Consider the following 72,089-nt stretch of genomic DNA (forward strand, 5'->3'; position numbering starts at 1 on the left):
TTTTCAGATATAAACAAATTATTTTTAGCATGCAATCTCCTTTTCAGTTTTGATAGTTTAACAAGCATCAGGAGAGCCAATCTTCTTTTTTCGATTTTTTTTTTCATTTTCATTCTTCTTTAATTTCTGTATGACTTCAGTTTTTTTTGTTCATTTTAATTCTTTTTTTACTTGCTCCTTTTTCTGCAGTTTGTGCCATGGCACTCAAGGGCCGGATTCAACGGCACAACTGGTGACTGCGTGCCCTTTGAGGAATCTGAGGGCCGCAGATTTCTGCAGTTTGTTCATTCAGGCACATCAAGATCGCTGGCTAACAAGTTTACAATACTGCTAGGGGCATCATCCACCCAAAAGCAATCCTGGGACTCATTTCTCACCCGACCTGGGCAACTTCATGCGCTACGGTGTAACAGACACGACTACAAAAGAGAACTTGAAAGACTCAAAATTTGAAACACATAAGCTCCAAGTTTCCTTCACCAGTACGACCGACAGTCCAGCGCCCTCCGTGCGGGCCGAAGCCGGCGCGCGACGGCTCTCGGTCGATGCCGGCAGCGGAAGCCCACCCCCCGACTCCGCGGAGCTGTCCTCGGGCTAGCTATCTATCCTCGCCGTCCTGCCCCTCCGCGGGTGGGGCCGGCGTGTCCTCCGGCCGCCCCTCCGTTGCATCCAGGTCAATCTCGTAGGTGATACACTTGCCCTTGTTATTGCCGAAGTAGAAGATCAGGGACAGGCCGTCCACACTAGCTGGAGCCTGACAAAGGAGCTCGACGCGCCCCGGGCCATCGCCCTCCAAGGAATCCAGATCGACTGTCAGAATCTTGCCCACCGGCTCCGAGATGGCTTTGAGAATGTCCTCGCGCTTGCCCCCACTCGGGAGCCCGTAGATGAGCATCCACACCCGGGCAAGGGGGGGCACCGTGTCCGGCTCAGCATCAGCCTTCTGGATCGAGATCATGAACTTGTTGATGGGGCACTTGACGTGGTTGTGGGTGCAGACATTGAGCATCTCAGCGGAAGGGAAGGGTACCGAGAAGACCATCGGCGCTGTCTCAGTGACTTCCCAAGAGAAGGCGCTGTCTCTATAATCGCCAATGTACGCCGACAGCTCCGCCCGTATGATCTCAGCGGTAACCACAACCGACGGCGGCGGCTGCTGATCCGGGACGAGGGTGATCGTCGCCAGGTGCGGCCGGACGGGCTCGCCCCCTAGGGTCGCGTCCACGTAGTAGAAGCCACCCCCCCTTGTACCCCGTACCCCAGGGCATCGGGAGGGCGCCAAGCACTCCGAATAGAAGTGATCGGCACACCCACAGTTAATGCACATCGTCTCTAGCCGGGGGAATCATCGAGGCCTCCTGCTCTGGCTCCTCGACAGTCGACCTCCCCGATCTGTCCACGATGGCAGGACCTTCGAGCCCACCCGAGCGCTTCTTCTTCCGCTTCGTCAACGGCCCAACCGGACTTGGAGCCTCCCCCGAGGTGCTAAGAGCAACTCCAATGGGGCGAACCAAACCGACGGCGATTTCGTTCGCTTTTTGTCCGTTTGGGTCGGCCGCCCGCCCGGCGTCCGCCTTGTTTTAGATATGGGTCGGCAGGACGCCCAACGCGCCGATCCATATGTGCCGGTGTGGCTGCCACACCCCTATTTTTTTGCATGATTGCGTAGTTCAAAATAAAAATCGTTTTGGACCGAATAAAATAGCATAGTTTATTACAAGCCAAATGAAAATAAAAATGTCTCACATAGCTCTCACATAGTTTTGCAAACCAAATAAAAGAAGATACATCTGTTGGTTGCCAACATGAGCCCACATATGCTCAACAGATCATTTTGCAGTTGCACGTGAGTTTCCCAATCACGCATGTCTTCATGAAATTGGGTGAACTGTTCAAATGTTGCCGCTACTCGATGCTCAGGCACAACATTCTCACCTTGAAACTGAAACCCTTGATCATACAGACGTTCCGGGCGCTCGTCTTCTACGATCATATTATACATGATCACACAAGCAGTCATCATCTCCCACAGTTTCTGCGTGCTCCAGGTATTAGCAGGATATCGAACGATGCCCCATCGAGATTGCAAAACACCAAAGGCACGCTCGACATCCTTCCTAGCACTCTCTTGCTCTTGGGCAAATCTTTTCCTCTTCTCTCCCACAGGGTTGGGTATTGTCTTGATAATAGTGGTCCACTGAGGATAGATACCGTCACCCAGATAGTATCCTTTGTCGTAGGTGTGGCCGTTGACAGTAAAGCTCACCGGTGGGTTGTTGCCTTCGGCAAGCCTAGCAAGCACCGGCAAGCGCTGAAGCACGTTGATATCATTGTGTGATCCGGCCATGCCAAAGAAAGAGTGCCAGATCCAGAGATCTTGAGATGCCACGGCCTCAAGTATGACAGTGCAAGCCCTGACATGGCCCTTATACTGCCCTTGTCAAGAAGAAGGGCAGTTCTTCCACTCCCAATGCATGCAGTCTATACTACCAAGCATCCCTGGGAAGCCCCTGCTGGCATTCATCGCCAACAAACAGGCTATATCTTCAGCAGTCGGCTCTCTCAAGTACTCAGGGCCAAACACAGCAATAACAGCCTTGCAGAACTTATACAGAGACTCTAGGCAAGTAGACTCGCTCATACGGACGTACTCGTCAATGAGATCACCGGGCACTCCGTATGCCAGCATTCGGATGGCGGCAGTGCATTTCTGATAAGAGGAAAAACCAATCTTGCCAACGGCATCCTCTTTGCACTCGAAATAGTCATCATAGCCGACCACCCCCTCTCTAATACGGTTGAAGACATGCCTACTCATACGGAAACGGCGGCGGAATTTCTGATGTTTGAACAACGGGTTTGTTGTATCAAAGTAGTCCTTCCAAAGAAGGAAATGCCCGCTCTCTCGGTTGCGATTCAACGCCGGAAGGTGGCCCGGAATGGAGCCACGGAACAATGGCCGCTGGCTGTTGAGGTGGTGATGGACCAACACGGCAGCCAATATCTCCTCCTCGTCATCGGAGGACGAATCGTCGGAGTCGCAAAGGAAATTGTGAAAAAAGAACTCGTCGGCGGAGTCCATTTTGTACCTTGGCAAACTGTCGAACAGCTTGCGGGCGTCGGCGAAGGAGACGGCCGGCGAAGGGAGTCGCGATGCACACGGACCAGCTGCTGTCCTGCCGACGAGCGTGCCGGCTTCCGACGAGCGTGCCGGTGAGGATCTGGCCGGGTGGCTTCTTGGTCGGGGGCGGCTGTGTGGTGAGGCGGGGGCGCGGGGGGGGGGGGGGGGGGTGGGTGGGTGGGAAGCAGTCGGCTCCCGGCGGCAAGACGGCGGTGGCGGGCAACGTGGGCGACGTGGGAGTGGGCGGCATAGCTGGGCCGATGTGGAGGCCCCGGCAGCTGGCAGAGTCGCCGGCAAAAATGGGCGGCGGCGTCGGGGACGGTGTCGGAGTAATTGGCCACGGGTAGCCAAACCGACTACCCCTGGCTCTTCAGGAAAATTATCAGGCCTTTGGGCCTTTAAGCGCTCCAAGCATTTAGGCCGCCTTCCCTAGTGGGCTACCTCTAAAGCCGACTCCCGGAAGGCGACCCAGCCTCGAGTAACCTCTCCCCAGGACGACTACGGGGTGGCCGACTCCAAGAAGCCGGCCAAGAGGGACGCCGGCTCCTAGTAGCCGGCCGAGACCACAACCACCAAAGCTGTTCCCACATAACGGCGACACGACGGGGTGTGGCCACAGTGCGGCCCCACTATCCCCGAAGCCCGAGGCGGGCATGGCTACAGGAGGCCGTACGGGACGACCGTCTCCCGTGCGGCTCGGCACTGTAGCCATGCTAGCCTCGACGTCATCCACGACCCACTCCTGTACGGCCCAAGGACTGCGGGCCCCTTCAGCCAGAGAGAGGCGTGAAGGCGGCCCGACCTTTCCCAGTCGGCCAAGAGCATAGCCGGCCTCCAGAAGCCGGCTACTCCCTTCCTTGAAGCAGGAGCCCCATTAAGGAGACAAGACGAGGTAAGGCTACAGTGATAGCCCCCGAGGCGGCCCACTGTAGCCATGCTTACCTTGACGAAGCCCTCGTCATCACAGGCAAGGCTACAGTAAGCGGCCGCCGACAAGACCCTAGGCGGTGGGGCCGGCCTGTCGACCAAGTAGCCGACAGCCGGCGGGACCCACCAGCCGGCGGGGCCCAGCAGCCGGCGGAGAAGCCGGCGAGCGTAGACACTGACGGCTGGGACCAGTTCCCAGTCGGATTACCATTGTACCCCCGGAGGGTAGGCCTATATAAACCCCCCGGAACACCCATGCAAAGGGTTCGCACCCAAGCATAGTTGGCCTCTGAGCATAGAGCTGCCTTCTAGCGGCCCGAGCCGAGCCGGCTTCGTCCAGAAGCGCGGCGCAGCCGTTGCCAGCATGCTGGGCGCGGATCGCCCCGTCTACGCCACCCCGCTCGAGAATCTGCGAGGCGCTCAGGCGGCTGCAGAGGAGCTCAATGGGCTGGGAGCCGATGAGCTCCCCTACATGACAAGACGAATCCAGCGGCTGATCGACGCGGCTGCAGAACGGCACGAAGCCGGCGCCCGTGCTGATAGCCATCCCCCGCGCCGGGAGCACGCCGCGACGTCCCGCTCGCCGACTGCGAGCAGCGCGCGCCAGAAGAAAGACAAGGAGCCGGCTGCCAGCCGCAGCCGGACTCGCATTACCATCGAGCGCGACGCGGATGGCCGCCCTCGAGCTGTAGAGCACCAGGGAAACCCGCCTCCTCCCCCGCCTCGAAGAGAAAGACGCCTCACTCCGCCGCCTGTCATACATCCGACTCTTGGCGACCGACTCGGCCGCCGAGAAGGAGTCGGCGAGAACGACGCCCGCCACAGGATCGACCGCCTTGCTCGATCCTTGGCGTTAGAAGAAGAAGACGATGTCGGCCCGCCATGCTTTGGCCCCCGCATCCGCGACGAGCCCTTCCCCAAAGGGTTCTCGCTTCCCAGAGACACGCCCAAGTACAACGGCTCAGTGAAGCCGGAAGATTGGCTCATCGACTACTCCACGGCCGTTAGCATCGCCAACGGCAATCGGCGCGTCGCCGTGAAGTACGTCCCCCTGATGCTGCAAGGCACGGCGCGTACATGGCTCAACAGCCTCAAGCCCTACAGCATCAACAGTTGGCTGGACTTCACCGAAGTTTTCGTCCGCAACTTCACTAGCACCTACAAGCGGCCTCCCAAGCCTCGCCAGCTCTCCCTCTGCGTCCAGGGGCCCAACGAGTCGACCCGCGACTACCTCACGCGATGGGCCGAGCTCCGCAACTCCTGCGAGGGAGTGCATGAGGTCCAGGCCATCAAGTACTTCACTGCCGGGTGCCGAGAGGGCACCCTCCTCAAGCACCGACTCCTCTGCGACGAGCCGGCTACCCTCGACGAGCTACTAGTCATCGCTGACAAGTACGCCACTGCCGACTCCTCAATGAAGACCGAGCTCCGAGAGGACGCCTCGGGGAAAGTAGTTGCTCCGGCTCCCAAGACGCCGGCTGGCGACCCTAATCGGCGCCCCTACCCGAACGACCACAAGCGCAAGGGCCCCATGCTGACTTCCTCCAGTCGGCAGGTGGCCACAATTGAAGACGAGCAGCCCGAAGAGCGGCCCGCTCCCAAGAAGAAGGGTGGCCGGCCACCCTGGCAACCGTCTTTCTCCTACGAACAAGCACTCGATGCTCCCTGCAAGTTCCACAACGGCGCGAAGCCGTCTAACCACACAACCCGGAAATGCCACTGGCTCACCCGCATCACCAAGGGCGAAGGGATGGTGCCGCCTCCGCCTCCCAGCCCGCCGCCTCCAGCTCCCCAGCAGTCGGCGGCTCGGCCGGCGGTCGGCGCCATCCAAGACGAATTCCCCGAAGAGCACGCCGCCTACGTCGTCTTCACAAGTCAAGCCAACTACAAGCGCAGCCGACGCCGACAGCACCAAGAAGTGAATGCAGTCGCCTCTAGCACCGCCGAGTTCATGCACTGGTCGAAAAAGCCAATCAGCTGGAGCCAGGCCGACCACCCAGAGGTGATGCCTTCGCCTGGCTCCTATGCGATGGTCTTGGACGTCACCCTCGCGACGGAGAGGCGAGCTGCCAGATTTTCCCGCGTCCTGATAGACGGCGGAAGCAGTATCAACATACTGTACCGCGATACCATGGACAAGCTGAACATCAAAGCGAAGCAGCTCATGCCGAGCCGCACCGTCTTCCATGGTATCATACCCGGCCTATCTTGCTCTCCAATCGGCAAGATCAAAATGGATGTTCTCTTCGGAGACAAAGATCATTTTCGCCGGGAAGCAATATGGTTCGAGGTGGTGGATTTGGAGAGCCCCTATCATGCACTACTTGGCCGACCTGCTTTGGCCAAGTTCATGGCTGTGCCCCACTACGCCTACCTGAAGATGAAGATGCCGAGCTCGAAGGGGATCATTGTTGGGGAACGTAGCAGAAATTCAAAATTTTCTACGCATCACCAAGATCAATCTATGGAGTAATCTAGCAACGAGGGAAGGGGAGTGCATCTACATACCCTTGTAGATCGCGATGCGGAAGCGTTGCAAGAACGCGGATGAGGGAGTCGTACTCGTAGCGATTCAGATCGCGGTTGATTCCGATCTAAGCACCGAAGAACGGTGCCTCCGCGTTCAACACACGTGCAGCCCGGTGACGTCTCCCACGCCTTGATCCAGCAAGGAGAGAGGGAGAGGTTGGGGAAGACTCCATCCAGCAGCATCACGACGGCGTGGTGGTGATGGAGGAGCGTGGCAATCCCGCAGGGCTTCGCCAAGCACCGCGGGAGAGGAGGAGGAGGGAGAGGGGTAGGGCTGCGCCGAAAGAGAGACGTTCTCATGTCTTGGGCAGCCCCAAACCTCAACTATATATATAGGGGAGGGGAGGGCTGCGCCCCCATCTAGGGTTTCCCCCCCAAGGGGTGCGGCCAGCCCTAGATGGGGCTTGGGGGCGGCCAAAGGGGGAGGAGTGCCTCCCAAGTCAAGTGGAGGCCCTCCCCCTTAGGGTTTCCCCTCTCCCATGCGCATGGGCCTTGGGGGGGCTGGTGCCCCTGGCCCATTAAGGCTAGGGCGCCCCTTACAGCCCATGCTGCTGTATTGGACGTGGTGGAACATTTCCCGGACCTCCGGACCCCTCCGGAATCCTCCGGAACCTTCTGGAAGCTTCCCGGTACAATACCGAAAAACCCGAACTTTTTCCGGAACCCGAACAACAACTTTCCATATATAAATCTTTACCTCCGGACCATTCCGGAACTCCTCGTGACGTCCGGGATCTCATCCGGGACTCCGAACAACATTCGGTAACCACGTACATACTTTCCCTATAACCCTAGCGTCACCGAACCTTAAGTGTGTAGACCCTACGGGTTCGGGAGCCATGCAGACATGACCGAGACGTTCTCCGGTCAATAACCAACAGCGGGATCTGGATACCCATGTTGGCTCCCACATGTTCCACGATGATCTCATCGGATGAACCACTATGTCGGGGATTCAATCAATCCCGTATTCAATTCCCTTTGTCTATCGGTATGTTACTTGCCCGAGATTCGATCGTCGGTATCCCGATACCTTGTTCAATCTCGTTACCGGCAAGTCTCTTTACTCGTTCCGTAACTCACATCATCCCGTGATCAACTCCTTGGTCACATTGTGCACATTATGATGATGTCCTACCGAGTGGGCCCAGAGATACCTCTCCGTTTACACGGAGTGACAAATCCCAGTCTCGATTCGTGCCAACCCAACAGACACTTTCGGAGATACCTGTAGTGCACCTTTATAGCCACCCAATTACGTTGTGATGTTTGGTACACCCAAAGCATTCCTACGGTATCCGGGAGTTGCACAATCTCATGGTCTAAGGAAATAATACTTGACATTAGAAAAGCTCTGAGCAAACGAACTACACGATCTTGTGCTAGGCTTAGGATTGGGTCTTGTCCATCACATCATTCTCCTAATGATGTGATCCCGTTATCAACGACATCCAATGTCCATGGTCAGGAAACCGTAACCATCTATTGATCAACGAGCTAGTCAAATAGAGGCCTACTAGGGACATGGTGTTGTCTATGTATCCACACATGTATCTGAGTTTCCTATCAATACAATTCTAGCATGGATAATAAACGATTATCATGAACAAGGAAATATAATAATAACCTATTTATTATTGCCTCTAGGGCATATTTCCAACAATCATCACGGTAGCCGGCGACTACAAGAAGTCCATCGAGTGTGCCATGGCCAGCAGCCGGCTGGCCGAGTCCCTCGTGGTGGCAGAAGAGAAGAAGATGTTGGAACGAGTTGTGGCCATGGCCGGCAAGCAGCCGACCTTGTCGCCCAACCCCAAGGATTGTGATGCGCAGGGCTCCTTCCAGCCTGCCAAAGAGACGAAGAAGATACCTCTAGACCCGGAGCATCCGGAGAGGTTCGCCGTGATTGGGGCGAACTTGGACAGTAAATAGGAAGGCGAGCTCGTCGACTTCCTCCGTGAGAATCAAGACATCTTTGCATGGTCCCCAAAGGACATGCCGGGTGTCCCGAAGGATTTCGCCGAGCACAAACTACATGTCCGAGCTGATGCGAAGCCGGTCAAGCAACCCCTCCGCCTACTATCAGAAGAGAAGCGAAGAATTGTGGGAGAAGAGATAGCCCGGCTCCTTGCCGCCGGCTTTATCATGGAAGTGTTCTTTCCAGAATGGCTTGCCAACCCAGTTCTGGTTCTAAAGAAGAATAACAAGTGGCGTATGTGTATAGACTACACGAGTTTGAACAAGGCCTGCCCAAAAGATCCGTTTGCTTTGCCACGGATTGACCAAGTGATAGACTCCACAGCCGGATGCGAGCTGTTAAGTTTTTTGGATGCATACTCAGGGTATCATCAGATCAAGTTGGACCCGGCTGACCGCCTGAAGACTGCCTTCATCACACCCTTTGGAGCTTTCTGCTACCTGACAATGACATTCGGCTTGAGAAATGCCGGTGCCACTTTTCAGCGTTGCATGCAGAAATGTCTCTTGAAACAACTCGGCAGAAATGCCCACGTCTACGTAGACGACATTGTGGTGAAGACAGAGAAGCGTGGTACCTTGCTGGAAGACCTGAAAGAAACATTTGCCAACTTGCGCCGATTCCAGATCAAGCTCAACCCCGAGAAGTGCGTGTTCGGGGTGCCAGCCGGCCAGCTGCTAGGCTTCCTAGTTTCCGAACGCGGCATTGAGTGCAACCCTGTCAAGATCAAGGCCATCGAGAGGATGGAGATTCCCACCAAGCTGCGAGATGTGCAGAAGTTCACTGGCTGCTTAGCCTCCCTGAACCGTTTTATCAGCCGACTAGGAGAGAAGGCTCTCCCTCTGTACCGACTCATGAAGAAGTCCACTCACTTTGAGTGGAATGATCAAGCCGACCAAGCCTTCCATGAGTTGAAGAAAATGTTGACCACTCCGCCTGTCCTGGCCGCGCCGACTGAGAAGGAGCCCATGCTCCTCTACATCGCCGCGACAAGCCGAGTCGTCAGCACTGTTGTTGTGGCCCAGCGCCCGGAGGAAGGCCGAGCCCAGCTAGTCCAGAGGCCGGTCTACTATCTCAGCGAAGTACTGTCCAGCTCAAAGCAAAACTACCCACACTACCAGAAGATGTGCTATGGGGTGTACTTCGCTGCCAAGAAATTGAAGCCCTACTTCCAAGAGCACCCCATCACGGTTGTGTGCACTGCCCCGCTCGCCGAGATCATAGGCAGCCGGGATGCATCCGGCCGGGTGGCCAAATGGGCCATTGCCTTGGCGCCCTACACAATTTTCTATCAGCCCCGCACCGCCATCAAGTCGCAAGCATTGGCCAACTTCCTCGTCGACTGGGCCGAGACCCAATATTTACCGCCGGCTCCCGACTCTACCCATTGGCGGATGCACTTTGACGGGTCCAAGATGCGCACCGGCTTGGGAGCCGGCATCGTCCTCACCTCTCCCAAAGGCGACAAGCTCAAGTACACGCTGCAGATCCACTTCGCCGCCTCCAACAACGTGGCCGAGTACGAGGCGCTCGTACATGGGCTCCGGCTAGCCAAAGAACTCGGCATACGCCGGATCCTGTGCTATGGCGACTCAGACTTGGTGGTCCAGCAATCATCTGGCGACTGGGACGCCAAGGACGCGAACATGGCGAGCTACCGTTTCCTCATCCAGCAGATGAGCGGATAGTTTGAAGGGTGCGAGTTCCTTCCCGTGCCAAGGGCCGACAACGACCAAGCAGATGCCCTAGCACGAATCGGCTCCACCCGACAAGCCATACCGACTGGCGTCTCCCTCCAGCGCCTCCTCAAGCCGTCCATCAAGCCGTCTCCAGAGTCGGATTCCATCTTCGTGCCGCCTACGCCAGAAACAGCCGGATCCAACTGGAGCAATCCCGCAGGCGGCACGGGGACTTCGACGACTGGCCCGGGGACTGCCGTAGTCGCACCCGGCCCGAAGACTTCAGAACCCGGCTCGGGGACTGCAGCAGTCGGCTCGGGGACTGCAGCAGTCGGCCCGGGGACTGCAACGACACAAGAAGCGGTGGCCGACTCCAATTCAACACCCAACCCACCCACCCGAGTCATGGTGGCCACATTAACAGAAGAAGAAGTCACAACTCCCTCATGGGTCCAGCCCATCCTCAAGTTCCTAGTCAGCAGAGAGCTGCCGGCTGATGAGATCTCAGCAAGACTAGTGCAACGACGAGCCGCAGCATATACAATAATCAACAGAGAGCTTGTGAAGCGCAGCGTCACTGGAGTCTTCCAGCGTTGTGTCGAGCCAGAAAAAGGAGTGGCAATCCTCAAAGACATCCACCAAGGCGAATGCGGCCATCACGCCGCCTCAAGATCCCTCGTGGCCAAGGCTTTCCGCCATGGTTTCTTCTTGCCGACTGCCTTGGAGGATGCTAAAGAAATAGTCAAGAGCTGCAGAGGATGTCAAGTTTTCAGTTCCAAACAACACCTGCCGGCTTCTGCCCTCAAGACCATTCCCCTCACCTGGCCTTTTGCCGTCTGGGGACTGGACATGGTGGGCCCTTTCAAGACAGCCCGCGGCGGCCTGACACATCTACTCGTTGCTGTGGACAAGTTCACAAAGTGGATCGGAGCCAAGCCGATTAAGAAGCTGAACGGGCCGACTGCCGTGACATTCATCACCGACATCACTACTCGGTACGGCGTGCCGCACAGCATCATCACCGACAACGGCACGAACTTCGCCAAAGGAGCACTGGCACGTTTCTGCGCGACGCAGGGCATCCGACTGGACTTAGCGTCCGTTGCCCACCCGCAGTCGAACGGCCAGGTCAAGCGAGCAAATGGACTCATCCTCTCCGGCATCAAACCCCGACTGGTTGTACCACTGGAGCGATCGGCCGGCTGGTGGCTCGAAGAGCTGCCGGCTGTCCTCTGGAGTCTGCGCACTACACCCAACAAGTCAACCGGCTTCACTCCATTCTTCCTCGTGTACGGTGCCGAGGCCGTCATCCCAACAGACATCGAGTTCGACTCGCCTCGGATCACCATGTACACAGAGGAGGAAGCCAAAGAAGCAAGAGAAGACGACGTGGACCTACTGGAAGAAGGCCGGCTGCTAGCCCTCAGCCGGTCCGCCATCTACCAGCAAGGGCTGCGCCGCTACTATAACCGCAAGGTCAAGCCAAGATCCTTCCAAGAGGGCGACCTTGTGCTCCGGCTGATCCAGCGAACAGCCGGCCAGCACAAGCTCTCGGCCCCTTGGGAAGGCCCCTTCGTCGTCAGCAAGGCACTCGGCAACGACTCCTACTACTTGATCGACGCGCAAAAACCAAGAGCACGTAAGAGAGACGACTCCGGCAAGGAGTCGGAGCGACCATGGAACGCAAACCTCCTAAGACGATTTTACAGCTGAAAAGCAGCACTCCCTGGCTACAGATTGCAGAGCAATTGTTTGACTGGGGAGGCGGCAACCAAGGGAGGGCGGCAAAGGAAAAAGCACAAGGACAAAAAGCAAAAAGTACAAGGAAAGGCCAATTGCATAACTTATATACATAAAAGCCGCCAACAGGCCGGCAACAGACTTAAGTTTGAATACACCAGGTGGGTGGAATTGTGCAGACTTAACCAAACATTGTTCAAAAGTAACAAGACAGGAAAACAAAAGAAAGAAGACTAGGGCGCGACATGAAGGCCGAGCTGGTCGGTGAAGGCGACCTCGCCGGCTGAAGGAGTGGCCGCCTAGCTGGTCCCGGCTTGACCACCTCCTGCGGCGGGAGATGCACTCGCGCGCGACGTAGTACTGGAGGCGCGGTCAGGCTGAGACTGGCCGGCTTCTCCACCAGCCGGCTCGGCGTCTTCACCCTCCTCCTCCTCCTCTTCGCCCTCGTCGCTGGAGTCGATCTCCTCCGCCGAGTCCTCGCCATACGCCGGGTCCAGCCCGAACCAATCTTCCGGCTGGGCGACTCCATTGTCGTCCACCTCGGGGGCGAAGACGTTGGTGTCGGTGTAGTCGGCGATCGCTGAAGCCCGCCGAATGATGGCCGGCCGCGCCGGCTTCAGCTCCGTGTCGGCTTGCTGCCGCCAGGTAGCCAGCTGGTCCAGGTTCAGGCCGGGATACCAGGCCTTGACGAACTCCAGCGCCCGCCTGGCACCGGAGCGAGCCGCTGACGCCTTCCAAGCCTCGAAGCGGCCGACTGCCACCTCCAGCCAGTCGGCGGTCCGACTGGGGGTGCGAGGGACCACTTGGCCGGGCCAGAGGGCGGCCAAGACCTGCGACCCGGCACGCTGAAGCCAGCGGAGTAGCCTGTGAGCCGGCTGGATGCGAGCCTGGATCGCCAGGAGCTGTTCCTCCAGCGAGCGGCCGACGGTTGGCGAGATCTCGAAGCCGGCTTGCCTCTTCGCCTGGCGACGGGCCTTGATGGCCTGGTTGGCGGCAGTTGAATAGCCAGGGAAGTACTCTGCGCGAAGAAGAAAGGAAGAGAAGAACACCAAAATCAGAAAAACAAGCCAAAGTGGTAGATGGCAAGAAAGGACGAAGGGGTAGACGACTTACCGTCAACCAGATCCTCGATCTGGCCATAGCCGGAGATCAGAGTCTGCCTGGCCTCTGCCCAGCCGGCCGCCTCCGTCTCGAACTCGGCCTGGAGGGTGGCTTCGCGATCCTGCGCAGCCTTCAGCGCCGCCTTGTGGCCTTCCTCCTGGTTGGCCAGCTTCTTGACCAGGCGGTCGCGCTCCTGCACCAAGGCGGCGAGCTCGGCATCCTTGGCACGAAGAGCAGTCTGGGACTCCCCCAGCTGTGCCCTCAGACCGGCGTTGGCCGCTGCAGGAACGGAAGAAGAAGAAGAACAATAAGAAATCGTCAAGGAAGATCCGAGCCGACTGCTCAGCAGTCGGCCCGAATCTCGGGGACTACACCCAGTGGGTGCGCTGACGCGCCCCCACATGAGATAAAGATCAAGTCACATACCTCGGCTCTCGGTAAGGTCGGCGGTCTTCTGAGTCAGCTCCCGAGCCTGGGAGTTAAAGGCGGCCGCTCGAAGGTTGTGGTAGTCCTGCAAGATGGACAGAAGACCGAAGTGAGAACAAAAACAGCAAAGGCAAATTCTCCAAGAAGTTCCAAGCCGCCTGCTCAGCAGCCGACTCGGAACTCGGGGACTACATCCAGTGGGTGCGCTGACGCGCCCCCATGGAAGAAATTAAGATCAAGAAGAGAAATCAAGTTCAAGAAGAAACAAGACAAGAATACTAACCCGGATGGCTGCCCGCGTTGCGAGGAATTCATCGGTGAACTGCCTCAGCGCCGCGGCTTGGCTTGGGAGCCGGGTCCGGACGTCTTGTGCAGCCACGTTCACTACGGCTGTCCCTCCGCCTGGCGTCCACCCCGAGGTAGCGCTGGCCGCCTCCGCGTCTTGGGCCAACGAGCTGGAGCCCACGGCCGACTGTGGCTCCGACGCAGCCTTCTGCAGCTCCGACGCGGCCTTCCCCGCACGCCGGCTTGGCGGAGCCCGGACCGCCACCTCAGCCCCCGCGGCCGGCTCGCCCTCCGCCGACTGTGCAGGTGGCGAATCAGGCCGTCCGCCTTGGGCCGCCCCAGTTGGCCGGGTCGGCTCCGGCCCCTTCTCCAAAATGACGACGTCGTCGCCGCTTCCTCCCAGCCCCGGCTGGGAGCCGCTGGCTCCCCCTGGCGAGGGCTCCACGCCCCCAGGCGCCATGGCGCGCAGGGGGGTGACCATCAAAGCCTCCCCTGCCGCCGCCGCGGCCTCAGCCTCTGCCTGGGCCTTGGCTGCGGCCTCGGCGAGTGCCTTCGCCGCCTTTTCCTCCCGAGCCGCCTGGGCGGCGGCTGCCTTCCGTGCCTCTGCCTCCCGCGCCTCCTGCTCCTCCCGCACCTCCCGCGCGTTCCTTTCCGTCGCCTTCTGGAGGGCGGCGCAGGGATCTACGTGGCGGGTGGTGCTCCCAGAGCCCCCTGGCGACTCGACGACGGAGCCGGCAGCCGCTCGCTCAAGTGACAACGGAGCTCTGATCGTCGAAGAAAAGGACGAGAGTTCAAGAACCACCAAAGAAAGAAAAGAAAGAAAGAGAGTACACAGAGAAAGATAGCTTACGCCGACACGGTCTGCGGCTGCTTCACCACTTTGCGGAAGCGAGCCGCCTTCGCGGCCGCCTCTTCCCGCCTGGTGGCTGTCGCCCCGTCCCTGGGCTTCTTCATTCGGCTGCCGAACAAGCCTTGGCCGGCGCGACGCTTCTGGCCTCCACCCCGAGCAGGCTGCGCGCCGGAGGAGCCCGCGCCGCGTCCAGATGCCGGCTGGCGGCGCGGGACGGCTTCGGCTTCATCCTCGTCCGACCAGTCGTCGAAGGTAGCAGTGAACCCGGAGCCGCCTGCTTCGCCGCCGGCTTGGCCACCGGCCGGCTCGATGGCGTCGTCCATATGGACCGCCCCCAGGTCGGGGTCCTCCAGGTCGTGTTCGGTCCGGTCGGGGACGAAGCGACGCTCCACGTCCGACCCGCCGACCGGCCGAAGCAGAGGGCCCTGTCAAAGAACAAGCCGACTAAGTTAGAGTCGGCCCAGAGGAACTCGGCAACAAGGCTGAGAGAGAGAGAGAGAGAGAGAAAAGGAGAGAAGGGGAGCGTACCGTAGGCGGAGGATTGGCACGGCTATATGGCTCCTTGCCGAATTGCCACTCTTCAGAGAGTTGGCAGTTGGCGAGGTAGTTCACCATGTAGGCGACCTCGTGCCGCGGCATCTCCTTGGTGCACATTCGGCTCGGATCGAGCTGGCCGCTCATCTGACAGATCAGATGAGGCCGGCTCTGGAGCGGAAGAACCCGGCGCGTGACGAACGCGGCCAGGAGGTCGGGCCCCGTCAGGCCCTCCGACTGGACCATCACCCGCAGTCGGGCGATGGCGGCGTTTCCTACCTGCGACAGCGTCACAGCCCGGAAGGACCACTGGGGCAGCCTGCCCGCCAGTGGACCAGCTACGTAAGCCGGCAGGTTGATGTAGTCGCCCCGCGGAGCGATGTTCCGCACGTAGAAGTACGACTTCTGCCACTTCTTCACCGATTGGATTAGTGTGATGACGGGGAAGGGGTTGTCGGCGCCCGATCTCCGCGACGCGATGAAGGCGCCAGTATGAGCCGGCACGCCCTTGCTGCGCGTGCCCAGCTTCGACTGGAAAAGCTCCCCCCAGAGCTCAAGGGTGAGGAGGACGCCGAGATAGCCCTCGCACAGGGTGACGAAGGCAGACAGCAGCACCACCACGTTGGGGGTGAGATGGTGCGGTTGGAGCTGATAGAATTCGAGCCAGGAGCGGAAGAAGGCGCTCACTGGCAGGCCGAAGCCGCGCAAGAAGTGCGAGCGAAAGACCACCCGCTCGCCCTCCCGCGGCCTCGGCGAGATTTCCTTCGCCGGCGCAAGGCGGACCTCTACTTTGTCCGCGCCGGGCAGCCGCCGCGTGTCGCGGAGGAAGTCGACGTGGTCGTCATGGACGATGGAGCCGTCCCAATCCCCGCCAAGCTGCTCTACGTGGGGAGGCATGGCGAGAGCTAGCACGGCGGCGGAGGAGCATGCGGTGGAAGGGCGCGGCGGCGAGGCGCTGTCGCGAGAACGAGCGAGGGAAGAAGATGGTGGAAGCAGGAGGAGCGTGCGAGGGCCTGCCGCCTTCCACCTCCCCCTACTTATAGCCTCACGAGGCCGAAGAGGCCGGACGTGGGGGGGGGGGGAGGGGAGACGTGGGATTAACTGCGCCCACTCCCCCCACGTCTCGCGATTATAACGCATAAATGCGAGCCGAAACTGCCGCACGGAACGTGCGGGCGGTTTCGGGATACAAAGGATCCGCGCCTGGGCCGGGGCGCGGACGTGGCGGGCCCCCGCCCTGCGGCGACGTCCCGTCACGCGCGTGGGCTGGCAGGCTTTACGGCCACGTGGTTCGCAACGGCCCGTGGCCGGCCCGCCGCCCGGTGCACGCGCCTGCGGGTTCTTGCCTTCCGACTCCAGAAGATTTCGACTCGGGCGGCGCACCTGACCAAGGCCGGCTCCCAGCTGCCGGCTTGTCAAGATAGGAAGCTGATCGAGCTTCTCAACCCCTGCTCCACCTCGAAGCCCAACCAGGTTCGGGGACTACTGTCGGAGTAATTGGCCACGGGTAGCCAAACCGACTACCCCTGGCTCTTCAGGAAAATTATCAGGCCTTTGAGCCTTTAAGCGCTCCAAGCATTTGGGCCGCCTTCCCTAGCGGGCTACCTCTAAAGCCGACTCCCGGAAGGCGACCCAGCCTCGAGTAACCTCTCCCCAGGACGACTACGGGGTGGCCGACTCCAAGAAGCCGGCCAAGAGGGACGCCGGCTCCTAGTAGCCGGCCGAGACCACAACCACCAAAGTTGTTCCCACATAACGGCGACACGACGGGGTGTGGCCACAATGCGGCCCCACTACCCCCGAAGCCCGAGGCGGGCATGGCTACAGGAGGCCGTACGGGACGACCGTCTCCCGTGCGGCTCGGCACTATAGCCATGCTAGCCTCGACGTCATCCACGACCCACTCCTGTACGGCCCAAGGACTGCGGGCCCCTTCAGCCAGAGAGAGGCGTGAAGGCGGCCCGGCCTTTCCCAGTCGGCCAAGAGCATAGCCGGCCTCCAGAAGCCGGCTACTCCCTTCCTTGAAGCAGGAGCCCCATTAAGGAGACAAGACGAGGTAAGGCTATAGTGATAGCCCCCGAGGCGGCCCACTGTAGCCATGCTTACCTTGACGAAGCCCTCGTCATCACAGGCAAGGCTACAGTAAGCGGCCGCCGACAAGACCCTAGGCGGTGGGGCCGGCCTGTCGACCAAGTAGCCGGCAGCCGGCGGGGCCCAGCAGCCGGCGGAGAAGCCGGCGAGCGTAGACACTGACGGCTGGGACCAGTTCCCAGTCGGATTATCATTGTACCCCCGGAGGGTAGGCCTATATAAACCCCCCGGAACACCCATGCAAAGGGTTCGCACCCAAGCATAGTTGGCCTCTGAGCATAGAGCTGCCTTCTAAGCATAGCACACACACCATAGATAGAGAGAAGCAAGAGCTAGCCTTGTTCTTCTTCTCCCTTGATCTCAACAGCTCTAGGAGCGATTGCAGCTACCCTTTTATCGATCTAGTGATCATGCGGAGACCCCGCAGAGCAGGACTAGGGGTGTTATCTCCTCGGAGAGCCCCGAATCTGGGTAAGATTCGCCGGCGTGCATGTTTTCGCCTCATCCCGTTTTCGGGCACCGGCGACGTTTTATTGGCTCCCACAATGATAAGCCATCCCTTGGCATATGTCGCACCAACCACCCAACAGACGGAGGAGGAGGGCGAGGGTTGCTGTTGGATGGGGTAGGACGATGTGACACAGACCAGCGGGCCCGGGAAGGAGAGGGCGAGCGCGCGCGCGTCCGTCGCGTGTCCGCGCCGACGCAAACCCGGCTCAAAAATGGGCCGGGAATGGGTCGCCCGCGGACGAAAAGCGGACGCGCGTCCGTTTGGGTCAGCGCGTTGAGCCGATTTTTCTGTCCGCGCCGACCCAAACGGACAACGACGGACGAAATGGGTCGCCCATTGGAGTTGCTCTCTAAGGGTGTACCGCGGCGACCGGATGAGGACCTAAGCCAATCGCACGAGTCCGCACGGTCCGGCTCCACAGACCCATACCAAGCACGGGCGTCCGAACTTGCGGATCTCCGGGCGCCTTAGCGCGAGCTCTGACCCACCTCTAGACCAGGCCGTCTAGGGGCAGAGTATGCAGGCCGGTGCTGCAGCTCGGAGCGGAGTTCATCTTCGCGTCGCTGGTCGTCTTCACGTAGCCGCCCAGCCTCCTCCCGGCGTCGCGCCCCCTGGGAGCCAGGCAGAGGGAGCCACGCGTCGCGGCGGCCGTCATGGGTGCCCTCACGAGCAGGGGCTGACCGGTAGGGAGCGGCTGCCGAAGCCTTGCGGGGAGCGGCCCAGTCATCCCGGTCAGCGAGCCGGCGGTCGTCGGCCCCCCGTTGGGCGCCGTCCCCAGCCGGCATGGGAGGGTCGCGCGGCGGGCGAGAGGACTCAGGTCGCTCCAACGGCGGGCGGGGCCCCTCATCCCCAGGCAAGCGGGAAGCCATCAACAAGGCCGCGTAGGAGCGCGCGGGGGCGGGGGTGAGCGGCGGCGCGCCAGAGTCTAGGGGCGGTGGGAGGGGATTGAGGGTTTGGGGGGGGGGGGGGGGGGGGGGGGATACGGGTGACAGTGGCGGCGCGCGAGGGAAGATGTGTTGGGCGTTCGATCCAAACCTAGCGACGTTGGTGCGAGGTGATCTAGATGATTAAATTAAGAAACTTTGGGGTGAGTAATATTGTTGTGGAAACTTACAAGACAGATGGCAGAATAGAGCTAGATGCATTAGGGAAAAACTAAAGGAGTGGAATTTAAATTATCTGTGGTTCTATAAAAACAGGGGGCAGCTTTAGTTGAGAAGATAGATAACATAGATAAGGACAGCGAGATTAATGATTTAAGTAGAGAGAACTACTTATTAAGAAAAGACTTAGAGGAACAAAGGAAGATTCTTTTTAGAGAAGAAGAGATTATGTGGCTGCAGAGATCTAAAGAGAAAAAGCTGTTGGAAGGGGATGCACTCCCTCATTACTTCATTGCTAGGGCTAGTGGTAGGAAGAGAAAAAATAGGATAACTTCCTTTAATTTTATAGATAATGTTGTGCAAGGGGATAAAGACTTGTTAGACTATGCCACATCCTTTTATAAACTTATTTGGCCCTGTTACTAATAATTTAATGTTACTGTCGATTTGGAGTTTCCTTTTGTTTTAGATGATATTGATAGAAGTTTATTAGATAGGGAATTTACTTTAGAAGAGATTTAAAAAGTAGTTTTTCAGGTAAAGCATAATAAGGCGCCTGTGCCTGATGTTGTCGCGGCTGAGTTTTATCAACATTTTTGGGAAGTAACTGCTGTTGATTTACTTAAATTTTTTAATGATTTTTATCATGGTAAACTAGATTTAGTTAGATTTAACTATGGGGTGCTCACTCTGCTTCCCAAATATGTGGGGGCCGAAACACTACAATAGTATAGACCTATATGCCTATCTAATGTGATTTTTAAATTTACTAAGGTAATTAATAATAGGGCAAGTATAGTAGCTGACAAAATTATAACTCCTGTGCAAACAACATTTATTAAAGGTAGATATATATTAGATGGATTGGTGGTGTTACACGAACTCATGCATGAAGTACATGAGAAAAAGATGGATGTTTCTTAAAGTATATTTAGAGAAAGCGTACGATAAGATTAACTGGACATTTTAGATTTGTTAAGGGAAAAGAAGGATTTCATGATAAGTATATTAATTGGGTGATGCAAACAGTTACCTCAGGTAAAGTAGTAGTGATGGTCAATGACCGAATTGGTTCTCTTTTCCTACTAAAAAGGGTTTAAGACAAGGTGACCCCTTGTCACCAATTTTATTTAACATTGCTGTAGATATGCTTAAAGTGTTACTAGATAAAGCTCCGAAAAGTGGTTTAATTACTGGTTTAACTCCTGATTTAGTTGATGGTGGCATTTGCATGTTACAATATGCAGATGGCACCAGTTTTTTGTTTCAAGATGATCTAGAGGGGGCTAAGAACAATAAGTTTATTTTGTCTCTTTGAGCAGATTTCCGGGTTAAAGGTAAATTTTCATAAAAGTGAAGTAATGTGTTTTGGTAGTGCTAGAGATAAACAGAATGAGTATACTACTATTTTTACTTGTCGATAGGATATCTTTTCTTTAAGTATTTAGGTATTCCTGTTAATTGTGTAAGATTATGCAATAGTGATCGGGATCCTACTGTATAGAAAGTTGAGAAGAAAGTAGGTCCTTGGAAAAGTAAATTAAATTCATATGGAGGCGGGTTAATTTTACTTAGGTCTTGTTTGACCAATATTCCTTTTTTAATGATGTCTATGTTCGAATTACCTAAAGGACCAAAGAACAGTATGGATATATATAGGAAAATATTTTTCCAGCAAGAAGATGAAGATACTAAGAAAGTTCATTTAGTTAATTGGGAGACTGTTTGCTTACCTAAAGATATGGAAGGCCTGGGTGTAGTAGATTTTACTATTATGAATATTTGTTTATTCTGTAAGTGGCTTGGAAATTAGAGAATGAAAAAGGAGTCTGGCAAGATTTGCTTAGGAAGAAGTATATAGGTAACTACTCTGTCCATGTGTAAAGCTAGACCTGGACAATCACACTTCTGGCAAGGTTTGATGAAAGTGAAGCCTATTTTCTTTAAGTATTGTAGAAAAGTTGTGGATTGTGGGCAACGGTAGGAGAACCGGGTTTTGGGAAGATCTTTGGTTAGGAGATAATCCTTTGTGCATTAAATTCCCTAGATTGCATTTGCTTACTTTCAGTGGTAATTTCTCAGTACCAAAAGTTATCAAGAGTGAGTTTGCTACTGTTAGATTAAGGAATTTGTGTGTGTGTGTGTGGGGTGGGGGGGGGGGGGCACCTGATATGTGGAACCAACTGAGACAGATGTGTGATGGTATTACTTTGTCAGATAAAGAAGATGTATGTTACTGGCTGTTAACCAAAAATGGTAAATTTAGTGTTAGATCCCTTTATGTTAGTTTCAAATATAGTCACGAGAAGTATGGGGGGTTAAAGTGCCCTTGAAGGTTAAAGTTCTCATGTGGTTGGTCCTAAGGAAAAGTATTCCAATTAGAGATGTTCTGACTAAATGAAACTGGGAAGGTAGTGAAAGTAAATGTAGTTTTCATGATTATGCCGAAAGTATACGACATCTTTTCTTTGACTGTGCGATTGCTAAATATGTGTGGGGAGTAGTTTGTGTGGCTATAGGTTTGACTGAATTCCCCAAACTGTAGATCAATTTAGTGCTTGGATTGGTAAGTTTTAAAGGTAAAGTAAAATAGAGGTTAGCTTTGGGTGTGACAGCTGTGTTCTGGACACTCTGGAAAACTAGGACACTGCTACTTTTGATCACATATGCACTAGTGATCCTACTATGGTGGTGTATAAGTTGTCTCATTGGATTACATTATGGTTTGGTTTACAGATAAAGGAAAAGAATTGGAGGTACAGAGATCAAGATGGCCGCAAACTCACTCTTGATAACTTTTATGGTTTGCTATTATGGCCATGCTGCTCATTAAGATGGTTTGCTATCATAGATGGGTTGCTTATTTATCAGTCTTGTTTCAGTGTTTCTTTATTATTATTGTTTGTTTCCTCTTCATTCCTTCAGTTTTATGTTCCTTTATTTAGTAATTTTTCTTGCATCATTTTTCAGTATTTTAGTCAATAATTATTTAGTTCATCTCAATAGCCCCTTATAATTCTCTATTTAAATAATTATTTCAGTCTTTCCTGTTAGATTCATTCATGCCTTCACTTGATTTGGCTGATCAGTGTGTTTGGTATTTCAAATAGTTCTGTATTTTCATTTCTTTAGTGTTCACTTTGTCTTTTTTTAGTATGCAGTTTATTATTTTTTAAGTCTTCATTTGTTTATAGTCATCAGTGTCCCAAAGGATCAGTACCTTTGGTATTTCATTTGGTCCTTTTTAGTTTTTTGATAATTTGTTAGTTATTTTGTCATTCTCTGTCCTTGTCCATCAGTTTAAAGTTAAGTCGTTAAGAATAAAATTAAGCTATCCATCAGTTTAGCTATAAGAGTAAGTTTTTCTCTGCCATATGTGCAATCTCTTTTTAAGTCTATCAGTTTTCAGAGTTTAAGAAGCATCAGCAGAGCAAATCTTTCTTTTTCGAAAAATATTTTTATTTTCATTTCTTCTTCAGTTTCTGTATGACTTCAGTTTTCTTTTCTTTTTCAGATATAAACTTATTATTTTTAGCATGCAATCTCTTTTTAAGTCTACCAGTTTTGAGAGTTTAACAAGCATGAGGAGAGCCAATCTTCTTTTTTCGATTCTTTTTTCATTTTCTTTCTTCTTTAATTTCTGTATGACTTCAGTTTTTTTGGGTTCATTTTAATTCTTTTTACTTGCTCCTTTTTCTGCAGTTTGTGCTATGGCACTCAAGGTCCGAATTCAACGGCGCAACTGGTGACTGCCCTTTGAGGAATGTGGGGGCCGCAGATTTCTGCAGTTTGTTCATTCAGGCACATCAAGATCGCTGGCTAACAAGTTTACAATACTGCCAGGGCATCATCCACCCAAAAGCAATCCTGGGACTCATTTCTCACCCCGACCTGGGCAAGTTCATGTGCTACGGTGTAACAGACACGACTACTAAAAGAGAACTTGAAAGACTCAAAATTTGAAACACATAAACTCCAAGCTTCCTTCACCAGTACGCCGATCGTTGCCATATCAAACCCCTTGCTGTTCAGCGAATTCACAAAATTGGGAGCATCAGACTCTCGAAAATAATTCGGTTTGCGCCAAGTCTGATAGCCCCATCAATAGCAGCAAGGCACACCACTGCTTCAGAATGAAGTAAATCTCTCAGGTGCACAGATGTTCCTGCGCCAGCAGCAGCAAAATCATCTCTGAGGACTAGAAACTGGCTCCCCTGTGTTGGCTTTCTTCCTGACATCCCACCACTCCCACACAAGACAAGAGCCCTCAGCTGGGAGGCACTATCAGCTTTCCACAATTCACCAAGCATCTCATGGGCAGACTTGTGCTTAACCAAGATTTCCCTAAGACCACCCAACGCCAGCCTGCTCCGACATTCTTTTACCTTCTTACATTTGAGGAAAATGTGGCCGCCGTCTTCATTCAACCGATGACACACCGGGCAGGCCGTGTCTAGTTCCACCCCCAACCTCTGAATCTTCATCCTGTTTGCCAAACTTTCGTGAGCAAGGAGGCGCCCCACAAACATTTTGTACTTATTGGGACCCCACAACTTCCAAATTTGCTTCCACTTGAAATTTTCAGTGCTGCTCCCTTTTATTTCTGCGGAGGTAGCCGTTGATCCTATATACAGGATAAAAGTTACTTCCCAGTCTTGATCTCTTGAATATTTTGCTTGTGTTTTGTTAGAGAAGTGTGAATATCTTGAATGGGGGCAAAATTGGATTTCCTGGACAAAACGATGGAACTAATGTAAATTTCAGAGTAGATGTTGGAATCAGTAGATGAGGACAGACTTGTTTCACATGGTGTTGTTTGGTTTAGGCCAGGGTTTCTGCTCTTATTTGGACAAGCACATGCAGAAGCAAGTGTCATTTTGTAATGGAAGTAACTTGTCTTCTTTGAATACCAGTGTATGCGAGTGGGTGCTAAATGGATTTGAAATGTGACTATTGTTCTTGACATACATGCCACTTTCGTCTCCATTGGGGACTGATGGATTCTATTCTCTTCCTCATCAACTTGGGTGAAGCTTTTTTTTTAGGGTCACGCCCGGCCTCTGCATTAGAGTGATGCATGCGGCCATACCATTCTTCCTCATCAACTTGGGTGAAGCTGACTATACCATTCTTGAAAAAGGAAGCTGCGGCATTCTTTGTGGACTTAACTCTTAAGAGATTCTGGTAAATCTGTAGATGAATTATGGTACTAGGTTCTAGTTTGGAGTATTACCTTTTGTCAGCTTAAAGTGACCTTACTACTTCATGGCCATCAAACTAACTTTTAATCTCAAGAATCAGTGCGCTGACTGAAGTACACGGGCTTCTTGCAACCTGTCCAGATGGACAAAATGAGACGCTACTAAAAGCGCAGCGATAACAAACTTGTCCCGAGCATTCAGAGAGGGAGTGATGATCTACATCTACATGATGGCCCTGGAAGATCAAATACAGTAGGCTACCAAGGATTGGGAACATGGTATGATTCGTTTTGATGCTTTATTGTTAAGTGAACTATCTTAGTTTTAGTACTGGAATAGAACTGTCTAATACTCTAATTGTGTCATTTGGGTGTGCTGGAATAGGCCCATTTCTTGGCGATTCAATCTATCTTGAGAAAAAAAAAAGGTAGCAACAGTTTCCACATCGTAGTCCCAAAGTCTCTCAAGTCCATCTTCTACCCGCGAAGAAAATCGTCACACTCACCGGCCGAGTAACCGTCATCAGGACTGAGCAGTTGCAAAGACCGAAACTTAAGCAATAACACATGCCGACTACATGAACCACAGTAGGAACTTGTTGCAAGGGGCGGGACAAAACGCACACTTAACCAATGTCAGGCAGGGCCTGTGAACAAGCTGATGAAAATCTGCCGCGGAACCACCAACAGCAAGGAAGAAGAATCCAACACTATGCTCAATTCCTTTAAAAAAAAACTATGCTTGATTAGAAAGAAACTTATCTGGCCCTAGCTATAAATGGGTGTGGAAAGCCCCCATCCCGCTGAAAATCAAAATTTTCTTGTGGCAGCTTTTTCAGAATGTTATGCTTACAAGAGATAATCTGCGCATTAGGAAGTGGCCTGGGAACCCTACATGCTCTTTTTGTACAAGTGTGGAAACAGCGAACCACTTGTTCTTTACTTGCCCGCTTGCCCGCACGGTTTGGGGCGTGATGGGGATGACAGTTGGATCCTCTTGCTGTCCTCGATCGCTTTGGCAAAGTTGGGCTTGGCTATATAAGTTCTTTCCAGGAGGAAAGCAGTTCTATATGATGATTATTGCTGCCATATGTTGGGGGATTTGGAACCTCCGCAATAAAGTTACTTTTGATAAACATGTTGATCGCACTCCGCTGGAGGCTGTTTTCACTGCATGTTCGTTTATGTTATATTGGGTAGGTTTGCTTAAAGGAGAAGACAAGGTGAAGCTCCAGGCTTATTGGCTCACGCGGCTGCTACCCTGGCAGACAGATCCTTCCCTCGTGGCAGACTCCTCTTAGGAGACAATGACGGGATCCAGATCGGCTAGCTGGGTGCATTACTGATGTCTTTTGGTCCTGTTTCCCACTGGGGTTTGATGCCCGCTGGACTTGTTCATCTTGGTAGCATTTTGCTTCGGCGTCTTTATCAGTAGTTTCATCATTGAACTCTCTTAGTTGGGCAGTGGCTTGTAAATGTCATCAGGTTTTCGCCCCATGGCGGATGGTCCGCTTTAGGATCATCGGGCGGTGGGTTTCCTGATGATGCGCCAACTCGCTTCTCCCCTTTTAGTCTCTTTTTGCTTATCTCATTTGGGTTCTAGTTCCTTGTTAGTAAGTGGCTGAATGACAAAGACTTGATAATAGACTGATGTATTTCCGTTGATTGCAAAATTAATGAAAAGGGGTGTGAGCCCGGTTTGAAAAATAATAATATTCTGGCCTGCCGCCATAGGTACCATCGCGTCACCCATCCGGCTGCCTCACGGGACCATGCCATCAGCCTACCGCCGGCATCGATGCAAACACTGTCGGGGCTTATGACATTGCTGAGATGTCATCGCCGCCTCAACATCGTTATTAGGAGAAATGAACAAAGACCTACACAACAAGAGAGTATACACCTGACGAAGAATGCAGTCCGCCTGTGCCTCAGCACGCCTAGATGACGTCCTGAGCAGGTCGAGAACGATGGTCTTGCTGGAGAATAGAGAAACCCTAGCCGCCTTTGTGCGAAGAGAAGAGAAAGAATGAATTTGATTTTTTTTCCCTTAGCACCATAAATAACCAAGAAATTCTGGTGATGGATCCTACTGGCATAAGTTTGATCGTCTTTTGTCATAAATGGCACAGATGAAATAGTTTTGTTAGGTCCAAACCAGAGCGTTTAGCTCACGCTGTGACCAATGGAAATGAGTAGTCTTGCCCCATCTACCACATGACAAATGTGATTTACTTCTTCATGACCATAAAACTGACATTTCTCAGCGTGCTAAAGAATTTATGCAGGCTTCTCACAATCAGTTCAGATGAACAAATGAGATACTACTATGGCTCGCTGAGCGCACGCTGATAAATGGTGTATTGATCATCCATGCTGCCCTTGAAGATCAAAGCAGTAAGTTACCATGGATGGGGATTCGTTTTGGTGCTGTTATGGGACTGTCTATCTGGAAAGAAAGGCAGCACAACAAGAATGCTTAAAAGGGCAGCACAGTGCACGTAGCTCCTGCTTGCGCAGAGTATGGCAATAATGCTTGAAAGGACAGCAAGAATGCTTGATTATGTAAAATTTGTGACAGAGAAAAGCTACAGCCAGAACTCATGTACCCAGTACAGGTTCGGTTCTGAAAATAAAACTAACAGCAGAATGAGCTAATGCAGCTCTTTAAAAAGCAGTACTAATTCAACGCTAGGGTAGCAAGAAAAAAACATCACAAGCCATCAACGACTGCAAGGTGACCGGGAGAGTAAAGACCAAGGAGCACTACGCTGACAGGACTGCGTTCCGCCGAAATATGAACATTACCATCACCAGTCACCGATACCTTAGTAAAGCCTGAGGCGGCACTTCGACGAACCGCAAAAGCATTTCTTCTCCTTCACCTTGCCATTCTTGCGCACATTACCTATGTTATAATTGTAATCGTAAGTAAGCTCTTGTAGAGGACGGATATTCTTTTCGGCGAAAAGCATAACATGCGGCATCCTCCTATCATCATGGTCCCAGAGAACATCCTGTGCATGCATGTTTGGAGAGCAGCTATGGTTGATGAATCTTCCAACATTACCACACTTTGCAGCATCTATTGTATAGCCCAAGCTTTCCGCCGTCATCTCGGATTTAGAAGATTCTGAACCTTCTTCTTCTTCTTCATCATCGTCATCGTCACGACCAATATCAAAAAGGTATTCATCATTTTCTGTCCTCTCAGCTTCTGTCTCTTGCAATACCTCACCTACATACTCGCATACGAAACTACCTGAAGGGATAAAACTGAGGGATCTTACGCCCCAACCTGTCTTCCCGGTCTTGAATATTTCCAGTGGAACTTTGGGGCCGTGCTGGCTCACCCTATTGTGGCATGTTGGCGGGCACCTGCATGCAGTTTTGACAATTTGGTTAGCTCACCATTTCAGTTTAACCTAAATTGTCTAATGTGAACAAATAACTTTTTGTCAAAACCAACTTCAGGTAAGCAGGTTTCGGCTGTACGAGAAAGTTTCCCATATTTCACAGCCATCTGGATTTACCAATCTAAACTTACCATGCCAGAACTAGTATAATATTGAGCTGGCAATAAGAACATGTTGTCGGACATTAAAAATAAAAATATTAATGGGTTGTTCTTGCCTAGCTAGGTTATGTTATTTTGTTTTGTAAGTTACTGAACACCCTACCTGCATGATGGGCCACACTCATATATGAGAGGCTTTGTATAAACAATTGCGCTATTCAAATTGAATGGGATCTCCCCTCCATTTTTCACAGCACAAGCACATTCACTAGAGTCCGAGCAACCGTTAGTGCAGTCACAGCCTACTGAAGGTGCTTTTGCATATGAGGGCGGATATATGACTTTGGTAATGTACTTAAATGGCGTTGGCAGCACGCCATCAATTGTGTTGATCACACATATGGGAATGCTCTCTTTTCCTTGAGATATGTCAGGCAAACAAAGGCCTTCACGAACGGTAAGAGAGTTATTATTCCTACAAGTGAGAGACTGAGAAACACCAGCAATAAGCCTCTTCCCTTCTGTCCACAGGCATTTGTCAGGAGCCATCAATGCTAATACAGTCATCTTGTTGGTGACAAGGCCAACATTATCATTTTCTTTAATTTGATCGGTCGGAAGATGATCCCCACACTTAGATTCCTTCGTGAACCTATTCCCAGAGTCCTTGCTGATGCCATCGTGCTTTAACTTATGAGCAAACAAGCCTTTCTTCACGTTTTTAATATTTGAGGAGCGCGCCACTCCTCTTCGAGTTCTTGAAATCTGGTTTCCTGTCTTGTCATCTTCAAAGACCCTCCTATCATCTAGCAATATCCCATTCACCTTGACATTATCTGGTCTCTTGCCCTTTGTCTTCACATTAACAAGAGCTCTCACATGCGTCCTCGAAGTACCTTCTTGCAAGCTTCCTTCACATTTGTTTTTTACATCACCAACCCCCCCTACAAGTGGTATATCCTTTGGATCGCGCAATCGACTTCTCTCATCAATCTTCGTAATTTTGCTTCGGGTATCAACACTCAAGTCATCTGAAGGAGCACATCGAGGGATGTTGACGCATGATTTATTATTTCTTTCATGCGCAAGTACTGCCAAAGATTTCTCATCATCTTCTAAGGAATCTTCTCCATCCTCTCTTGCCTTGCGCCTAGCCGATGTAGAAGGGGTAACTTTGGAGCGCAATTCTTTCCTTGGAGTAGCAACCTTCTTCACATTTTTCCTAGGAGCAAGCGATTTAGGAACACTACCAATAGATTTCTTTCGTTGCGTCCAAGGGCATCTGTCTGGAGCCATCAATGCTTGTATAATTACCCTATTAGTATTAAGGCCCACACCATCCTTATCTTCAATTTGATCGGTCGCAACATGGTCTCCACACTTAGATGCCGAGCGTATCACGTCAAGCACACGTGCATCATCTACCAATGTCACATTGATCTTGACAATCTCTGAACTCTTGCCCTTTCTCTTCACATTAAGAGGGCCTCTCGGATGAGTCCTCGGAGTGCCTTCATGCAAGCGTCCTTCGCGTTTGCTTCTAATCTCAGCGTTCCTCGCTACTAGCGGTGCGCGCTTCCTTTCACGTAATACTCTTCTACCATTCATCTGCTCCAAGAAACTATGTCTTGGTGAGTCACTTGTAACATCATTTAGTGGATTATCATGGCCGTGTTGGCCTCTTGCAAAACCATCTTGAACAATAACGTTGACGACTTGAGATTCTTGGATCTTTTGATTGTGTGCCTCGGTAGCTCCACCAACCTCTTTTATTTTGCCTTCCATTTCCACATTAGAATTATCTCGCCTCAAAATCGGAGAAGCACCATGACCTGAAATTGTAATCATGAGCAAGGCATCCATTACATAGGCACACCCACTAGTGAAAAATGATTGGCGTGTCTACATACCAACATAATTTTGTGGACGGTCTGCAAAATCATCTGGAGCGACACAATTGACGGCTTGAGATTCTTGCTTATGATTGTGTGCCTCGGTGGCACCTCCGACCTCTTCTCTTTTACCTTCCGTTTCGTGATTAGAATCAGCTCGCCTCAAAATCGGAGAAGCGCCATGACCTGAAATTGTAATCATGAGCAAGGCATCCACTACATAGGCACACCCACAAGCGAAAAATGATTAGCATGTCTTCATACCAACATAATTTTGTGGACGGTCTGGAGCGACACAATTGACGACCTGAGATTCTTGCATATGATTGTGTGCCTCGGTGGCACCTCCGACCTCTTCTCTTTTGCCTTCCGTTTCGTTATTAGAATCATCTCGCCTCAAAATCGGAGAGGTGCCATGACCTGAAATTGTAATCGTGAGCAAGGCATCCACTACATAGGCACACCCACTAGCGAAAAATGATTGGCGTGTCTTCATACCAACATAATTTCTTGGACGGTCTGCAAAATCATCTGGAGCGACACAATTAACGACTTGAGATTCTTGCATATGATTGTGTGCCTCGGTGGCACCTTCAACCTCTTCTCTTTTGCCTTCTGTTTCGTGATTGGAACCATCTCGCCTCAAAATCGGAGAAGCACCATGACCTGAAATTGTAATTGTGAGCAAGGCATCCACTGCATAGGCATACCAACTAGCAAAAAATGATTGGCGTGTCTTCATACCAACGTAATTTCGTGGACGGTCTGCAAAATCATCTGGAGCAACACAATTGACGACTTGAGATTCTTGCATATCATTGTGTGCCTCGGTGGCACCTCCGACCTCTTCTCTTTTGCTTTCTGTTTCGTGATTAGAATCATCTCGCTTCAACATCGGAGGAACACCACAACCTGAAATTGGAATCATGAGCAAGGCATTCACTGCTAAGGCACACCGACTAGTGAAAATGATTGGTGCATCTGCATACCAGCACCTCCTTACCTCCGACGCCGATGCCGGTAGCAGCAACACTCCCACAGCCAGGCGGAAATCTGCGCTTGGCTGAGACCGCTCTCCTCTTGGGAGGCGGATTCATGACAGATGCCGACCACCTCTTCTTTCTGCTCTCGTCCTCCTCCCTCTCCAATTCACCGTCGCCCACTCTGCTTCCCACAACACTGCCATCTCCATTGCCAATAACAACATCCTCATCCCTGACCAATTGCCCCTCCACATTCAACGATTCGGCCATATGACCGCCATCTTCCATGGAGCCATTAGCAGGAGCAACGGCACATTTCCGTGGGACGGCGAACGCCAGCGGCATCACATCGAGCGCCCTGACCTCTGCCTGGCCATCAGAGGGGCGCGCATCCCCGACGCCTGGCGGCTGCGGCTGAGGGGGGTCGCGCGGGAGCCCGCCGTTGCACGCCGCAGAGGAAACGCCCGCGTGGCCGGCCGCCTCGTCCGCCGTTCCCTGGACGCCCCTCTCGCCGTCGCCGTTCTCGGCGACGCGGCCGCAGCTCGGCGGCCAGGAGCGCTGGGCGGAGACACCCCCGCGACCGCGAGGCGGCAGCACCTCCACCCCCGCCGTCGGGGCGCAAACCCTGCATACAAATCCAGATCGACACCTCGTCAACAATCTACAGAAAGGGGACGAGCCAAACCATGGATAGGTATCGGCGTTCGCGACATGCGCGTACGCGCACGCGACGGGCCGGGTGGTTTCGCCGGACGGGCACTCACATTCCGCCGACGGGCAGCGGCAGGCCGCGGAGGTGGCGTCGTCTGGCGACTGGAGGGGAGGTAGACGGTGGAGACTGGAGCGGTCTCCCCCTATGTTTGGGAAGGAGATGCGCATGGGTTGTTTCGTAGTATAGTACTCCTACTATTACTCCCGCGATATTGTTGCTCCGTCGTCGTGACGATAGCTGATTTCTTTCGTTATGACGCATGATTTGGTCGGTACTGTGGAGAAAGATCGGTCTGACCAAATCAGATCGTACGGGCTCTAGAATCCTCCGAAATGACAAGGTTGACTATGGGTGGGTTGGATTATTTGTGGTTTTATTACTTACAACAAAAAGGTTCACCTGTTGCCGGATCGGCCAACTGCATATAAAACTGCTTTACTCTGCACTGAAAGATTCTAAATTATACTCCCTCTCTGCGTTTCTTTTTACTCCGTGTTATAGGAGAAATATCCATATTCACGGTATCAAATCAGTATCGTTTTTTTCTCGGATAAAATCAGTATCGTTAGACGCATCATGGAATTAATTTTCATATTCAATATTGAAATATCAATATTCACAATACCAAATTTAATCATTAGATGCACCATGGAGTATTCTAAATGCTGATATTTTTCAATATAAATTTGACTCAAACTTTACAAAATTTGGCTTGAGACAAATCTTTATGTAGAGTAAAAAAAACAGAGGGAGTACTGCCTCTAAGTTCTTAGAGCATCTACAGCTGGACTTGGAAAATCCGCCCCCTATACGACCGCGGACGCGTCCGGACACGTCCATATTTCCCTCCCGACATTCATATATCTCGAATCCGGACTCTCAAATCCATGCGCGTCGATCATAAAAGACAATGTCGCACGTAAATAGCAAATGTCGGTACGAAGCATTGATGGCGTTTACACAAAATTTATTTTAAGTGCCAAACTCAAACATTAGCTTATTAGTTGCCATTTTGGGCCCACATGTGATCCACAAGATCATTGAGTAGTTGCGTGTGCACCTGATGATCTCGAAGATTCTGATGATCTCGAAGATTCTGATGCATCTGCAGAAAGTTCATAAACTGAGCCGCATCTTGATCTTCCGGGATTTCAACTTAATCTCCAGGTGCTTCGAAATCATGGTTTTGGGCTACACCATCACCCTCATTCTCGACAATCATATTGTGGAGAATAACACAACATGTTATCAGTTGCCACAAAGTTTCTGATTCTCACATCAGCGTCCCGCACAATTCCCCAACGAGCTTGAAGCACACCAAATGCCCTCTCCGCATCCTTCCTAGTCGCTTCATGCATCTCTACTCCTAATGGACGAGTTGGTTGAATAGTCCCACCACTTTCGTCTGGGTTTTTTTTCGTCTGATTTTTTTCGTCTCACATCCCACCACCATATCTCCTCACGTTGTTTTTTTATCCTCACAATGAAAACTTTCCTAACCCTTTCAAAATTTTCTAATTAGACACGTTACAAATGGACAAGAAACGATAGCAGGTTACCAATCAATAAAATCCAATTTCATGACAATCAATTCTAAATCCTAACTTTCTAATGCATTGATCTTTGCCTTTTGTCTCTAATTATGAGTCTCTACTCCTACTCCTAAAGGACCAGTTCGTAGGTTGTTCGTTCGCTCGTTCGTTTCCTGCCCCACCGATCGAAGGAACAACCCCGCCACACGCCTCCGATTTTTCTCCCCATATCATGGGTATTTTATTGGGTTTCCTAATTTTCTCTCGTGTCCATAGAAACCGGATCAACACTTGCCCAGATATAGTGCCGCATCGTCTCCCCGTCACCTCCTTCCATCCGACGACGCCGCACAAACCTCCGCCTCTTTGATGCCATGTCCGTCGCCCGCATCATCAACTTCCGCACGGGCGCCGCCCACACTAATTCCCACCGCCAGGAACACGCAATGATGCCCGTCATCTCCGACTCCCTCCCGGACCTGCCCATCTCCACGGCCGCCTACGTCGCCGCCGGCCAAGCTACTCACTCTGACGAGGCCTAGCACGCCTCCAACTGGCCCGACCAGAGCAACCCGGTAGAGCACCACTTTCGTCTGGGTTTTTTTCGTCTGGTTTTTTTCGTCTCACATCCCACCACCATATCTCCTCACGTTGGTTTTTTTATCCTCACAATGAAAACTTTCCTAACCTTTTTAAAATTTCCAGACACGTTACAAATGGGCAAGAAACGATAGCACGTTACTAATCAATAAAATCGAGTTTCATGACAATCAATTCTAAATCCTAACTTTCCTAATGCATTGATCTTTGCCTTTTGTCTCTAATTACGAGTCTCTACTCCTACTCCTAAAGGACCAGTTCGTAGGTCGTTCGTTCCCTGCCCCACCGATCGAAGGAATAACCCTACCTCACGCCTTCGATTTTTTCCCCCAAATCATGGGTATTTTATTGGGTTTCCTAATTTTCTCTCGTGTCCATAGAAACCGGATCAACACTTGCCCGGATATAGTGCCGCACCGTCTCCCCGTCACCTCCTTCCATCCGACGACGCCACACAAACCTCCGCCTCTTTGATGCCATGTCCGTCGCCCGCATCATCAACTTCCGCAGGGGCGCCGCCCACACTAATTCCCACCGCCAGGAACACGCAATGATGCCCGTCGTCTCCGACTCCCTCCCGAACCTGCCCATCTCCACGGCCGCCTACGTCGCCGCCGGCCAAGCTACTCACTCTGACGAGGCCTAGCACGCCTCCAACTGGCCCGACCAGAGCAACCCGGTAGAGCAAGAAGGCCACGTCCTCGTCGTCCCGCTGTCGGCACAACAAGAGAAAGGGCGTCGTGGCATGTGGCACCGCAAAGCTCGGGAGTACAAGGTCGACGGCGCCGCCGCGGTGGACCGGATGGAGCCCCACACATGCATCGCCCGCACGCGGTCCCATACATCCAACCATGCATCCATACGGCCATACCAGATCATCTACATGGAGATGGAGTGCGTACATGTACATCTCAGTAGCCTTGCACTTCTACTTCCCATCTGTTGATGCATTTTTTAGGTTTATTCTTCTCAAAATGTGCAACTCTGTTTGGATTGCCATCGAGTCAAGCCGTTGTTGCCTGCGGACACCGTGACGCAGGCAGACGGAACCTACCATGGACGCAGCCACTCTCACCAGAGGCACCTGGAGAGACCATGCCGCTCTAGATCACGGTAACGTTTTGGAGAATGCAAATGCTTATAATTTATCCTCCAGTATGGTACGTTCGGAAGTGCCATTGGTTTCCTATACACATGCTTGGTCCAATGGTTCAGATTTTAATTTTAGATGCTTCACAAGATATATAAGCTAACCTGAATGTGAACACTGTTCAACACAATATAATGAGATTGATTGGTTCAGTAATTGGATTATTGTTGATTGTAAGAGTTCTCTTTTATATCGTACAAACCCTCCGTTAAGCATTCATGTTGATCCTGACGCCCCTCCTGGGAGAAAAGCACCAGGCATTGGCAACAGGCATATAGCTTCCCTTGATCAGTGTCTTAAAAACAAAAATAATCTGAAAACAACTTCTGAACCTTAAATAACCGAAAAATTCTGGGCCATATCTCTATGCCGGGAACCCTCTGCGTTGATGAAACAGGCCACAAAAGTTAGAGATATGGTTTCAACGCTGGAATATTTCTAATGATTTACCAGGTAATTTTATTTATTAATGACTGTACTTCTAAGGCAATTGTGTTTTCTTTCTGGGTTGTGTCTATGCTGCTTGGGTGACATTGATAGTGTCTTCATCACGTTTTACACTTTTACTACAGAACATTGTATCAGTGACCATAGTTTCTACACTGTCCCTCTCTGGTGTTATCCAAACTAAACCACTAACATGGAATTTAGTCAAAGTTTGGTTGCCTGTGAACATCATATTTGTCGGAATGCTAATCACAAGCATCTTTAGGTATGTGTCAGATCTACATATCATTTTGAGCTGAGCACTACTTTATGTTCAGTATAGTTGGTCTATACTTACAATTTGGTATATCAGAATATGGAATTGTTTACTCAGTTTAAAAACTTAATTATTTTATCGGTATATACTCCTTCACTTGATAAAATATGGAAAACACACTTTACTTTTTTCTTCCCACTATAAGAGGTCAGAACTATGTGCAAAGGAGCACTACCTTAATCAGATCAATGCTTTTGTTTTGACAGCTTAAAGTTCATTGAGGGAGAAAATGTTTGTTCTACCGATGTTTAGTTGTTAAAATTTCTGATGAATATTTGTTGCAGTTCATCTGCTCTGTCTCTATTCATGGTCAATTAGTTTGATAGGATAATGATAAACCTGAATCAATTTTTAGGCTTTAAGAACATTTTTTGAGTTGAATTTTCCTACATGAGCTGTGAAGAAATCGCTCCTCGACTTTAAGAACGAAGTATTGGATTGAATGTTGGAGTCTTTCTTAAACTCTATCTGCTGCACTTTCTGATATTCTCTGTATCCTTCAGTTTGAAGTATATCCATGTTGCGATGGACGCAATATTGAAGAATGTCGCAAATGTTCATGCTACTTCTGGGACAACCTACTTCTTTAAGAAGCAGCATGATAGACAAGTATGGATTTCTCTAATGTTGATGGTATGTCAAATTTATAATTTACTAATTTTAAGTAGGACTAAAATGCTTGAGGGCTTTTTTTCAGTTTCTGAATAATCGCACTTAGTTGATTTGTGGCCGACAGCAATTCAATAGAAGAAGACGGGGATGAAGGACGAAAGGAGGCGAAGATTTACGTCTTTCATATATGAGACACCTAGCCGCCCTCCGCCGGATGGTATAATGCTTATTTTAACGTTGCAAAAGTGATGGTCTAGGAGATGCAGTTAAGTAGTATAATTGGCACCCTCAATACTTAACACACTAACAACTTCAGTTGCGTTTTGACTCTAAAGCCGGAATATGCAAATTTCACTACTTAAATGTTCTTGCATTCAATCCCTGCTCATGGGTATTATTCCTTGGGTCTTCTTTATCTATTTATTATATTTAGAGCCAAATTTTGTTTCTGTATGGCTATATGGACTTGCAGGTGTGAAGTGCCATAAGATGTCCAAATATTTTTTTTGGGTCCAAGCTTATATTTAGGCTTGCCCTGGTTTATGCACAATTTTGACACAGATAGTATTGACACCTGGTTTTCAGGTTGGAAAAATATTTATGGTGAGAGATTTTGACTTCTTGTGGTGTTCATGTCTCCCTAGGGCCCTGATCACTGATTTTCTACAAAAGAGACAAGAGAGCATAGAGGTGCCTAAGATTCTTGGTTTGTGCATTTAACTGTTTTATAATGTGTCAGTATATTCTGTTTATAATGTGCCAGTATATTCTGTCCACATACAGTTAAATATGGGCACATGTTCGCAACGGGGGGCGCTAAACTATTATAGGAACATGAGAACTTAGGAGTCCTTGTGATGAAAAATATATGCCAATTTCTGAACTTGAACAAAGGGCATGGAAAGTAAAGTATGCCAGAAGCTTCGTTCTTAGAGGAGAGAGGTGCCATCAAGCACGATGTTGATCAGCTTGCCTGGAAGACATATGATCAGAAGTACCTTCATTCATTTGTAAATACTCTTTGTAACTCACACGAGCACCAATAGAAGATAGATAACAAATGGAACCTTTTGATTAGTTCACTTATTTCAGTTTTTGTGTTACAGTAGGCATTGCATTTGGATAGGATTTAACTGATTATAATATTGTACGAGAAGAAGGGAATACACAGGATCAATTTATTTCATGAGTAGGATAGTAATGATCAATCTCTCAGAAATAGAAAAGTAATGATCAAGACCTTAGCATACATTTTTCTTCCAGTAATTTGCTAGCTATTAATGTTGGTAACTAGCTGTCATCACGTGATGTTTCTTTTCCATGTTAGTAAAACTTAACATAGCTTGTTGTTGTAACATCCCAAATTTTCAATTTGGAATGTTTTACAATTATTAGCTATGCATCTATGCATTTTCTATGAATTGAGTGGCATTTGGAAATTTCAGAGGCATTTGAGTTTTATCTGACTTTGAATTAAACTTGGCATTTGAAATTTATTTCAAAAATCCCTGACAAATACTTGTTCAAAAGTATGAGAGGAGCTAATATGACACTCCAAAAAGTCAGAAGAAAACAATGCCAAAAGTTTTGAATTCAAATTTGGGTTTCATATGGATTTTTTAGAAAAATGTTTTTTTAAGTTTTTATTTAGCCTCTGAAAAATAGTTCATCTTGTAGGATTTCTTTTTCTGATTATATATATATGTCCTATATAAAAATATTTTTATTTTCTATCTTTATATTTTTTCTTTTGTCTTTCTTTTCTTGGGCCTTGATTTTTTCACTAAGGCCCATACTTGCACGCTTCTTCTTCCTCCTCGTTCGGCTACGTCCATGGCGCCTCCACCTTTTCCTTCACTCCTCTTCCTTCTCCGCACCCACTAACCCCCAGAATCGGTTCCCCTCTCCTCCCTCGACCCCTCCCCTTCACTAGTTGTTGTAAAGTGGCTCTGTTTATTGCCGTGCTATTCGGATATGGTCTTCACAAACGCCGCCCACTGAGGATAGATACCATCGGCAAAATAGTATCCCATGTTGTACTCTCGGTCATTGACGATGTAGTTGCACGGCGGTGATTCCCCATTGCAAAGTCTCCCGAACACCGGAGATCGTTGAAGCACGTTGATGTCATTGTGAGAACCCGGTATTCCAAAGAAAGATTGCCAAATCCATAAGTCATGTGATGTCACCGCTTCTAGTATGATGGTGGCCTCTCTGGTGTGACCTTGATATATTCCCCGCAAACCTTTGGGGCAGTTTTTCATTGCCAATGAATGCAATCAATTGATCCGAGCATTCCTAAAAATCCCATTGCCTCTCCAATAGCCAACAACTTCTCTGTGTCCTGCGCATTTGATTCTCTGGGATACTGAGGCCTAAACACCTCCATGATACGTCTCCATCGTATCTATAATTTTTTATTGTTATATGTTGTTATATTATCATTCTTGGATGGTTTACATCATTATATATCACCTTTATATCAATTTTTTTGGAGACCTATTGACATAGTGCCCAGTGGCAGTTGCTGTTTCTTGCTTGTTTTTTACTTCGCAGAATATCCCTATCAAACGGCGTCCAAATGCAGTGAAACTTTTTGGAGATTTTTTTGGACCAGAAGACAACTGGGGAGCAAAGGAAGTACCTGGGAGGAGTCTCATGGGGCCCACAAGACACCAGGGCATGCCAGAGGCCCCTAGCGCGCCCTAATGGGTTGTGGGGCACACAGGGGCCTCCTCCATCGCCTCTCAGCTCTATAAATATCCAAATATTCTAGAAACCCTAGGGGAGTCGACGAAACACAATTCTAGCCGCCGCAAGTTCCAGAACCACGAGATCCAATCTAGAGCCCTATTCTAGCACCTTCCCGGAGGGGAACACGATCACGGAGGGGGACACGATCACGGAGGGGTTCATCATCCTCATTGGTGCCTCTCCGATGATGCGTGAGTAGTTCACCATAGACCTACGAGTCCGTAGGCAGTAGCTAGATGGCTTCTTCCTCTTTTTGATTCTCAATAAAATGGTCTCTTGGAAATCTATTTGATGTATTGACTTTTTGCGGTGTGTTTGTTGGGATCCGATGAAGTTCGAGTTTATGATCAGATCTATATCCATGAATATTATTTGAGTCTTCTTTGATCTCTTATATGCATGATTATTTATAGCCTCATATTTCTTCTCCGAATCTTTGGTTTAGCTAGGCCAACTAGATTGTTTTTCTTGCAATGGGAAGAGGTGCTTTGTGATGGGTTCGATCTTGCGGTGTCCTCACCTAGTGACAGAAGGGGTAGCGAGGCACGTATGTATCGTTGCTATTAAGGATAAAAAAGATGGGGTATATTCCTACATGAATAGACCTTGTCTACATCATGTCATCGTTCTTATTGCATTACTTCGTTTCTCCATGAACTTAATACACTAGATGCATGCTGGATAGCGGTCGATGTGTGCAGTAATAGTAGTAGATGCAGAATCATTTTCGTCTACTTATCTTGGACGTGATGCCTATGTTCATGATCATTGCCTTGGATATCGTCATAATTATTTGTTCTTCTATCAATTTCCCAACAGTAATTTGTTTACCCACCGTATGCTACTTTCCCGAGAGAAGCCACTAGTGAAATCTACGCCCCCCGGGTCTATCTTTTATCATATTTGCCTTCAGATCTATCTTTTATCATATTTGTTTTCAGATCTATATTTTCAAAAACCAAAAAATACCTTACTGCACTTTTTCTTTACTTATTTTATTTTGTGTTTTTGCAAGATCTATTTATCCAATCTATCATAAATTAATCTATCTTTTTACCGAGGAGGGGTTGACAACCCCTCTTACGCGTCGGGTTGCAAGTATTTGTTCTTTGTGTGCAGGTACCGTTTACATAGTGTTGCTTTGTTCTCCTATTGAATTGATACCTTGGTTTCACAACTCAGGGAAATACCTAGCGTAGATGTACTGCATCATCCCTTCCTCTTTGGGGAAATACCGACGCAGTTTCAAGCCGCATCAAAAGGAATTTCTGGCGCCGTTGCCGGGGAGACATCATCAACATCTATCAGGTTCCTAATCACAAATCTTATCTCCTTGCAATTTACATTATTTGCCATTTTCCTCTCGTTTTCATGCCCCCCACTTCTCAAAATTTGCCTTTTTATTTCCCCTTCTTTTTTGTTTGCCTTTTTCTTGTTAGATCTATTGTTTGCTTGCAATCTTGTTTGCGTAGTCATGATGTCTGAAGAAAATACCAAATTGTGTGATCTTTCCAATACCAATAACAATGATTTTATTAGCACTCCGATTGCTTCTCCCGCCACTAGTGCGGAATCTCGTGATATTAATGTCGCCTTGTTGAATCTTGTTATGAAAGAGCTATTTTCCGGTACTCCTGATGAGGATGCCGCGTCCCATCTAAAAACATTCATAGAATTGTGTGATATGCAAAAGAAAAAAGATGCGGACAATGATATCATGAAATTAAAATTGTTTCCTTTCTCTTTGAGGGATCGTGCAAAAAATTGGTTTTTCTTCTTTGCCTCGCAATAGTATCGATTCTTGGAATAGGTGCAAAGATGCTTTTATTACTAAGTATTTTTTGCCCGTGAAAATTATTTCCATTAGAACTCAAATCATGAATTTTAAGCAAGTTGAGCATATATATGTTGCACAATCTTGGGAAAGAACGAAATTGAAGCTAAGAAATTGTCCTACTCATGGTTTAAATCTTTGGATGATTATACAAAAAAAGTTATGCGCGATTGAATTTTGTTTCTAGAAATTTTTTAGATTCCACCGCGGGTGGTACTTTTATGGAAATTACTTTGGGTGAAGGTACTAAATTTCTAGATAATATCATGGCAAATTATTCACAATGGCATACCGAAAGAGCACCTACTAGTAAAAAGTTAATTCGGTTGAAGAAATTAGTATTTTGAGTAAAAAAGTTGATGCTCTTATGAAATTGGTTGCTGATAAAAAATCTCCTATTGATCTTAATGATGTGCCTTTGTCTACTTTGATTGAGCAAAATAGTGATCCCGTAGATGTAAATTTTGAAGGAAATATGCCCTAGAGGCAATAATAAAGTTGTTGGTTTTATATTTCCTTATTCATGATAAATGTTTATTATTCATGCTAGAATGTATTGATCGGAAACCTAAATACATGTGTGAAAACATAGACAAACACTGTGTCCCTAGTGAGCCTCTACTTGACTAGCTCGTTGATCAAAGATGGTTAAGGTTTCCTAACCATGGACATGAGTTGTCATTTGATAACGGGATCACATCATTAGGAGAATGATGTGATGGACAAGGTGTTGGGAACGTAGTAATTTCAAAAAAAATCCTACACACACGCAAGATCATGGTGATGCATAGCAACGAGACGGGAGAGTGTCGTCTACGTACCCTCGTAGACCGTAAGCGGAAGCGTTATAACAACGCGGTTGATGTAGTCGTACGTCTTCATGATCGACCGATCCTCAGCACTGAACGTACGGCACCTCCGCGTTCAGCACACGTTCAGCTCGGCGATGTCCCGTGAACTCACGATCCAGTAGAGCTTCCGGGAAGAGCTTTGTCAGTACGACAGCGTGGTGACGGTGTTGATGAAGCTACCGACGCAGGGCTTCGCCTAAGCACCACTACGATATGACCGAGGTGGATTATGGTGGAGGGGGGCACCGCATACGGCTAAAAGATCAATGATCAATTGTTGTGTCTATGGGGTGCCCCCTGGCCACGTATATAAAGGAGTGGAGGAGGGGGGAGGGCCGGCCTAGCTATGGCGCGCCCTGGAGGAGTCCTACTCCCACCGGGAGTAGGATTCCCCCCTTCCAAGTAGTAGGAGTAGGAGAGAAGTAAGGGGAAGAGAGAAGAGAAGGAAGGAGGGGGCGCAGCCCCTCCCCCTTTTCCAATTCGGACTAGGCCTTGGGGGGGGGGGGCGGCCTGCCTCTCTCTCTCTCCCTAAAGCCCAATAAGGCCCATATATTTCTTCCCCGTATTCCCGTAACTCCCCGGTACTCCGAAAAATACCCGAACCACTCGGAACCTTTCCGATGTCCGAATATAGTCGTCCAATATATCGATCTTTACGTCTCGAACATTTCGAGACTCCTCGTCATATCCCCGATCTCATCCGGTACTCCGAACTACCTTCGGTACATCAAAACACATAAACTCATAATACTGATCGTCACCGAACGTTAAGCGTGCGGACCCTACGGGTTCGAGAACTATGTAGACATGACCGAGACACGTTTCCGGTCAATAACCAATAGCGGAATCTGGATGCTCATATTGGCTCCTACATATTCTACGAAGATCTTTATCGGTCAAACCGCATAACAACATACGTTGTTCCCTTTGTCATCGGTATGTTACTTGCCCGAGATTAGATCGTCGGTATCTCAATACCTAGTTCAATCTCGTTACTGGCAAGTCTCTTTACTCGTTCCGCAATGCATCATCCCGTATCTAACTCATTAGTCACATTGCTTGCAAGGCTTATAGTGATGTGCATTACCGAGAGGGCCTAGAGATACCTCTCCGACAATCGGAGTGACAAATCCTAATCTCGATCTATGCCAACTCAAAAAGTACCATCGGAGACACCTGTAGAGCACCTTTATAATCACCCAGTTACGTTGTGATGTTTGGTAGCATACAAAGTGTTCCTCCGGTATTCGGGAGTTGCATAATATCATAGTCATAGGAACATGTATAAGTCATGAAGAAAGCAATAGCAACATACTAAACGATCAAGTTCTAAGCTAACGGAATGGGTCAAGTCAATCACATCATTCTCTAATGATGTGATCCCGTTAATCAAATGACAACTCATGTCTATGGCTAGGAAACTTAACCATCTTTGATTCAACGAGCTAGTCAAGTAGAGGCATACTAGTGACACTCTGTTTGTCTATGTATTCACACATGTATCAAGTTTCCGGTTAATACAATTCTAGCATAAAAATAAATATTTATCATGAAAATGAGGAAATAAATAATAACTTTATTATTGCCTCTAGGGCATATTTCCTTCAGTCTCCCACTTGCACTAGAGTCAATAATCTAGTTCACATCGCCATGTGATTTAACACCAATAGTTCACATCAACACCCATAGTTTCACATCGTCATGTGACCAACACCCAAGGGGTTTACTAGAGTCAATAATCTAGTTCACATTGCTATGTGATTAACACCCAAAGAGTACTAAGGTGTGATCATGTTTTGCTTGTGAGAGAAGTTTAGTCAACGGGTCTGCCACATTCAGATCCGTATGTATTTTGCAAATTTCTATGTCAACAATGCTCTGCACAGAGCTACTCTAGCTAATTGCTCCCACTTTCAATATGTATCCAGATTGAGACTTTAGAGTCATCTGGATCAGTGTCAAAACTTGCATCGACGTAACCCTTTACGACGAACCTTTTGTCACCTCCATAATCGAGAAACATATCCTTATTCCACTAAGGATAATTTTGACCGTTGTCCAGTGATCTACTCCTAGATCACTATTGTACTCCCTTGCTAAACTCAGTGTAGGGTATACAATAGATCTGGTACACAGCATGGCATACTTTATAGAACCTATGGCTGAGGCATAGGGAATGACTTTCATTCTCTTTCTATCTTCTGCCGTGGTCGGGCTTTGAGTATTACTCAATTTCACACCTTGCAACACAGGCAAGAACTCTTTCTTTGACTGTTCCATTTTGAACTACTTCAAAATCTTGTCAAGGTATGTACTCATTGAAAAAACTTATCAAGCGTCTTGATCTATCTCTATACATTTTGATGCTCAATATGTAAGCAGCTTCACCGATGTCTTTCTTTGAAAACTCCTTTCAAATACCCCTTTATGCTTTCCAGAAAATTCTACTTTATTTCCGATCAACAATATTTCATTCACATATACTTATCAGAAATGCTGTAGTGCTCCCACTCACTTTCTTCTAAATACAGGCTTCACCGCAAAGTCTGTATAAAACTATATACTTTGATCAACTCATCAAAGCGTATATTTCAACTCCGAGATGCTTCCACCAGTCCATAGATGGATCGCTGGAGCTTGCACAATTAGTTAGCACCTTTAGGATCGACAAAAACCTTCTGGTTGCATCATATACAACTCTTCTTTAAGAAATCCATTAAGGAATGTAGTTTTGACATCCATTTCCTAGATTTCACAAAATGTGGCAATTTTCTAACATGATTCAGACAGACTTAAGCACGCTACGAGTGAGAAAATCTCATCATAGTCAACACCTTGAACTTTGTCAAAAACCTTTTTTGACAAGTCTAGCTTCGTAGATAATAACACTACCGTCAGCGTCTATCTTCCTCTTGAAGATCCATTTATTTTCTATGGCTTGCCGATCATCGGGCAAGTCAATCGAAGTCCACACTTTGTTCTCATACATGGATCCCATCTCAGCTTTCATGGCCTCAAGCCATTTCGCGGAATCTGGGCTCATCATTGCTTCCTCATAGTTCATAGGTTCGTCATGGTCAAGTAACATGACCTCCAGAACAGAATTGCCATACCACTCTGGTGCGGATCTTAATCTGGTTGACCTACGAGGTTTGGTAGTAACTTGATCTGAAGTTACATGATCATCATCATTAGCTTCCTCACTAATTGGTGTAGGAGTTACAGGAACAGATTTCTGTGATGAACTACTTTCCAATAAGGGAGCAGGTACAGTTACCTCTCAAGTTCCACTTTCCTCCCACTCACTTCTTTCGAGAGAAACTCCTTCTCTAGAAAGGATCCATTCTTAGCAACGAATGTCTTGCCTTCGGATCTGTGATAGAAGGTGTACCCAACTGTCTCCTTTGGGTATCCTATGAAGACACATTTCTCTGATTTGGGTTTGAGCTTATCAGGATGAAACTTTTCACATAAGCATCGCAACCCCAAACTTTAAGAAGCGACAACTTTGGTTTCTTGCCAAACCACGGTTCATATGGTGTCGTCTCAACGGAATTAGATGATGCCCTATTTAACGTGAATGTAGCTGTCTCTAATGCATAACCCCAAAATGATAGTGGTAAATCGGTAAGAGACATCATAGATTGCACCATATCTAATAAAGTATGGTTACGATGTTTGGACACACCATTTTGCCGTGGTGCTCCAGGTGGCATGAGTTTGTGAAACTATTCCACATTGTTTTAATTGAAGACCAAACTCGTAACTCAAATATTCTTCTCCTCGATCAGATCATAGAAACTTTATTTTCTTATTACTATGATTTTTCACTTCACTCAGAAATTCTTTGAACTTTTCAAATGTTTCAGACTTTTTGTTTCATTAAGTAGATTTACCCATATCTGCTCAAATCATCTGTGAAGGTCAGAAAATAACGATACCCACCGCGAGCCTCAACACTCATCGGACTGCATACATCAGTATGTATTATTTCCAACAAGTCTGTTGCTCGCTCCATTGTTCTGGAGAACGGAGTCTTAGTCATCCTGCCCATGAGGCATGGTTCGCAAGCATCAACTGATTCATAATCAAGTGATTCCAAAAGCCCATCAGCATGGATTTTCTTCATGCGCTTTACACCAATATGACCTAAACGGCAGTGCCACAAATAAGTTGCACTATGATTATTAACTTTGCATCTTTTGGCTTTTAATATTATGAATATGTGTATCACTACGATTGAGATCCAACAAACCATTTTCATTGGGTGTATGACCATAAAAGGTTTTATTCATGTAAACAGAACAACAATTATTCTCTAACTTAAATGAATAACCGTATTGCAATAAACATGATCAAATCATATTCATGCTCAACGCAAACACCAAATAACACTTATTTAGGTTCAACACTAATCCCGAAAGTATAGGGAGTGTGCGATGATGATCATATCAATCTTGGAACTACTTCCAACACACGTCGTCACCTCGCCCTTAACTAGTTTCTGTTTATTCTGCAACTCCTGTTTCGAGTTACTACTCTTAGCAACTAAACCAGTATCATAATGCCGAGGGGTTTCTATAAACACTAGTAAAGTACACACCAAGAATATGTATATCCAATATACCTTTGTTCACTTTGCCATCCTTCTTATCCACCAAGTATCTAGGGCAGTTCCACTTCCAGTGACCAGTCCTTTTGTAGTAGAAGCACTTAGTCTCAGGCTTAGGTCCAGACTTGGGCTTCTTCACTTGAGCAGCAACTTGCTTGCCGTTCTTTTTGAAGTTCCCCTTCTTCCCTTTGCCCTTTACTTGAAACTAGTGGTCTTGTCAACCATCAACACTTGATGCTTTTCTTGATTTCTACCTTCGTTGATTTCGGCATCACGAAGAGCTTGGGAATCGTTTCTGTTACCCCTTGCATATTATATTTCATCACGAAGTTCTAGTAACTTGGTGATAGTGACTAGAGAATTCTGTCAATCACTATCTTATTTGGAAGATTAACTCCCACTTGATTCAAGCGATTGTAGTACTCAGACATTCTGAGCACATGCTCACTAGCTGAGCAATTCTCCTCCATCTTGTAGGCAAAGTGCTTGTCAAAGGTCTCATACCTTTCGACACGGGCATGAGTCTGAAATACTAATTTCAACTCTTGAAACATCTCATATGTTCCGTGGCGTTCAAAACGTCTCTGAAGCCCTGATTCTAAGCCGTAAAGCATGGTGCACTAAACTATCAAGTAGTTATCATATCGAGCTTGCCAAACGTTCATAACGTCTGCATTTGCTCCTGCAATCGGTCTGTCACCTAGCGGTGCATCAAGGACATAATACTTCTGTGCAGCAATGAGGATAATCCTTAGATCACGGATCCAATCCGCATCATTGCTAATAACATCTTTCAACTTAGTTTTTCTCCAAGAACATATCAAAAATAAACAGGGAGCTACATCGCGAGCTATTGATCTACAACATAGATATGCAAATACTACCAGGACTAAGTTCATGATAAATTTAAGTTCAATTAATCATATTACTTAAGAACTCGCACTTAGATAGACATCTCCCTTATCATCTAAGTGATCACGTGATCCAAATCAACTAAACCATAACCGATGATCACGTGAAATGGAGTAGTTTTCAATGGTGAACATCACTATGTTGATCATATCTACTATATGATTCACGCTCGACCTTTCGGTCTCAGTGTTCCGAGGCCATATCTGCATATGCTAGGCTCGTCAAGTTTAACTCGAGTATTCTGTGTGTGCAAAACTGTCTTACACCCGTTGTAGATGAACGTTGAGCTTATCACACCCGATCATCACGTGGTGTCTCGGCATGACGAACTTTGGCAACGGTGCATACTCAGGGAGAACACTTTTACCTTGAAATTTAGTGAGAGATCATCTTATAATGCTACCGTCAAACAAAGCAGAATAAGATGCATAAAGGATAAACATCACATGCAATCAATATAAGTGATATGATATGGCCATCATCATCTTGTGCCTTTGATCTCCATCTCCAAAGCACCGTCATGATCACCATCGTCACCGGCGCGACACCTTGATCTCCATCGTAGCATCATTGTTGTCTCGCCAACTATTGCTTCTACGACTATCGCTACCGCTTAGTGATAAAGTAAAGCAATTACAGGGCGATTGCATTGCATACAATAAAGCGACAACCATATGGCTCCTGCCAGTTGCCGATAACTCCGTTACAAAACATGATCATCTCATACAATAAATATAGCATCATGCCTTGACCATATCACATCACAACATGCCCTGCAAAAATAAGTTAGACGTCCTCTACTTTGTTGTTGCAAGTTTTACGTGTCTGCTACGGGTTGAGCAAGAACCGTTCTTACCTACGCATCAAACCACAACGATATTTCGTCAAGTTAGTGCTGTTTTAACCTTCACAAGGACCGGGCATAGCCACACTCGGTTCAACTAAAGTTGGAGAAACTGACACCCGCCAGCCACCTGTGTGCAAAGCACGTCGGTAGAACCAGTCTCGCGTAAGCGTACACGTAATGTCGGTCCGGGCCGCTTCATCCAACAATACCGCCGAACAAAAGTATGACATGCTGGTAAGCAGTATGACTTGTATCGCCCATAACTCACTTGTGTTCTACTCGTGCATATAACATCTACGCATAAACCTGGCTCGGATGCCACTGTTGAGGAACGTAGTAATTTCAAAAAAAAATCCTACGCACACGCAAGATCATGGTGATGCATAGCAACGAGAGGGGAGAGTGTCGTCTACGTACCCTCGTAGACCGTAAGCGGAAGCATTATAACAACGCGGTTGATGTAGTCGTACGTCTTCACGATCGACCGATCCTCAGCACCGAATGTACGGCACCTCCGCGTTCAGCACACGTTCAGCTCGGTGACGTCCCGTGAACTCACGATCCAGTAGAGCTTCCGGGAAGAGCTTCGTCAGCACGACGGCGTGGTGACGGTGTTGGTGAAGCTACCGGCGCAGGGCTTTGCCTAAGCACCGCTACGATATGACCGAGGTGGATTATGGTGGAGGGGGGCACCGCACAGGGCTAAAACATCAATGATCAATTATTGTGTCTATGGGGTGCCCCCTGGCCACGTATATAAAGGAGTGGAGGAGGGGGAGGGCCGGCCTAGCTATGGCGCGCCCTGGAGGAGTCCTACTCCCACCGGGAGTAGGATTCCCCCCCTTCCAAGTAGTAGGAGTAGGAGAGAAGGAAGGGGAAGAGAGAAGAGAACGAAGGAGGGGGCGCAGCCCCTCCCCCTAGTCCAATTCGGACTAGGCCTTGGGGGGCGCGTGGCCTGCCTCTCTCTCTCCCCTAAATCCCAATAAGACCCATATATTTCTTCCCCGTATTCCCGTAACTCCCTGGTACTCCCAAAAATATCTGAACCACTCAGAACCATTCTGATGTCCGAATATAGTCGTCCAATATATCGATCTTTACGTCTCGAACATTTCAAGACTCGTCATATCCCCGATCTCATCCGGGACTCCGAACTACCTTCGGTACATCAAAACACATAAACTCATAATACTGATCATCACTGAACGTTAAGCGTGCGGACCCTACGGGTTCGAGAACTATGTAGACATGACCGAGACACGTTTCCGGTCAATAACCTATAGCGGAACCTGGATGCTCATATTGGATCCTACATATTCTACGAAGATCTTTATCGGTCAAACCGCATAACAACATACGTTGTTCCCTTTGTCATCGGTATGTTACTTTCCCGAGATTCGATCGTCGGTATCTCAATACCTAGTTCAATCTCGTTACTGGCAAGTCTCTTTACTCGTTCCGCAATGCATCATCCCGTAACTAACTCATTAGTCACATTGCTTGCAAGGCTTATAGTGATGTGCATTACCGATAGGGCCCAGAGATACCTCTCCGACAATCGGAGGGACAAATCCTAATCTCGATCTATGCCAACTCAACAAGTACCATCGGAGACACCTGTAGAGAACCTTTATAATCACCTAGTTACGTTGTGATGTTTGGTAGCACACAAAGTGTTCCTTCGGTATTCGAGAGTTGCATAATCTCATAGTCATAGGAACATGTATAAGTCATGAAGAAAGCAATAGCAACATACTAAATGATCAAGTGCTAAGCTAACGGAATGGGTCAAGTCAATCACATAATTCTCTAATGATGTGATCCCGTTAGTCAAATGACAACTCATGTCTATGGCTAGGAAACCTAACCATCTTTGATTCAACGAGCTAGTCAAGTAGAGGCATACTAGTGACACTCTGTTTGTCTATGTATTCACACATGTATCAAGTTTCCGGTAGGTACAATTCTAGCATGAATAATAAACATTTATCATTAAAATAAGGAAATAAATAATAACTTTATTATTGCCTCTAGGGCATATTTCCTTCACAAGGCCCAATCTGTTAGCTTAGCATAATGATCGTTCGGTTTTATTGCTATTGCTTTCTTCATGTCAAATACATATTCCTTCGACTATGAGATTATGCAACTCCCGGATACCGGAGGAATGCCTTGTGTGCTATCAAACGTCACAGCATAGTTGGGTGATTATAAAGATGCTCTACAGGTATCTCCGAAGGTGTTTGTTGGGTTGGCATAGATCGAGATTAGGATTAGTCACTCTGTCTATCGGAGAGGTATCTCTGGGCCCTCTCGGTAATACACATCATAAGAAGCCTTCCAAGCAAAGTGACTAATGAGTTAGTTACATGATGATGTATTAGGAACGAGTAAAGAGACTTGCCAGTAACGAGATTGAACTAGGTATGAAGATACCGATGATCGAATCTCGGGCAAGTAACATACCGATGGACAAAGGGAATAACTTATGTTGTCATAACGGTCCGACCGATAAAGATCTTCGTAGAATATGTAGGAGCCAATATGAGCATCCAGGTTCTGCTATTGGTTATTGACTAGAGAGGTGTCTCGGTCATGTCTACATAGTTCTCGAACCCGTATGGTCCGCACGCTTAACGTTCGATGACGATTTAGAGCAACTCCAAGGGAGAGACCCATTTGGCCCGTTTGGGTCATCCAGACAGAAAAGATGGCCCAATGGGGCGACCCAAACGGACAAGGCATCCGCCTGCTGTCCGTTTGTTGTCCGTCCGGACCCAAACTGGGCCCAAATTTGAGGCACAAATGGGTCCGCGCGGACAAACACGGACGCTCTCATCGCTCGCTCGTGTCCTCGCGTGTCCGGCCTGGTCCCACGCATCAGCGTCTCACACTAGCGATTCAGCCTCCCACCGCCGCCGCCCGCTCGTCCCCAGCTCCCGCGCCGCCGCCCGCTCGTCCCGAGCTCCTGCGCCGCCGCACCAACCCCGCCCGCCGTTGCCCGGATCCGGCGCCGGCCAGCCAGATCCAGCTGGTCCCGCGCGGATCCACCACCCCTCACCGGTCTTGACGCCTCCGCCAGCCCCCGTCGTCCCCAGCATCCTCTCGTCGCGCCGCCGCCATGGACGCCTTCAGGGCATCGAGCAGGAGCTCGCCTGCCACCACGCTCAGCCACCTCGACCTCCCTGGATCCGATTCCAAGCAGCAGCAACGGCAACCTGACTGCCTCCTCCACCTCCACGTCGTCCCCACCAACTTCCTCCATAAGCCCCTCAGGTCATTCTCGAGATGCTTCGGCAACAACTGAGGGAGTCCTGGATTAAGGGGTCTTCGGACGTCCGGCCTGTTTGACATGGGCCAGATTGATGTGCTGTGAAGATACAAGACCGAAGACTCTCACCCGTGTCCAGATGGGACTCTCCTGGGCGTGGAAGGCAAGCTTGGCATCCAGATATGAAGATTCCTTTCTCTGTAACTGACGTTGTACAACCCTAGTCCCCTCCGGTGTCTATATAAACCGGAGGGTTTAGTCCATAGGGACAATCATAATCAGACATGCTAGACTTCTAGGGTTTTAGCCATTACGATCTCGTGGTAGATCAACTCTTGTAATATTCATATTCATCAAGATCAATCAAGCAGGAAGTAGGGTATTACCTCCATAGAGAGGGCCCGAACCTGGGTAAACATCGTGTTCCCTATCTCCTGTTACTATCGACCTTAGACGCACAGTTTGGGACCCCCTACCCGAGATCCGCCGGTTTTGACACCGACATTGGTGCTTTCATTGAGAGTTCCGCTGTGACGTCGAAGACAAGATTGATGGCTCGCCTTGTTATTAAGGATGGTATCACCTCCGGAGGAGCCCTGGCCTTAGGCCAAACCCTCCAGCTGGGCAGTTTCACCATGACCGCCCGTACGGCCGTCAAGCCGACGATGATTTCTTGGGTCGTCGAAAATCACCTTCGTGTTGACTCCGAATACTCCAAACGGATGGATACGACGGAGTTGTCGTCTTTAAACGAACTCCTAGAGCGTATCGCCGCCTTGGGGTTCGCTCCAGACTACAATCGGATTGGGCTTAAACCCGATTAGAGAGAAATCAAGTCTCCGCTGATCACCCATCAGATAGCGGTAGTAGAGGAGCAAAACAACAACTCTTCCTCCATATTGAGGATGAACTATGTTCGGATTTCCGAGCTCGAAGAGCCGGATACCTGTCCGCGGAATGACACGCCTTGTCCTCCGAATCTAGAATCGGATGATAGGCCTGAAAAATCAGTTGATATCCCGGAGCCCAAACCATTAAGCTCGGAGATTTCTCAAACTCCGGATCCTAAATTGGGTCAGGGTTCGGATTTAAAACCACCCACCCACCCAGATATACGCGATCTCAGTACATACGGTAGCAGTCTCAAGAAATAGTCCATCACTTTTGGGTCAGATTCCTCCTTGTCAAAAACAAGATTAGAGATTGCCGCGACGAAGACGCGATCTCAACATTCTGCAATAATTGCATGGACGTAGGAATCCTCAACACCATCAACCGCCGTCGCATATTATACTTTGCTGACTTGGCAACCATCATATAGAAGTACTGCACAATGGAAAGCGCCTGGAAAACTCAGGCAGCCCTCTGGGAACCATCGGTTTCCACTCAACCCTTCGTCCGGGCAAAAAGGATGCACCCTCGCGGGGCACCTAAACCAATAGTAAAGAAATCTAAGCACATTACGGGGCGGGGAACAGTTCTAGAGGGATGGCTCGATAGGCCATGCGAAATACACGCAACACCGGATACCATACCAACCCACAGCCTTAGAGCATGTTGGATACTCCGGCAAGTGGCCAAGAGCGGCGAGGATATCCTCACCAAAAATACCCAATAGCAACACCCCCTGGAAGACGTCGACCTCAGCGTATTGACAGTCTTCAAGACTTTTGCTTCAAATAATTGGCGCAAAAGGACCCTCCGCGACCTCGCCGAAGTCTGCCAAGTTACGGCAACAAACCCTTGGAACGATACGGCCATAACTTTCAATGGCAGCGACGAACCAAAATTCCGGATAGTCTGGGCACCGGCCGCCTTGGTCCTCAATCCAATTGTGGATGGTTTTTGGCTCACCAAAGTGCTCATGGACGGCGGCAGCGGACTAAACCTCATCTACAATGATACACTCAACAAAATGGAAATAGACAGGAGCCGCGTCGAGCAAAGCAGCACGGCCTTCCGAGGAATCATTCCCAGTCGGGAGGCGCGATGTGCAGGAAAAATCACACTTGACGTAGTATTCGGCATGCCGGAGAACTATCGGTCCGAAGAGATACCTTCCAAGTGGCCCCTTTCAACAGCGGATATCACGCCCTATTGGGGCGAGATGCATTTACACGCTTCCAAGCTATACCTCATTACGGGTACATGAAGCTCAAGATGCCTGGGCCCAACGGTATCATCACTCTTGCCAGTGATCCGCATATAGCACTCCGCGCCGAAAACAAAACCGCATCCCTGGCCCTTGAGGCATTGTCCGAAGCCCTCGCGGCCAAAGAGCTAACCGCGTTGCGCTCCACTGTGGATAGGGATGACGTAATCCTGGACAAGCGACCCAAATCCACCTCCTTTAAACCCGCAGATGAAATAGTCAAATTTCAAGTCCACCCGACGGACCCCAAGAAGACAGCATCCATCGGGGCACAACTCGACCCAACGATTGACGCCGCGCTACGAGAGTTCCTGCGCGAGAACTGGGACATTTTCGCCTGGCACCCTTCTCATATGCCAGGGATCCCACGCAGGTTGGCCGAACACAGCCTCAACATACTGAAGGGATACAAACCGGTCAAGCAAACACTACGGCGCTTTTCCGAACCCAAACGACAAGCCATGCGGGAGGAGCTAGCCAAGTTAATCGAGGCCGGGTTCATTAGAGAAATAAAACATCCAGACTGGCTAGCAAACCTGGTGATGGTGCCAAAGAAGGATAAATGCTGGCGCCTATGCGTCGATTTTAAAGACCTCAACAAGGCCTGCCCTAAGGATCTCTTCCCCCTCCCTCGCATCGATCAGATTATAGATGCTACCGCAGGACACGACTCACTGTGTTTCCTCGACGCATACTCCGGATACCATCAAATCAAAATGAAGGAGTCTGACCAAGCCGCAACGGCATTCATTACCCCATATGGGCCATTCTGCTTCAACACTATGCCCTTCGGTTTCAAAAACGCCGGGGCCACCTACCAACGCATGATTCAAACATGCCTGGAGAAACAGATCGGCAAGATAGTTGAAGCATATGTGCATGACGTCGTCATCAAAACTAGGCATGTCGAGTCATTGATAGACGATTTGCGTCTCACATTCGACAACCTCCGTACATATGACATTAAGCTTAATCCGGAAAAGTGTGTTTCCGGCATTCCTGCTGGAAAACTGTTGGGCTTCATCGTTTCCAGTAGAGGAATTGAAGCAAACCCAACCAAAATACAAGCTTTGTCACAATTGGCTACGCCAACGGACCTTAAACAGGTCCAAAAACTACCCGGATGTGTGGCAACTTTAAGCCGCTTTATCTCCAGACTAGGAGAAAAAGCACTGCCACTCTATCGCCTTCTCCGACGCACCGACCACTTCGAGTGGACGGATGCGGCAACGGCCGGACTAGAAGAAATAAAGGATCTTTTAGCGAGCAACCCAATCCTGGCTGTACCGAACGTCGGTGAACCCATGCTATTATACATATCGGCAACGCACCAAGTGGTGAGCGCGGTGCTCGTCGTCGAGCGAGAGGAGGACGGACACAAATTCCCGCTTCAGAAGCTGGTATACTACGTGTCCACTGTCCTCACACCATGCAAATCCCGGTACCCTCATTACCAAAAGATAGCATACGCGGTCTTCATGGCATCCCGGAAGCTGCGACACTACTTCCAAGAGTGGTCGATCACGGTGGCTTCTGAAGTACCACTGAATGACATAATAAACAACCGCGATGCCACAGGCCGGATTGCTAAGTGGGACATTGAGCTCCTTCCATTCGACATAACAAACAAACTGCACCGAGCCATTAAATCCCAAGTACTGGCCGACTTCGTCGCTGAATGGACAGAGGCTGAACTCCCTAAAGAGTACGACACATATTCTAACTGGGTCATGCACTTCGATGGCTCCAAAATGCTGGCAGGTTTAGGAGCGGGCGTTGTCTTAACATCCCCCACTAGAGACACAGTTCAGTACGTACTCCAAATATTATACACAGACTCCAACAATGCAGCCGAATAAGAGGCCTTACTGCATGGTCTTTGGATGGCCGTCTCCATGGACATACAACGCCTGGAGGTGCGCGGGGATTCAAACCTTGCAATATCCCAAATAAATGGAGACTTCGACGCCAAAGATCCGAAGATGGCGGCCTATCATAACGCCGTTCTCAAAATGTCAGCTCGGTTCGAGGGGCTCGAGTTTCATCATGTGGCTCGAGAAAGTAATCAAGCAGCGGATGTCCTTGCTCGCATCAGCGCCAAGCGTGACCCCGTCCCGCCTAACATATTCCTGGAAAGGCTCTTCAAGCCATCCGTGGTGTGGCAAGGGGAGAGCGGCAACACCACTCCAGACCCGATTATACCCCCAGATTCCGAACACAATACCGATATCATCAGGGGCTCAGCCACCGGAATAACACCATCGGCCCATCTTATCATGGCAGTCATTGCCCCATGGACCGAACCCTTCTTGGCCTACCTCAATGGGCGAGAGCTCCCTGAGGATCAGAATGAGGCTCGCTGCATTGTCCGGCGCTCCAATGCCTACAAGGTCCATGACCGAGAGCTCTACAAGAAAAGCGCTACCGGAGTACTTCAAATATGTATCTCCGAAGAAGAGGGACGACAGCTCTTGGCTTAAATTCATGCCGGTCTCGGTGGTCACCATGCCGCGGCTCGGTGATACGTCTCCGTCGTATCTATAATTTTTGATTGTTCCATGCCAATATTATACAACTTTCATATACTTTTGGCAACTTTTTATACTATTTTTGGGACTAACATATTGATCCAGTGCCCAGTGCCAGTTCCTGTTTGTTGCATGTTTTTTGTTTCATAGAAAATCCATATCAAACGGAGTCCAAATGGGATAAAAAACTGACGGAGATTTTTTTTGGAATAAATATGAATTTTGGGAAGTGGAATCAACGTGAGACGATGCCCGAGGGGGCCACGAGGCATGGGGGCGCGCCCCAGGGGGGGCAGGCGCGCCCCTGACCCTCGTGGACACCCCGTAAGGCAGTTGTTGCCCTTCTTTCGCCGCAAGAAAGCTAAAATCCGGATAAAAATCGTGTTCAAATTTCAATCCAATCGGAGTTACGGATCTCCGGTTATAAAAGAAACGGTGAAAGGCCAGATCAGGGAATGCATTAACAGAGAGAGACAGAGAGACAAATCCAATCTCGGAGGGGCTCTCGCCCCTCCCGTGCCATGGAGGCCATGGACCAGAGGGGAAACCCTTCTCCCATCTAGGGAGAAGGTCAAGGAAGAAGAAGAAGGAGGGGGGCTCTCTTCCTCTCGCTTCCGGTGGCATCGGAGTGCCGCCGGGGCCATCATCGTCACCGCAATCTACACCAACAACTTCACCGCCGTCATCACCAACTCTTCCCCCTCTATGCAGTGGTGTAACCCCTCTTTTACCCGCTATAATCTCTACTTAAACATGGTGCTCAACACTATATGTTATTTCCCAATGATGTATGTCTATCCTATGATGTTTGAGTAGATCTGTTTTGTCCTATGGGTTAATTGATGATCGTGATTGGTTTGAGTTGCATGTTTTATTATTGGTGCTGTCCTATGGTGCTCTCCGTGTCGCGCAAGCGTGAGGGATCCCCGCTGTAGGGTTTGCAATATGTTCATGGTTTGCTTATTGTCTGTGTTGCGTGAGTGACTGAAACACAAACACGGATAAGCGGGTCATGGCATATGGGAATAAAGAGGACTTGATACTTTAATGCTATGGTTGGGTTTTACCTTAATGATCTTTAGTAGTTGCGGATGCTTGCTAGAGTTCCAATCATAAGTGCATATGATCCAAGAAGAGAAAGTATGTTAGCTTATGCCTCTCCCTCAAATAAAATTGCAATAATGATTACCGGTCTAGTTATCGATTGCCTAGGGACAAATAACTTTCTCGTGACAAAAAGCTCTTTACTAAAACTAATTTAGTTGTGTCTTTATCTAAACAGCCCCTACTTTTTATTTACGCGCTCTTTATTATCTTGCAAACCTTTCCAACAATACCTACAAAGTACTTCTAGTTTCATACTTGCTCTAGGTAAAGCGAACGTTAAGCGTGCGTAGAGTTGTATCGGTGGTCGATAGAACTTGAGGGAATATTTGTTCTACCTTTAGCTCCTCGTTGGGTTCGACACTCTTATTTATCGAAAGAGGCTACAATTGATCCCCTATACTTGTGGGTTATCACTCGAGCCCTTGTAAGTAAGGCCTTCCGTATAGGTTTCTATTGGCCGACGGCCCGAGCAGATGCACAGGACCTTGTCCAACGTTGCGTCGGATGCCAGCTTTTCGCCAACCAAAGCCATATGCCACCCACCGCTCTACAAACAATCCCCATCACTTGGCCTTTTGTGGTCTGGGGGCTTGATATGGTCGGACCCCTTAAAGAGGAAGCCATAAGAAAAAATATCTGCTGGTCATGGTAGATAAGTTCACTAAATGGATAGAGGCCAAACCAGTTAAAACGGCCGAAGCCGGACCAGTGATAGACTTCATATCTGGTGTCGTGCACCGTTATGGTGTCCCACACAGGATCATCACCGATAACGGCTCCAATTTCACAGCCAATGAGGTGAAAATCTGTTGTGCTAATCTGGGCATTAAGCTCGATTACGCCTCCTTCTATCACCCGCAAACAAACGGTCAAGTCGAACGAGCCAATGGTCTTATTATGAGCGGCATCAAGCCTAGACTAGTGCGGTCTTTGAAAGAATCAGACAAGCACTGGGTTGAGGATCTCGACTCCGTACTCTGGGGGCTGCAGACCACGCCCAATCGCACTACCGGATATACACCCTTCTTCATGGTGTACGACGCAGAGGTTGTGTTACCCCGCGACATTATTCATGACTCACCTCGAGTGCGCATGTACGAAGAGAGAGAGGCCGAGCTTGATCGACAGGACAACTTAGATGCCCTGGAGGAGGAGCACGACGTCGCAAAAGCCCGTTCCGCACTTTATCAACAGCAGGCTCGTAGATATCAAAGCAGAGAAGTGCGGGCCAAGACTTATAATGTTGGCGAACTTGTTCTACGCTTGCCAGAGAAGAAAAAGGACAAACTCAAGCCCAAGTGGGAGGGTCCCTTCATCATTGACGAAGTTCTCACCGGAGGAGCGTACCGCCTGCGTGATGCATCAGACAATCGCCTAGAACCGAACCCATGGAACACGGCCAGACTCCAAAGATTCTACGCCTAGAGCCGAACTCTTTGTTCGTCTTCTTCCCCCTTTTGTTTCCATTACTTTTTTCCTCTCTTTTCGCTTTTTTCGCTTTAAAGCTCTCGTGCGGCTAAACCACACACCTATGACGTACACATCCTTAAATATGTACGCCCATAATACCTGGGGGCTTCTCGTATAGAAGCTTATTATTATTTTCTGGGCATCAAGCTCACCACATATGTGTTTTTTCCTCATATGTACCTTTTCTTCGCCATTATATGCATTGTTATGACTTAATTTTTGGCCAAGCTGGGTTGCCTGGCTCCTGTGCTTATGCCCTACGTTCCCGTTTGTTCGGCTGGGGCATAAAGGGAGCACCTCTACGATTGTTACTGTCGGGTCATCCGGATGTGTACCTCAGACTGGGTGAAGCCGAAAGCTAGCGTTCTTAAGGGAATATTCGGTCGGCGGACTAAAGATGTTTTCACACTCATTACATTATGAACCCCCAGATGTTACGTATACTGCAATTTCTCAATCACAGTTCGGACATGCATATTTACGCACGTTCACCCAGGGAAAGGAACCCTTAACGGAACTATTCTCTCTGGAAGATGTTTCTTGCAATTACAATGTAATATAACATAGCTAGCCAGATACAACTTGTCTGTTCAAGAACCTATGACCCCTGCGCCTGGTTTCCACGCATACCCCAGTCTATCTTACCGCTCAGGTATTTGGAAACACTCCATACCTTCGGGTACAGAGGTCGAAGCGAAAAGGTCTGCCATGACGATCGTTTTACAATCCGGCTAGGAACAAATATGTCAAGGAAAGTACATAGTCACTGGGACTCAAAAGTTTCCTCCTCTATGCCATCTAACAGGCTGTCTAGCTTACAATCCTGTTGGGAATATTTTGCGGCTACTTTTACCTGGTCATATACCAAACTAACGGGAATTTCCTTTCCGTCCGACCCTATAGGTCCAACCCGGGCCATATGATTTGGATCAAGGTTGGTGTACCATGTCTTCACCATGGCCCAGGCCTCTCGCGCACCTTCTCTGCAGGCTGATATCTTCCATAATCGAATACGCCGCTGGGCTCCTTTGAATAGCTCCACGAGCTCTGCCATACTTCCTGGAGGGGAGGCGGATGGCCATAAAGCCTTGGCAACACTCCGCATTGCTTGCCGAACTTGCTCGTGCCTTTGGGAAAGCTCTAGTAATAGGTCGCCTTGAGATCCGGACATTTCCTCTTCGGGACGGCCAGTCAGCATACCTGCAGACATAAATCTGTCAGTTCCTGCCCTCGCCAAATTATAGGGAGACAAGTTCGAAAAGCATACTGAATATGCCGCCTCGTAGCCTCTTATTCTCCTTCACGGAGTCGGCTAGCTGGGCTCGCACATATTTTAGTTCTTCGCCCAGCAGAGTGTTGGAATCCTGCAGCTTATTCTTCTCATCCCTGACCCGTGTCAGTACATGATCGCCCGCGGCCAGTTGCCTTTTGGCCTCTTGCGCGACTTGCAGGGCCTCCTTCAGTTGATCTAACGATCCTGCCATGGGGAGTACAAAAAGTTTTTAATATTATTGGTATATGACTATATTTTCTCGATAGAGGGGAACATTACTAGGTGATGCCTTCTTGGATTCCTCCAGTCCGGCGGTAGCAGCAGCTAGCTGGGTCCGACACTTTTCCAGCTCTTGAGACAACAGGTTGTTCTTCTCTATGAGCACCTGGTTATACAATGATCCTTAAATCAACTGTATCAACTACTTCAAGTCTCGGGGGCTACTGGTATATAATTATCAGATTTGTACAAATGTGTACTTACCCGCATATCTTTCAAATGCTGGTCAGTGGCTCTGATAAGCCCGTCTCGAGCAGCTCGGATGTATGCATCAGCCGAGCTGAAGGCGTTGAATGCCTCCTTTGTAAAGCCGGGGTCGCGAAGAGCGGCCCGCCGGTGCCGATGATTCATGGCGCTTTCCACTTCAGAGTTTGTGACGGATACATCATCCAACTCCTCTGCCGAAGGACAATCCGGCATCACTCCCGTATCAGCCCTCGCCTTTAAAGCAGGGTCGAGAACCTGACTTGTGGAGGCACGGCCGGCAAAATCCCCGGACATAGTCCGGCGAACGTTTTTCCTGATAAGACACAGTGGATAATGTCACAGTTTGATGTGACTGCTAGGGGGCATGATCAAAAACCATACCTCTTTGTTGAAGGCTTTGCCGTGTTGTCGTTCTCTTTCCTCTTCGAAGATTTGCTTGGTGCGAGCGCTGCTCTCTTAGGAGATTCCTCTGGCGCACGTTGAGACACCGGGCGCCTCCCCTTTGGAGCACAAAATAGTGTGGTGAGTGAGGCGTAATGAGGAAGCTCTCTCGAAGAAGGTGTCTCTTGATCACTTACATGTGAGGCAGGGTGGAGACCGGGATAGTCAGCGGTGATGGCCACTTCTGTGCCGTCATAGCTCGCCTGGTAGAACACTCCATCCTCAAGCTCCACAAATATGTCCGAATCCTCTTCGAATCCGGGATCAAGGTCCTAGTTGTGATCCTCTGGTTGCGGGGCGGGGCTATGGATCCCCTCGGTAACCTTCCGCCATTCCTGTTGTAAATGGATGGGTTAATTAAAAGTGACTCAGTGAGAGGATTGAGTAAAGTGGTGGGATTGTAACTCACCCAGCTAGGAGGATTGTACATGGAAAATCCATCTTGACGTTTAATACGAGTGAACTCCTCTTTCTCCCCCTTGTATAGTTCGGCCAATATTTTGGCCAAAGCGGCGGGGGTGTCCGGACCCTTTCTACCACAGTGGGAGGCGTCATCTTCCCCATTATAGTGCCACATGGGAAGCCCTCGATATTGGAGTGGCTGAAACCCCCGCACTATGGAAGTCGCCATTACCTCGACTATTGATAGCCCAGACTTGGCGAGCGTCTTTATCTTGCCCATCAATTGACGAACTTCCGCACTATCTTCCTCCTTGAGGCTTCGAGGGCGCCAGCTGTGGCGTTTCTTCAACGGAGCGCTTGAAAATTCAGGGAGAGCCATTCGGACTGGGTCAGGAAGGGCGACGTCCTCAATATAGAACCATTCGGAAGGACACTCTTCGCACGCCTTCTTCGGCGTACCGGACAGGTATCTGGTCTTGGCGATGCGCTATACCTCGGCTCCACCCACTTGAAATATTGATCCCTCTTAGTTGCGAGGGACGAGGCAGAATAGTTTCCTCCATAATTCAAAATGGGCCTCACAGCCCAGGAATAGCTCATAAAGAGCAACGTAACCCGCAATGTGCAGGATGGAGGCATGAGTGAAATTGTGCAGTAGGAGGCCATAATACTCCAGAAGTCCTCAAAGGAACGGGTGGATTGGAAATCCGACGCCTCTTAGCAGGTAGGGAACGAAGCACACTCATTCCCCCCAGGATGGATTGGCGAAATTCTCCGCCTGAGCCCCGCCGTTGAAGGCAGTCAATCCTGCTCGAACGTGGACTAGATCCGCGGGGGGGGGGGGGGGGGGAGAAATCCCTATGTTTGCAGCTTCACTAGCTGACCGTGGGATACAGAACAGCTCTCCCAATCGCCTTTTTGGAGCCGTGGGGACGGGAGGAAGAACTGGGAGCGCTAGCCATGTTGGAATGGTTCCTCCTAGCAAGTTCTGAGGATTTTCCGTGTGGTGTGGAGTGAATCTGAGATCCAATCTCTTTAAATAGACGCTTTTCTTACATGGCCGGGGTGTTATGTGCAAAAAATACCTTGACCTCTCGTATTCGCTCGACACGTGGAAGCTGAAGCCATGGATGCACAGAAGCCGAGGGGTACGCTATTAAATGGAAGGCCGAATACAACTCTTTGAAATCATCGAAGGAGGAACCCGCCTTGCAATGCCGAAGACAATCTGCGCGCTGAACACATCGTCATTGAAAGCCTGGTTCGGGGGCTACTGAGGGAGTCCTGGATTAAGTGGTCCTCGGACGTCCGGCCTGTTTGACGTGGGTCGAATTGATGGGCTGTGAAGATACAAGACCGAAGACTCTCACCCGTGTCCAGATGGGACTCTCCTGGGCGTGGAAGGCAAGCTTGGCGTCCGGATATGAAGATTCCTTTCTCTGTAACTGACTTTGTACAACCCTAGTCCCCTCCGGTGTCTATATAAACCGGAGGGTTTAGTCCATAGGTACAATCATAATCAGACAGGCTAGACTTCTAGGGTTTTAGCCATTACAATCTCGTGGTAGATCAACTCTTGTAATATTCATATTCATCAAGATCAATCAAGCCGGAAGTAGGGTATTACCTCCATAGAGAGGGCCCGGACCTGGGTAAACATTGTGTCCCCTATCTCCTATTACCATCGACCTTAGACGCACAGTTCGGGACCCCCTACCCGAGATCCGCCGGTTTTGACACCGACAACAACCACAACAAGCCCAAGAGAGGCCAAAGCAAACATGCCACGCTGCAGCTCCTCAACACCGGGAAAAGGCAGCCGCAGCCAGCGAGCTTCGCTGATAAGAAGGCTGATTTTGATGGGTTCCTCTCCAACCTGGGGTTCGCTAGGGTGGGGGAGCCACCGGCGAGCTTCGCTGATGACTCCTAAGCCTCGGCTGCTGCGGTCAACTCTGTCCACGGCGGTCAAGTCAGTTCACTCGGCTGCTGCATTTGCCCGCTCGAGGGCTGTGTGTTGGGTGCATCCACAGTCCGTCCCTGTCCGCCCCATGTCCGCCTAGGCAGACAGATGACCCAAACGGACGACAAACGGACAAAATCTATGTATGTTTGGGTCTTTGCGTTGGAGTTGCTCTTAGTATTATATGAGTTATATGATTTGGTGACCAAATGTTGAGTACCGGATGAGATCACGGACATGACGAGGAGTCTCAAAATGGCCGAGAGATAAAGATTGATATATAGGACGATGGTATTCGGACACCGGAAGTGTTCCGGAGGGTACCGGGTACATATAGGGTCACCGGAAGGGGTTCCAGGCACCCCCGGCAAAGATATGGGCTTAATGGGCTAAGGGAGGGATAGACCAGCCCTCAAGGGGCTGGTCCGCCCCTCCATTAGGCCGGCCAGCCCTAGGAAAAGAAAAGGGGGAGGGCAAGTCCCTCCTTCCTTCCCCTCTGCAAGGGAGAAAGGAAAAGGGGGGCGCCACCTCCCCCTTCCTTCCCCTGGCGCCTATACAAGGAGGGGGGGGGGGGGCGAACCAGGGTAGGAGCCCAAGTGGGATTCAGACCCACTTGGGGCGCCCCTTGGCCTCTCCCCTCCCTCCCACCTATATATATGAGGAGGGGGGCACCTAGCACATAGAACATCAATTGTTAGCCATGTGCGGCGCCCCCCTCCACAGTTTACAACTTCGGTCATAGTTTCGCGGTGCTTAGGCGAAGCCCTACGAGGATCGCTACACCATCACCGTCACCACGCCGTCGTGCTGACGGAACTCATCTACAACCTCAACACCTTGCTCGATCAAGAAGGCCAGGGACATCACCGAGCTGAACGTGTGCAGAACTCGGAGGTGCCGTACATTTGGTACTCGATCGGTGGAGCTCGAAGAAAGTTCGACTACATCAACCGCGTTGTGAAACGCTTCCACTTTCGGTCTACAAGGGTACATAGACACACTCTCCCCCTCGTTGCTATGCATCTCCTAGATAGATCTTGCGTGACCGTAGGATTTTTTTTTGAAATTGCATGCTACGTTCCCCAACAGTGGCATCCGATACAGGTCTATGTGTAGATGATATGCACGAGTAGAACACAAATAGTTGTGGGCGGTGATCGTCATACTGCTTACCACCAATGTCTTATTTTGATTCGGCGGTATTGTTGGATGAAGCGGCCCGGACCAACCTTACATGACCACATTCATGATATCGGTTCCACCGACGGGCATGCAACTAGTTTTGCATAAAGGTGTCTGGCGGGTGTCTGTTTCTCCTACTTTAGTTAAATCGAATTTTACTGTGGCCGGTCCTTGTTGAAGGTTGAAATAGAAAACTTGATAAATCACCGTTGTGGTTTTGATGCGTAGGTAAGAACGGTTCTTGCTAGAAGCCCATAGCAGCCATGTAAAACTTGCAACAACAAAGTAGAGGACATCTAACTTGTTTTTGCAGGACATGTTGTGATGTGATATGGTCAAGGCATGATGTGATATACGTTATTGTAGGAGATGATCATGTTTTGTAAAAGTTATCGGCAACCGGCAGGAGCCTTATGGTTGTCTCTTTATTGTATGAAATGCAAACGCCATGTAATTGCTTTACTTTATCACTATGCATTAGCGATAGTTGTAGAAGCAATAGTTGGAAAGACGACCACGACGCAACGATGGAGATCAAGGTGTCGAGCAATGGAGATGGAGATCATGACAATGCTTTGGAGATGGAGATCAAAAGCACAAGATGATGATGGCCATATCATGTCACATATTTTTGATTGCATGTGATGTTTATCTTTTAATTATATGCATCTTATTTTGCTTAGTACGGCGGTAGCATTATAAGATGATCCCTTCACTAAATTTCAAGGTAAAAGTGTTCTCCCTGAGTATGCACCGTTGCGACAGTTCGTCGTGTTGAGACACCATGTGATGATCGGGTGTGATAGACTCTATGTTCACATACAATGCGTGCAAGACAGTTTTGCACATGCGGAATACTTGGGTTAAACTTGACGAGCCTAGCATGTATAGACATGGCCTCGAAACACCGGAGACCGAAAGTTCGAACGTGAATCATATAGTAGATATGATCAACATAGAGATGTTCACCATTGATGACTACTCCATCTCACGTGATGATCGGGCATGGTTTAGTTGATTTAGATCACATATCATTTAGATGACTTGAGGGATGTCTATCTAAGTGGGAGTTCTTAAGTAATTTGATTAATTGAACTTAATTTATCATGAACTTAGTCCTGATAGTATTTGCATATCTATGTTGTAGATCAATGGCCAGTGCTACCGTTCCCCTGAATTTTAATGCGTTCCTAGAGAAAGCTAAGTTGAAAGATGATGGTAGCAACTACACGGACTAGGTCCGTAACTTGAGGATTATCCTCATTGCTGCATAGAAGAATTATGTCCTTGATGCACCGGTAGGTGAAAGGCCTGCTGCAGGAGGAGATGCTGGTGTTATGAATGTCTGGCAAGCTCGATCTGATGACTACTCGATAGTTCAGTGTGCCATGCTTTACGGCTTAGAATCGGAACTTCAAAGATGTTTTGAACGTCATGGAGCATATGAGATGTTCCAGGAGTTGTATTTAATATTTCGAGCAAATGCCTAAGTTGAGAGATATGAAGTCTCCAACAAGTTCTATAGCTGCAAGATGGAGGAGAACAGTTCTGTCAGTGAACACATACTCAAAATGTTTGGGTATCATAACACTTGACTCGGCTAGGAGTTAATCTTCCAGATGATAGTGTTATTGACAGAGTTCTTCCGTCACTGCCACCAAGCTACAAAGGCTTCGTGATGAACTATAATATGCAAGGGATGAACAAGACAATTCCCGAGCTCTTTGCAATGCTTAAGGCCGCGGAGGTAGAAATCAAGAAGGAGGATCAAGCATTGATGGTTAACAAGACCACTAGTTTCAAGAAAAAGGGTACGAGAAAGAAGGGGAACTTCAAGAATTATGGCAAGAAAGTTGCCACTTCCGGGAAGAAGCCCAAAGCTGGACCCAACCCTGAAACTGAGTGCTTCTACTGCAAAGGGACTGGTCACTGGAAGCGGAACTGCCCCAAGTATTTGGCGGATAAGAAGGATGGAAAAGTGAACAAAGGTATATTTGATATACATGTTATTGATGTGTACCTTACTAATGCTCGTAGTAGCGCCTAGGTCTTTGATACTAGTTCGGTTGCTCATATTTGTAACTCGAAATAGGGGCTACGGATTAAATGAAGATTGGCTAAGGACGAGGTGACGATGCACGTCGGGAATGGTTCCAAGGTTGATGTGATCGCCGTCGGCACGCTACCTCTACATCTACCTCCGGGATTAGTTTAAGACCTGAATAATTGTTATTTGGTGCCAGCGTTGAGCATGAACATTATATCTGGATCTTGTTTAGTGTGAGACGATTATTCATTTAAATCGGAGAATAATGGTTGTTCTATTTATATGAGTAATATCTTTTATGGTCATGCACCCTTGAAGAGTGGTCTATTTTTGTTGAATCTCGATTGTGGTGATACACATATTCATAATATTGATGCCAAAAGATGCAAAGTTGATAATGATAGTGCAACTTATTTGTGGCATTGCCGTTTAGGTCATATTGGTGTAAAGCACATGAAGAAACTCCATGCAGATGGGCTTTCGGAATCACTTGATTATGAATCATTTGATACTTGTGAACCATGCCTCATGGGCAAGATGACTAAAACTCCGTTCTTCGGAACAACGGAGTGAGCCAATGACTTACTGGAAATAATACATACCGATGTATGCGGTCCGATGAGTGTTGAGGCACACGGCGGGTATCGTTATTTTCCGACCTTAGAAGATGATTTGAGCAGATATGGGTATATCTACTTAATGAAACACAAGTCTGAAACATTTGAAAAGGTCAACGAATGTCAGAGTGAAGTGGAGAATCATCGTAACAAGAAAATAAAGTTTCTACGATCTGATCACGGAGGCGAATATTTGAGTTACGATTTCGGCCTTCATTTAAAACAATGTGGAATAGTTTCACAACTCACGCCACCTGGAACACCAAAGCGTAATGGTGTGTCCGAATGTCGTAACCGTACTTTATTAGATATGGTGCGATCTATGATGTCTCTTACCGATTTACCACTATAGTTTTGGGGTTATGCATTAGAGACAGCTGCATTCACGTTAAATAGGGCATCGTCTAAATCCGTTGAGATGACATCGTATGAACTGTGGTTTGGCAAGAAACCTAAGCTATCATTTCTTAAAGTTTGGGGTTGCGACACTTATGTCAAAAGGCTTCAGCCTGATAAGCTCAAACCCAAGTGTGTCTTCATAGGATACCCTAAGGAAACAATTGGGTACACCTTCTACCACAGATCCAAAGGCAAGATCTTTGTTGCCAAGAATGGAACCTTTCTAGAGAAGGAGTTTCTCTCGAAAGAAGTGAGTGGGAGGAAAGTAGAACTTGATGAGGTAAGTGTACCTTCTCTCAATTTGGAAAGTAGCACATCAGAGAAATCCGTTCCCATGATGCCTACACCAACTAGAGAGGAAGCTAATGATGATGATCATGAAACTTCAGATCAAGTTACTACTGGACCTCGTAGGTCGAAGAGAGCACATTCCGGACCAGAATGGTACGGTAATCTTGTTCTGGAAGTCATGTTACTAGACCATGGCGAACCTATGAACTATGAAGAACCTATGATGAACCCAGATTCCGATAAATGGCTTGAGGCCATGAAATCTGAGATAGGATCCATGTGTGAGAACAAAGTGTGGACTTTGGGGGACTTGCCCGATGATCGATAGGCCATAGAGAATAAATGGATCTTCAAGAAGAGGACTAACATTGATGTTAATGTAACTGTCTACAAAGCTTGACTTGTCGCAAAAGGTTTTCGACAAGTTCAAGGGGTTGACTATGATGAGACTTCCTCACCCGTAGCGATGCTTAAGTCCGTCCGAATCATGTTACCAATTGCCACATTTTATGATTATGAAATTTGGCAAATGGACGTCAAAACTGCATTCCTTAATGGATTTCTTAAAGAAGAGTTGTATATGATGCAACCAGAAGGTTTTGTCGATCCTAAAGGTGCTAACAAAGTGTGCAAGCTCCAGCGATCCATCTATGGACTAGTGCAAGCATACGGTTTTATATAGACTTTCTGTGAAGCCTATATTTACAAGAAAGTGAGTGGGAGCTCTGTACCATTTCTAATATTATATGTAGATGACATAGTGTTGATTGGAAATGATATAGAATTTCTGGATAGCATAAAAGGATACTTGAATAAGAGTTTTTCATTGAAAGACCTCGGTGAAGCTGCTTACATATTGGGCATCATGATCTATAGAGATAGGTCAAGACACTTGATAAGACTTTCAACAAAATACATACCTTGACAAGATTTTGAAGGAGTTCAAAATGGATCAGTCAAAGAAGGAGTTCTTGCCTGTATTGTAAGGTGTGAAGTTGAGTAAAGACTCAAAACCCGACCACGGCAGAAGATAAAGAGAGAATGAAAGTCATTCCCTATGCCTCAGTCATAGGTTCTATAAAGTATGCCATGTTGTGTACCAAACCTGTTGTGTACCTTGCCATGAGTTTGGCAAGGGGGTACAATAGTGATCCAGGAATAGATCAGTGGACAATGGTCAAAATTATCCTTAGTTACCTTAAAGAGGACTAAGGAAATGTTTCTCGATTATGGAGGTGATAAAGAGTTCATCGTAAAGAGTTACGTCGATGCAAGCTTTGACACTGATTTAGATGACTCTAAGTCTCAATCTAGATACGTATTGAACATGGGAACAATTAGCTAGAGTAGCTCCATGCAGAGCATTGTAGACATAGAAATTTGCAAAATACATACGGATCTGAATGTGGCAGACCCATTGACTAAACCTCTCTCACAAGAAAAACATGATCACACCTTAGTACTCTTTGGGTGTTAATCACATAGCGATGTGAACTAGATTACTGACTCTAGTAAACCCTTTGGGTGTTAATCACATGGCGATGTGAACTATGGGTGCTATTCACATGGCGATGTGAACTAGATTATTGACTAGTGCAAGTGGGAGACTGAAGGAAATATGCCCTCGAGGCAATAATAAAGTTTTTATTTTATATTTCCTTATTCATGATAAATGTTTATTATTCATGCTAGAATTGTATTGATCGGAAACCTAAATACATGTGTGAGTACATAGACAAACACTGTGTCCCTAGTGAGCCTCTACTTGACTAGCTCGTTGATCAAAGATGGTTAAGGTTTCCTAACCATGGACATGAGTTGTCATTTGATAACGGGATCACATCATTAGGAGAATGATGTGATGGACAAGACCCATCCGTTAGCTTATCATAATGATCGTCAGTTTTATTGCTATTGCTTTCTTCATGTCAAATACATATTCCTTCAACTATGAGATTATGCAACTCCCGGATACTGGAGGAATGCCTTGTGTGCTATCAAACATCACAACTTAATTGGGTGATTATAAATATGCTCTATAGGTATCTCCGAAGGTGTTTGTTGGGTTGGCATAGATCGGGATTAGGATTTGTCACTCCGTCTATCGGAGAGGTATCTCAGGGCCCTCTCGGTAATACACATCATAAGAAGCCTTGCATGCAAAGTGACTAATGAGTTAGTTACATGATGATGTATTACGGAACGAGTAAAGAGACTTGCCGGTAACGAGATTGAACTAGGTATGAAGATACCGACGATTGAATCTCGGGCAAGTAACATACCGATGGACAAAGGGAATAACGTATGTTGTCATAACGGTTCGACCGATAAAGATCTTCGTAGAATATGTAGGAGCCAATATGAGCATCCAGTTTCGCTATTGGTTATTGATCGGAGAGGTGTCTCGGTCATGTCTACATAGTTCTCGAACCTGTAGGGTCCGCACACTTAACGTTCGATGATGATTTAGTATTATATGAGTTATGTGATTTGGTGACCGAATGTTGTTCGGAGTCCCAGGTGAGATCACATACAGGACGAGGAGTCTCGAAATGGTTGAGAGGTAAAGATTAATATATAGGATGATGGTATTCGGACACCGGAAGTGTTCCGGAGGGTACCGGGTACATATAGGGTCACTGGAAGGGGTTCCGGGCACCCCCGGCAAAGATGTGGGTTTAATGGGCCAAGGGAGGGAAAGACTAGCCCACAAGGGGCTGGTGCGTCCCTCCACCAGGCCGGCCAGCCCTAGGGAAAGGAAAGGGGGGAGGGCAAGTCCCTCCTTCCTTCTCCTCCTCAAGGGAGAAAGGAAAAGGGGGGCGCCACCTCCCCCTTCCTTCCCCTGGCGCCTATACAAGGAAGGGGGGGGGGGGGGGGGGCGAACCAGGGCAGGAGCCCAAGTGGGATTCGGCCCCACTTGGGGCGCCCCTTGGCCTCTCCCCTCTCCCTCCCACCTATATATATGAGGAGGGGGGCGCCTAGCACATAGAACATCAATTGTTAGCCGTGTGCGGCGTCCCCTCCACAGTTTACACCTTCGGTCATAGTTTCGCGGTGCTTAGGTGAAGCCCTACGAGGATAACTACACCATCACCATCACCACGCCGTCGTGCTGACGGAACTCATCTACAACCTTGACAACTTGCTGGATCAAGAAGGCGAGGGACGTCACCGAGCTGAACGTGTGCAGAACTCGGAGGTGTCGTACGTTCGGTACTCAATCGGTGGAGCTCGAAGAAAGTTCGACTTCATCAACCGCGTTGTGAAACGCTTCCGCTTTCGGTCTACAAGGGTATGTAGACACACTCTCCCCCTCGTTGCTATGCATGTCCTAGATAGATCTTGCGTGAGCGTAGGATATTTTTTGAAATTGCATGCTACGTTCCCCAACAAATTTTGTCTCACGAAACAATTTTAATAACAATGCTTATAGAGGTAATTTTAATCCTAGGTCTTTTCCTGGAAATTCCTCTATGGTAATTCTTCTTACAATAATAATAGGAACCCTCTGATCTTGAGAATAATATTAAAGAATTTATGTTATGCTCAAAAAGTTTTCAATACTACGATAGAATAAAAGTTGAATAAGATTGATGATATGTCTAGAAGCATTGATAGAATTTCCCACGATGTAGAAAATCTCAAGATTAAAAAATTTCCACCTAAGGTTGATATCAATGAATCAATTAAAACTTTATATGTTTCTATGGATGAAAGTAAGAAAAGAACCGCTATGCTTAGAGCTAAAAGAGAACTTTTGGAAAAAACATTTTCTACCGATTGCTTTCATAAAAATGATGAAGATCTTAAAGTGATTGGTGTTTCTTCTATTGATTCCTTGTTTAGTAAGATTAAAGTTGATGATGAAGGCACTGAATATGAGTCAACTTTAGCTAGAGGGCGTCCCAATAATTCGGATGGTGAAAATCTTAATGAAAAAAATATGAAAGTGGGTTTGGAGAGGTCAAAACTTTAACTAGTGATGTGCCCACTCTTTTGGATTACAAAGACTCTAATTATGGTAGTTGCTCTTTGATTGAATGTATTTCTTTGTTGCAATCCATGATAAATTCACCCCATGCCTATGAACAAAATAAAGCTTTTACTAAACATATTGTTGATGCCATGATGAAAGCTTTAGAAGAAAAGTTGGAATTAGAGATCTCAATTCTTAGGAAATTATATGATGAGTGAGAACCTACCATTAAAGTAAGGATTAAAAATTATGAGTGTTTTGATTTATGTGATTTGGGTGCTAGTGTTTCCACAATTCTGAAATCTTTATGTGATGTGCTTGGTCTTACCAATATTGAAGAATGTTCTCTTAATTTGCACTTGGCGGATTCTACTATTAAAAAGCCTTTGGGAAGAATTAATGATGTTCTTATTCTTGCAAATAGGAATTATGTTCCCATAGACTTTATTGTTTTTGATATTGATTGCAATCCGTCTTCTCCCATTATACTTGGTAGACCATTTTTATGCACTATAGGTGCCATGGTTGATATGAAAGAAGGCAATATTAAATTCCAATTTCCACTGAGGAAGGGTATGGAACACTTCCCTAGAACAAGAATTAAGCCACCATATGAATCAATCATGAGGGCATCCTATGGGGCGAAAACTAAAAATGACAATACTTGAATCTATGCATTATGCCTAGCTAGGGGCATAAAACGATAGAGCTTGTTGGGAGGCAACCCAATGAATAAAATTTATTTTTGCCTTTTTCTTTCTGTTCTTGAGTGTTTGCACAATTATGCTACTGTTATGATTGTGTTTTTCATGTTTTAATTAGTGTTTGTGCCAAGTAAAGC

The 72,089-nt window shown here is 48.3% G+C and overlaps 1 protein-coding gene and 1 long non-coding RNA gene across 2 annotated transcripts; one reads left to right on the top strand and one right to left on the bottom strand.

Moving 5' to 3' along the window:
• Window positions 1–21,021: 21,021 nt before the first annotated feature.
• LOC120965099 (uncharacterized) lies at window positions 21,022–25,788 on the top strand. Its single transcript, XR_005757243.3, has 2 exons — window positions 21,022–24,354; window positions 25,276–25,788. It is a non-coding gene; the product is annotated as an uncharacterized lncRNA (long non-coding RNA).
• An 820-nt stretch (window positions 25,789–26,608) lies between these two features.
• Window positions 26,609–31,465, bottom strand: LOC109741621 (uncharacterized). Its single transcript, XM_020300699.3, has 8 exons — window positions 31,232–31,465; window positions 30,488–31,092; window positions 30,229–30,396; window positions 29,983–30,150; window positions 29,749–29,904; window positions 29,503–29,670; window positions 27,756–29,424; window positions 26,609–27,453 (listed from the first exon to the last, which is right to left on the bottom strand). Exons 1-8 carry the CDS (start codon window positions 31,438–31,440, stop codon window positions 26,904–26,906), a joined length of 3,693 nt encoding a protein of 1,230 aa, XP_020156288.2. The 5' UTR covers window positions 31,441–31,465; the 3' UTR covers window positions 26,609–26,903.
• Window positions 31,466–72,089: the final 40,624 nt, after the last annotated feature.

Source organism: Aegilops tauschii, chromosome 5 (assembly GCF_002575655.3).
Source record: "Aegilops tauschii subsp. strangulata cultivar AL8/78 chromosome 5, Aet v6.0, whole genome shotgun sequence".
In the NCBI taxonomy this organism is placed as follows: Eukaryota; Viridiplantae; Streptophyta; class Magnoliopsida; order Poales; family Poaceae; genus Aegilops; species Aegilops tauschii.

Coding starts and splice junctions, on each gene's coding strand:
- LOC109741621 (XM_020300699.3), bottom strand. CDS start 31,440: ATGCGTCATAACGAAAGAAATCAGCTATCGTCACGACGACGGAGCAAC. Junction 31,093..31,231: donor CCGCTGCCCGTCGGCGGAAT/GTGAGTGCCCGT, acceptor ATTTGTATGCAG/GGTTTGCGCCCCGACGGCGG. Junction 29,905..29,982: donor CCGTCCAAGAAATTATGTTG/GTATGAAGACAC, acceptor TTACAATTTCAG/GTCATGGCACCTCTCCGATT.